This window comes from Ornithorhynchus anatinus, chromosome X1 (genome assembly GCF_004115215.2).
Source record: "Ornithorhynchus anatinus isolate Pmale09 chromosome X1, mOrnAna1.pri.v4, whole genome shotgun sequence".
Classification (NCBI taxonomy): Eukaryota; Metazoa; Chordata; class Mammalia; order Monotremata; family Ornithorhynchidae; genus Ornithorhynchus; species Ornithorhynchus anatinus.
The window spans coordinates 74,431,305-74,503,393 of record NC_041749.1 but is presented as its reverse complement, the minus strand read 5'-3'; the positions used below and the strand labels follow the sequence as shown (position 1 = coordinate 74,503,393).

The 72,089-nt window shown below is 43.8% G+C and overlaps 1 non-coding gene across 1 annotated transcript; it reads right to left on the bottom strand.

Moving 5' to 3' along the window:
• Positions 1-47,809: 47,809 nt before the first annotated feature.
• Positions 47,810-47,947, bottom strand: LOC114806845. The gene has a single exon (XR_003754902.1). It is a non-coding gene; the product is annotated as a small nucleolar RNA SNORA7 (small nucleolar RNA).
• Positions 47,948-72,089: the final 24,142 nt, after the last annotated feature.

Sequence of the window (72,089 nt, the reverse complement as noted above, 5' to 3'; positions counted from 1 at the left end):
TGGACCGCCTGGACCCGTGCCCGCCTCATCCTTTCCCAACCTGGACCTCCGCACCCCCACTCGGGAACTCCGACACTAAGGTTCTTCGCCCCCACAGACCCCCAGCCACCAGTTCCCATTCTACCTCCCTGCTCGGGCCCGGGGACATTGCGCTCCCCTTCTCGTCCCTGGGGACATTGTGCCCCCCTGCTCGGGCCTGGGGACATTGTGTCCCCCCGCTCGGGTCCGGGGACATTGTGCTCCCCAACCGCCCCCCCACTCTGCCTGAAGCGGCCATTTTGGGAAGCCCTCACTCCCTCTTCCCCCTTGAGGTGATTCATCTCCCCAGCCCCGGGAGACAATGTCCTTGTTCTGCCACTCTGCCACTCTTCCCAGCTCTGCCACTTGTCAGCTGTGTGACTGTGGGCGAGTCACTTAACTTCTCTGTGCCTCAGTTCCCTCATCTGTAAAATGGGGATTAAGACTGTGAGCCCCACGTGGGACAACCTGATTCCCCTGTGTCTACCCCAGCGCTTAGAACAGTGCTCGGCACATAGTAAGCGCTTAACAAATACCAACATTATTATTATTATTGTTCTCACCGTGTTACCTTACCTTAACCGTCGCCTACACCCGCAACCGCCCCGCCCCCGGACAACCTCAGGGCCCCCGCCGCCGCCTCTGAGACATTTGGTCATGAGCTCCCGGACTCTCTCGGCCGCTAGCCGCTTGACTTTGAGTTTGATCGGGTCGGGTCGGGTCAACTCCCGACCCTGGTTATCGCCTGCTTATTAACACTATTGTATTGTATCATACTGTACCATGTTGCTATATTACCGATTTCGCTTGTTACTGTTTATCGTTGTCAGTGCTGCCACCCACCTCTCTGGCCTCACCATGTCCCTCCTCCCCCCACCTCCCGCCCCTTAATAATAATAATAATAATAATGATGGTATTTGTTAAGCACTTACTATGTGCCAAGCACTGTTCTAAGCGCTGGGGTAGACATAGGGGAATCAGGTTGTCCCACGTGGGGCTCACAGTCTTAATCCCCATTTTACAGATGAGGGAACTGAGGCACAGAGAAGTTGTGACTTGCCCACAGTCACACAGCCGACAAGTGGCAGAGCTGGGATTCGAACTCATGAGCCCTGACTCCAAAGCCCATGCTCTTTCCACTGAGCCACGCTGCTGCCCCTTCCTATCCTCCCCTTCCCCTTCCCCGCTCACTCAGCTCTTTCCCAATCTCTCCTCTGTCTCCTCCCCACTCCCCCACCCTAGAACCCCACTTTACCAGCGCTAACCCTCTTCCCCCTCCCCCTACTCTCCCCCCCACCAAACCCCCTCCTCTCCCCCTCCCCACTTCTCTCTTCCCCACCCACGCCCCATCCCAGTCCTCCTGTCCCACTGCTACCCCTCCTCCCCCTCTCCCCGTCCAGGGCCCCGCCACCTCCTTCCCATCCAAACCCTCCCCTCCCCCCGCTCTCCCCTCCTTCCCCCCCTTGCACCCACAGCTACTTTTAAGTGTGGCCTCTGGAACCCCCGCTCCATTACAGGTAAACTACCTTTCGTCCATGACCTTTTCCTTTCCCGCTCTCTCCTTCTCCTCGCCCTTTCAGAAACGTGGCTCACTCCCGAAGACACGGTCTCCGCCGCTGCTCTTTCCAGCGGAGGCCTCTCCTTCTCCCACTCCCCCAGACTCACCGGTAAGGGAGGAGGCGTCGGCTTCCTCCTCTCATCCCGTTGCCGCTTCCGCACTATCCCTCCTCCCCCCTCCCTCTCCTTCCCCTCCTTCGAAGCCCATATCATTCGCCTCTACCACCCCCTCCAGATACTTGTCGCTGTTATCTACCGCCCTCCTGGTCCCACCTCCGACTTCTTCAACAACCTGGACCCCTTTCTCACCTTCCTTCTCACCTTCTCTCTGCCCACTCTGATCCTCGGAGACTTCAACATCCATATGGATGTACCCGATGACTCCTCTGCCGCCCGCCCGCTATCCCTCCTCGACTCTGCGGACCTCCTGCTCCACCATACCACGCCCACTCACCGACTCGGTCACACCCTCGATCTCGTCATCTCCTACTGCTGCACTATCTCCTCCCTCACCAACTCTGAAATCCCTCTCTCTGACCATAACCTTCTCACCTGCCTCATCTCTCACACTCCCTCCCCTTGCAAATCTTTGCTACTGCCCCACAGAGACCTCCGCTCTCTTGATCCCATCCGTCTTTCCAAAAGCATCTCTCCTCACCTTGCCGCCCTGTCCTCACTTCCCACTCTCGATGATCAGGTCTCCGCTCTCAACTCCACCCTCTCTACTCATCTCAACTCTCTCGCCCCCCTTTCCCTCCGCTACTCTCGCTCCACTAACCCACAGCCCTGGATCACCTCCTCTGTCCGCCTCCTACGCTCCTATGCTCGAGCTGCTGAGCGCTGCTGGCGAAAGTCCAAGCACCAAGCCGACCTCACACTCTTCAAATTTATCCTTTCCTGCCTTAACTCTGTCCCCTCCTCCGCCAGGCAAAACCTCTCCTCCCTCATCAACACCCATGCCCGTCACCCCCGCCCACTGTTCTGGACCTTTAACTCTCTCCTTAGGCCCCCTGTTCCTCCCCCTCCCCCTCCCCCATCTCTCACCCCCAATGATCTGGCCACCTACTTCATCACAAAAATCAACACAATCAGGTCTGAGCTCCCCAAAGTCACCCCTCCGCCTCTCCCCTCCCCCCCACCAACCCTCTCCCCTACTTTTCCATCCTTCCCTGCAGTATCCTCAGAGGAGATCTCCTCGCAAGTGCCACCCCCTCCACCTGCGCCTCGGACCCCATTCCCGCTCACCTTATTAAAACCATCGCCCCTGCCCCCTCCCTTCCTTAACTTCTATTTTTTAACCACTCAATCTCTAATGGCTCCTTCCCCTCTGCCTTCAAACATGCCCACGTCTCCTCCATCCTAAAAAAACCCGCTCTTGACCCCACTTCCCCCTCCAGTTATTGCCCTATCTCCCTACTACCCTTCCTTTCCAAAATCCTAGAACGAGTCATCTACAATCGATGCTTAGAATTCCTTAACTCCCATTCTCTCCTGGACCCCCTCCAATCTGGCTTCCGTCCCCTCCACTCTACCGAGACTGCTCTCTCTAAGGTCACCCATGACCTCCTTCTTGCCAAATCCAATGGCTCCTACTCCATTCTAATCCTCCTTGACCTCTCTGCTGCCTTTGACACTGTCGACCATCCCCTCCTCCTCCACACCTTATCTCACCTTGGCTTCACGGACTCCGTCCTCTCCTGGTCCTCCTCTTATCTCTCTGGCCGGTCATTTTCTGTCTCTTTCGCAGGCGCCTCCTCCCCCTCCCATCCTTTAGCTGTTGGAGTTCCTCAAGGGTCAGTTCTTGGCCATCTTCTGTTCTCCATTTACACTCACTCCCTCGGTGAACTCATTCGCTCTCACAGCTTTGACTACCATCTCTACGCAGATGACACACAAATCTACATCTCTGCCCCTGTCCTCTCCCCCTCCCTTCAGGCTCGCATCTCCTCCTGCCTCCAGGATGTCTCCACCTGGATGTTGGCCCGCCACCTAAAACTCAACATGAGCAAGACTGAGCTCCTCATCTTCCCTCCCAAGCCCGGTCCTCTCCCAGACTTCCCTATTACCGTGGATGGCACAAACATCCTTCCTGTCTCTCAGGCCCGCAATCTCGGTGTCTTCCTTGACTCGTCTCTCTCGTTCACCCCACACATCCTATCCATTACCAAGACCTGCCGGTTTCACCTTTACAATATCGCCAAGATCCGCCCTTTCCTCTCCACCCAAACAGCTACCTTACTGCTACAGGCTCTTGTTATATCCTGGCTAGACTACTGTGTCAGCCTTCTCTCTGATCTCCCTTCTTCCTCTCTCGCCCCCCTCCAGTCTCTTCTTCACTCTGCTGCCCAGCTCATCATCCTGCAGAAACGATCTGGGCATGTCACTCCCCTTCTTAAACACCTGCAGTGGTTGCCTATCAACCTCCGCTCCAAACAAAAACTCCTCACTCTAGGCTTTGAGGCTCTCCATCACCTTGCCCCTTCCTACCTCTCCTCCCTTCTCTCTTTCTACTGTCCACCCCACACACTCCGCTCCTCTGCCGCCCACCTTCTCACCGTCCCTTGGTCTCGCCTATCCCGCCGTCGACCCCTGGGCCACTTCCTCCCGCGGTCGTGGAATGCCCTCCCTCCTCACCTCCGCCAAACTAATTCTCTTCCCCTCTTCAAAACCCTACTTAAAACTCACCTCCTCCAAGAGTCCTTCCCAGACTGAGCTCCCCTTCTCCCTCTACTCCCTCTACCGCCTCCCCCTTCACCTCTCCGCAGCTTAACCCTCTTTTCCCCCCATTTCCCTCTGCTCCTCCCCCTCTCCCTTCCCATCCCCTCAGCACTGTACTCGTCTGCTCAACTGTATATATTTTCATTACTCTATTTATTTTGTTAATGAAATGTACGTCGCCTTGATTCTATTTAGTTGCCATTGTTTTTACGAGATATTCTTCCCCTTGACTCTATTTATTGCCATTGTTCTTGTCTGCCTGTCTCCCCCGATTAGACTGTAAGCCCGTCAGACGGCAGGGACTGTCTATCTGTTGCCGACTTGTTCATTCCAAGCGCTTAGTACAGTGCTCTGCACATAGTAAGCGCTCAATAAATACTATTGAATAAGTTCAGCATCTGTGAGCACTTAGGAAAACACAACCTGCTGGGGAAATTATGCTTCACTAGCCTGCTCTAGTTCTTTGAAGGGATCAGTAGGCATTGGATGGAGGGAAAACAATGGATACAATATATTCAGATTTCCAAAAGACCCTTGACAAGATTCTACATGAAAGGCTTTAAAGAAATACCATCATTCGTGATTGGAGGAAGTGTTCTGTCATGGAGAGGCAACTGGCTAAAAGAAACAAAACAAAGGCGAGAGAGATACAGCCACTTTTCAGAAGGGTGGTGGGTTCCAAGCAAATAAAAGGAAACCCTTCTTTATACAGTGGATGGTAAGCACATGAAATTTATTACTACAGGAACTGGGGCAGGCCGAAAATATCGACAGGTTCAAGAGGAGTTTGGGTCTATGCATGTGCCTTAGAGGGAAAAGCTACCCCTAACAATAGAATGGATGTCAAGGAGGGCACCATCACATTTATTCCTTCACATTCATTTTTTGTACATATAGTTTTCCTTCCACACCAACTATATAGTATGGCTGCCTGCTTCCCTCATTAGACTGCAAGTCCTCTCCCTAACACATACTCCAGTGTTCTCTGCACAGTAGATGCTTAACAAATATCTTTGAATGAATTAATGAATCTTGTAGTTCCTTGAAATATCCTGTTCCCACTCAGACAAATAACTGAGCTGGATGGATTACCAGTGTGATACAAAAATGACATTTTTTAAGTTCTTATGTACATATTTATGGTGCCTATTCATTTGTATTGCTTCTGCAATTATATGTGAGTACTTTGAGGGCTTGGATCATTTCTATTCCCAATCATATCCATAGCACCAAGAGCAGTGCTATTTACCCTTTTAGGATCTGACTACATATTTTATGATGATGAACTTGAATTTATCTGTGTCTTGAAAGTCTCCCGCAGGTTTTCCATAGCTAGGTGTGCCAATTTGTCTTGAGTTCCCACACTTTCCTTTTCCGTGGGGATATTATTATCATAGTATTAATCATCTTTTACCCTTTCACTTTTAGGAAGCCAGTTTTCTATTTGTGCAATCGGTTGAGAGGGTGTGAGCTTTATGACTTGTAAAGAGGCCACCCTAAACATTTTGTTTTTAATTTTAACTCTTGCACAGAAAACTAAGGAAGTGAGTCAAATACTTTATATTCTGGAAAAGACAAGCTTGTTAGAAGTAAATGCAAGGAAATGGGCCATTCACTTTATATATGTGTGTGTGTGTATATATCTATATATCTTTACTGTTTGGCCTGAAGTGACGAGATGACTGAGAATAGCTCTCTCCAAGTAGAGTTAAATTGACATGTTGATACTTAAGATTGTCATTTTTTAAAATTTAGCCTGTTTTTCTTATTGATTGGATTTTTTTAAGTTCTGTGTGTCATGTAATCACTCCAATGCTTAGTAGAGTGTAAGCACATGGTAAATATCTATATCTTTGTCCTTCATTTTAAAGAAAATCTCTCATAAGTCCTTGAAGCGGCAGACCCTACAGGGGTCCTTTTACACCATTGTTGAATATGGCACTCTTGTCAACAAAATGGGGGGTGGGGGAGTCTTAAAATTAGTTTTTAATCATTATTTTCATATAGTATATAATATACAGACAGTCCTTGATTTAAGACATTTCAAGACAAATCCTATTTACAACATTTCTATAGTTACCCCTTGTTTCAGCTTTATCATCAAGCAGAGTGATGCTTATGAGAGTTTTGGGTTCATTCATTCTCTATTTGGAATATTACTTGGATAATTTACATTTTTATTATAGGAGGACTGATACACATTTGAGCTAAGTGATCTTTTAATTTTCACAGCTGTGGTTGCTAAATAATTAAATGCTCACTGCTCACCAAATGTATTACATTAATTAGCCTTTGGTTACCAATGCCTGGTTTGCTTAGAACATTAGTATTCCACACTGAAGGCCAGATCCTGCAATATCTACCCAGACAAGACTCCTGTGGATTTCAACAGAAGTTGGTTTGCAAATGGACTACAGAGTTTCACCCAGTGAAAATATTGAGAGAGATGTTTTCAGTACTCTCTGCTGTGAAATGAATGCCTGGCTGTATTGGTAATTTTGAAAATATTACTACAGGTTTGAGCTCAAGGTCAGAGTCACATTTCTTTGGGTATCTCACCAGTTGCTTTTACCAAGTATTCACAGACTCACTCTGTATCAAATGTCATTAAGCCAGGCAATGTTCTATATTCAGGCTTTCAGGCTGGTTCAGCAAGAGGGGCTGAAAGAAGGTAAAGATTTAGCCTAGAATGAGCGGCTGATTTTAAGTTTCCAAATACAGGCCACTTTCCATAATTTACTCCTCATTATTATGTTTAATATTTACCTATGATCAATATTTTCTGGTTGAATAATTTTAAAAGGCTGTGATATCTTTTGTTGTTTCAAGGGTATTTTAAATAGGAGCATATATTTTTGTATGTAAACTAATGATTTGACTTCATTTTATCAGAATTCGAAGAAAAAAAAATCTCTCCCTGCTCCATGACCCTACTTATTCTAGATGATTTTTCATAAGGCTTTAAACTTTATAAACAACATCAAAGACCACAAATGATTATTGAGAAGCCAAGGATTGCATAGCACCATATGGAAGAATTTGCAGTCGATGAGGAGAGAAAGTAAGAACAGACAGCCTGGAAAGTTTGCTCTATGATATTTTTCAGGTTGTGTGTTAGTCTAGTAAAATGCTTACAGTACCAATTAGCTAAACAGTATTTTTCTTAACTTGTTGGAGGAAGTCAATATGGTCTAATGTGACACTAGACCGGCAGTAAGGCAACCTGGAATCTTTTCTTTTTTCTGTCACTGACTCACTGTTGTATAGAGAAATACAGCTGTACCCCCATACCTGAGTTTCTGATGATATAATGCAGTGATGAAGATCTAAACAAAATATAAAAGGGAAGATACGATGGACATACAAAGCTTTAGTCTTATAATTGGAATGTTAATGGAAGTTACATATTTTGGGAAAGACAGAAAATAAGATTGTGCCAGGCTCTAGTAGAAGTAATGGTATTTAAGTGCTTACTCTGTGCAGACTGCATTAAGCATTGGGAGAGAATGCATTGGTGGGAATTAGACATGGTCCCTGACCGCCCGGGGGGCTAAGAGATGATGATGAGGTTGTAGATGATAATGATGATGAGTACTGGCATCTACGTGTTCTTTAAAAATTTGTGTGGGGAGTAGGGCGATGTAAGAACTAAGAAGCCAACAGCATTCATCACTCCTTATTTATCTGTCATCAGTCACCTCTTTTCCCTCATAGTTTTAGATGGTGAGCCCAATGAGGCACAGGGACCGTATCTAATTCCCATCTGTGTATTCTTTCCCAGTGCTTAGTACAGTTCTCCGCACACAGTAAGCACTTAATACATTCTATTACTACTACTACTATTGGCTTATCAACCTGTTGAGATAGTTATGCAGCAAGTTAGAGGAGAGGCAAACCGAACAACAACAGTACATCAAAATTTTAGGCAGCATCAAAATATTTTGGGTTATATTGTCCAAACTTTACAGAACTTGCAGAAGATCACATTCCCAGAAAAAAAAGAACAGATTTACAAGGTGTGTCAGAAAGGACTGTTCACTTATTTCTCCAATTGGATCGAAATGATAGCAATCATGGGCTGGCAACTGTGTAGAATTAGGGATATAATTCTTGACCTTTTTTTTTTGGTTTATATCAGGCCTGTGAGAACACTTCTGAGTCAGAAGTGAGTATGCTAACTAGAGTTAGTTAGCAGGGTGAAAAGGTAGGATAGCCCTATCCAGTCCTTAGTGAAGGATGTATGTTTTCCGGGGAATCTGGCAAAACACACACACATACAAATGTGCGCACATACTCTGCATGACTTTACCTACATTTGCAGTTATGTTTTGAAAGTCACAATTCCAAGTATGTGAAGTAAAATTACATTTTTCCATCATTCAGCCTATAGTAAGTGTATTCAAACCCGATAATCAGGATTCAGGAACACTGGAAGATTTGGGGGTCAATAGTGGACTTCAGTCCTCTACACTATAAGCTTGTTGTTGGCAGGGAATGTGTTAGTTATACTGCCTATTAATCGTTGTACATTCCCAAGAGCTTAGTCTAGTGCTCTGCACACAGTAGGCACTCAGTAAATATGATTGAATGAATGAATTGTTATAGTGTACTCTTCCAAGCACTTAGTACAGTGCTAGATATGCAGAAAGCGCTTAATAAATATGATTGATCATGGCAGAAGACTGGCCTCTCCCAGGCTATTCCTTGAAATCAGGGACAGCTCTGGAGACTGATTTAGTCAGGAGAAAGATATCAAAATGGGCACTCATCCTAGAGAGCAGGGATGCAGGATGGCCTACTGGATAGAGCATGGGCCTGGGAATCAGAAGAACTTGGGTTCTAAACCCAGCTCCACCATATATCTGCTTTGTAATCTTGGGCAAGTCACAACTTCTCTGTACCTCAGTTCCCTCATCTGTAAAATGGGGATTGACTGTGAGCCCCATGTGAAACAATGGACTGTGTACAACCTGATTATTTTGTATTTACCCTAGTGCTTAGAACAGTGCCTGGCACATAGTAAGCACTTAACAAATACCATTAAAAAAAACTTATTATCCTATGCTAGAGAGATGGTCACAACCACACCACAGTTTAGTCCCATCAGCATAATAGCAGAGGGAGTTGGATTTTAAGGGACCACACAGATAAATTCCTTTTTCTGCAGCCTTGGAGAAGTGAGGCAGGATCACATATGTGGAGAAAGAAGAGCTGTGTGTTCTCACCTCCCACGCTTATGAGAAAGCTTCACTTGCCGGTGTCGTCAATCAAGTGCTTTTGCAAAGCACTAATTCATTTTGCAGAAAGGAGTGTTCATTGTGAAAAGAGATGTTCCATAATCATAGGTGCCATGAAAACATTTTCCTCTTGTTGTTTGAAAGTTCCTTCTGACTGAAGACTTGTTATTGGGGCAGGGAGATTCACATTCACTGTTATTAATGGTATTACTGTACATCTCCCAGGCCCATCTGACACCATACTTCATAAATCATGTGCATCTTTAAAACGTTTCTTTAAAAGTCAGTTTTGTATTTTTGCACTCTGTGTGCATTTAATAGCTAGCAATTCATGTAAAGGGAGTCTGGGTGAAGAAAATAACTTCATTTTCTAAACCCAGGGCTGGCCAAATAACTATGCAGCCAATTCATAAAAGTAGGGAAAAATAATTAACCCCTCTGAATAATACAGTCTTATTCTCTCAGACTACAGTACTCAAATCCTCACATTGGATTGCAATTTCCCACAATACACAATTGAGACCATTGGTTTGAATGCTCAAAGTTGTGGTTACCTGAGAAACCTCCTCTGTTAAATTCCCCTGAACTAGGCAGGGACCTTACATGCACACCCCCCAATTACAGGTCTTGGAGACAGACCTAGGCACAGCTGAACACAGACTGAATTACGTCACTGATTTGTGCTACCTCCGAATTACCGTGTGCAAAAATGTGAAGATAGACAAAGAAATAGGAAACTGAATCAAGGAAGGCTAGTATGTTCTTCGGGAGAAATGACTGATAACATCTGATAGCCTCCTGCCATCAAGCTTCATACACAACTGAAAATAGTAGAAACTGAAAATAATAAGTTGTTTTTATGGGTACATGCAGTTTTCCTACCATGCAAGGTTTGCACAACCTCCCATTAAGGAAAAGTTGCACACTTTGAGACTGCATGAGGGCACACAAGCCACTTCTGAAATGTATCTTCTAACATGCTCATCTGACAAGAGCCTTTCATAATTCCCTAGCAACACACTAGCCCAAATGCATAGTGAAAAAAGCATATAGCAAAATTTAGTGTAGTTATTAAAGCACTTTCTGGGAATCCAAGAACTGTGTTAAGCTCTGGAGTAAGTACAAAATAATTAGATTGGTCCCAGTCCAATGTAGTGTGCCTAACTACTATGATTAGGGGATCTGGACCTACTGGAGAATGTACATCTGGCTTTATGAGCAATTTTATCAGTGTCACCTATGAGCAATACTTAACATCAGCAGGAATACCATCAAGAAATTCCTGGAATACAGCCAGCCCATTAAGTATCAAAACAGTTTTCCTGATAGGACATATGAAGAGAATGGAACATAGCAGGATACCTAGGCAGTTCCTGTGTGATGAGCTGAAATGGGGCACAGGCAAACAGGGAGGATAGAACAAACCACAGTTTCAAGCAGTGCAGCCCAGCAATAGGCTGGTGGTAGACAATAGTAGCATGTAGCTGGCAGGAGGGGGGTTGCTTTCCTCAAGGAGAGGTTTAGAGAAGCAGATGAGGAAATGTCTACTCCCTTTGTTCCTCCATATCACCACCTTGACAGAAGCTGAATCCCTGCCTCAGCAGCTGTGGGTAATGGGGAGAGAAGCCCAGAACACATGGATTCTACCAACTCTGTTATATTGTCACATTGTCCTTTCCTAAGCACTTAGTACAGTGCTCTGCACATGCTCTGCACACAGTATGCACTCAATAAATACTATTGATTGAACACATAGTCCAATGAGCTCTAGCCTCACCTCAATTCCTGGGGTGTGATGACCAAAGCTTCCCTTTTCTTTGCCCTCTTTTCTCCTCCCAACAGGCCTTCTACCAGGGGCCACATGAAGGCAGCTGTGGAGAAGCAGCATGACTTAATGAAACCAGCCTAGGCCTGGAAGCCAGGAGACTTGGGTTCTAATCCCAGCTTTGTTACTTTCCTGCTATGTGACCTTGGGAGAGTCACTTCTCTGCCCATCAGTTAACTCATCTGTAAAGTGTGGGTAAGACACCTGTTCTCTGTCCCCTTCGGGCTGTGTCCAATCTGCTTTTACTGAATCGATCCCAGTAATTGGGCAATAGTAAAAACTTAACAAATGCCACCATTAGTATTATTAGCTGTGGACCATGGGTAGTGAAGTACCTTTATTATCTTTACTCAGAAAATTAGGATGCATTTGATTATGCTAGATTGAAAGCTTCTTGAGGGCAGGGTTCATGTCTACCTACTCTATTTTACTTTCCCAAGTGCTTAGTATTCATTCAATAGTATTTATTGAACGCTTACTATGTGCAGAGCACTGTACTAAGCACTTGGAGTGAACAAGTCGGCAACAGATACAGTCCCTGCCGTTTGACGGGCTTACAGTCTAATCGGGGGAGACAGGCAGACAAGAACAATGGCAATAAATAGAGTCAAGGGGAAGAACATCTCATAAAAACAGTGGCAACTAAATAGAATTAGGGTGATGTACATCTCATTAAACAAAATAAACAAAATAAATAGGGTGATAAAGATATATACAGTTGAGCGGACGAGTACAGTGCTGAGGGGGTGGGATGGGAGGAGGGAGGAGGAGAGGGAAAGGGGGGAAAAGAGGGTTTAGCTGCGGAGAGGTGAAGGAGGGGTAGAGGGAGCAGAGGGAAAAAGGGGGGAGCTCAGTCTGGGAAGGCCTCTTGGAGGAGGTGAGTTTTAAGTAGGAATTTGAAGAGGGGAAGAGAATTAGATTGTCTGAGGTGAGGAGGGAGGGCATTCCAGGACCGCAGGAGGACATGGCCCAGGGGACGAGGGCGGGATAGGCGAGACCGAGGGACAGTGAGGAGGTGGGCGGCAGAGGAACGGAGCATGTGGGATGGGCAGTAGAAAGAGAGAAGGGAGGAGAGGTAGGAAGGGGCAAGGTGATGGAGAGCTTTGAAGCCTAGAGTGAGGAGTTTTTGTTTGGAGCGGAGGTTGATAGGCAACCACTGGAGGTGTTTAAGAAGGAGAGTGACATGCCCAGATCGTTTCTGCAGGAAGATGAGCCGGGCAGCGGAGTGAAGAATAGACTGGAGCGGGGCAAGAGAGGAGGAAGGGAGATCAGAGAGAAGGCTGACACAGTAGTCTAGCCAGGATATAACAAGAGCCTGTAGCAGTAAGGTAGCCGTTTGGGTGGAGAGGAAAGGGCGGATCTTGGCGATATTGTAAAGGTGAAACCGGCAGGTCTTGGTAACGGATAAGATGTGTGGGGTGAACGAGAGAGACGAGTCAAAGATGACACCGAGATTGCGGGCCTAAGAGACAGGAAGGATGGTCGTGCCATCCACGGTGATGGGGAAGTCTGGGAGAGGACCGGGCTTGGGAGGGAAGATGAGGAGCTCAGTCTTGCTCATGTTGAGTTTTAGGTGGCGGGCCGACATCCAGGTGGAGACATCCTGGAGGCAGGAGGAGATGCGAGCCTGACGGGAGGGGGAGAGGACAGGGGCAGAGATGTAGATCTGCGTGTCATCTGCGCAGAGATGGTAGTCAAAGCCGTGACAGCGAATGAGTTCACCAAGGGAGTGAGTGTAAATGGAGAACAGAAGAGGGCCAAGAACTGACCCTTGAGGAACTCCAACAGTTAAAGGATGGGAGGGGGAGGAGACCTGCGAAGGAGACCGAGAATGACCGGCCAGAGAGATAGTACTTGCTCTGCAGACGTTAAGTGCTCAATAAATACCATTGGTTGGTTGAGTGATTGACTGATTCAATCCTGGGCTGGGAGGGGATTTTTTCTGGCCCTAAGAGCCTGCTCCTTTGATCAGTGAGGGAAGTTTGGTTTTGATGTTTATTATTATTGTTGCTTTCTCATTATTTGATCTTTTAAATTTGGATTTTTCTGTATTCTCTCCCTTTCCTTGTTAGCATTACAATATATAACTTCACTGTAATCTCCTCAGGACTTAGAACATGGAGAGCCAAGTAGTGTAATTGATAACTAATTGATGATGATGCTATTCCATGCATTTATATTGCAGAATGTTTCAATAGACTAGTGTGGAATTATCAAAGGTTAGTTGAAGGAAGACAAGAAAGTGAGCGACAGATACAGGCCAACACACCTTTCACGCACCTTTCAAATGCACATTTACTATTCCTCACACATGTACACACACACAGTTTATTGCTCCCTCCCCCTTCATATCTGATGAACCACCACTCTCTCCACATTCAAATCCATACTAAAATCACATCTCCTCCTCCTTCCCCGACTAAGCTCTCATTTCACCTAGTCCCTCTCCCTTTTGCATTACCCTTGCTCTTGTATCCTTTATTCATTCAGTATCATGGCCTAGTGGAAACAGCACAGGCCTGTGATACTGTAGAAATGGGCACTGCCACTTACCTGCTGTGTGACCTTGGGCAAGTCACTTAACTTTACTGTGCCTCAGTTTCCTCATCTGTAAAATGGCCATTAAATATCTATTCTCCCTCTTACTTAGAATGGTGAGCCCTATTCATTCATTCATTCAATAGTATTTATTGAGCGCTTACTATGTGCAGAGCACTGTACTAAGCGCTTGGAATGAACAAGTCGGCAACAGATAGAGACAGTCCCTGCCGTTTGACGGGCTTACAGTCTAATCGGGGGAGACGGACAGACAAGAACAATGGGAATAAATAGAGTCAAGGGGAAGAACATCTCGTAAAAACAATGGCAACTAAATAGAATCAAGGCGATGTACATTTCATTAACAAAATAAATAGGGTAATAAATATATACAGTTGAGCAGACGAGTACAGTGCTGTGGGGATGGGAAGGGAGAGGAGGAGGAGCAGAGAGAAATGGGGGGAAAAGAGGGTTAAGCTGAGGAGAGGTGAAGGGGGGGTGGTAGAGGGAGTAGAGGGAGAAGAGGAGCTCAGAGCTCAGTCTGGGAAGGCCTCTTGGAGGAGGTGAGTTTTAAGTAGGGTTTTGAAGAGGGGAAGAGAATCAGTTTGGCGGAGGTGAGGAGGGAGGGTGTTCCGGGACCGCGGGAGGACGTGGCCCAGGGGTTGACGGCGGGATAGGCGAGACCGAGGGACGGTGAGGAGGTGGGTGGCGGAGGAGCGGAGCGTGCAGGGTGGGCGGTAGAAAGAGAGAAGGGAGGAGAGGTAGGAAGGGGCAAGGTGATGGAGAGCCTTGAAGCCTAGAGTGAGGAGTTTTTGTTTGGAGCGGAGGTTGATAGGCAACCACTGGAGTTGTTTAAGAAGGGGAGTGACATGCCCAGATCATTTCTGCAGGAAGATGAGCCGGGCAGCGGAGTGCAGATTAGACTGGAGCGGGACGAGAAAGGAGGAAGGGAGATCAGAGAGAAGGCTGACACAGTAGTCTAGCCGGGATATAATGAGAGCCCGTAGCAGTAAGGTAGCCGTTTGGGTGGAGAGGAAAGGGCGGATCTTGGCGATATTGTAAAGGTGAAACCGGCAGGTCTTGGTAACGGATAGGATGTATAGGGTGAACGAGAGAGACGAGTCAAGGATGACACCGAGATTGCGGGCTATGTGGGACAGGGACAGTGTCCGATCTACATTTCTTGTATTTTCCACAGCTATTAGTACAGTGCTCTTAGCACACAGTAAGCACTTAACAAATACTACCATTATTAGTTTTGCTCCTTAACTTGCTCCCTCTTTGGAGAGGGGTAGTTTATGGAGTTTATTTGAGTAGTAAGTTGATCCCTTCTTCCCTCTTCCTAACCAGTTTGCCAGTTTACTTGGGTGTCACCAAAATGTCCAGCTCCAGCCCTGAATGAAGGGCCGGACCAAATGCCACCTTGTTCCCTAGGTAAAAGTTCATATTTGTTGTGGTGGTTGTTTCACTGCAACATTTTCCCAGAGGAAATTATAACAATCTTTTCATTGTACTGAGCCATATCAGAAACCTATTGAGAAGCTCTCTGCCACATTTCATAGATTAATCAATGGCCAACCAGTGGTATTTATTAACTGCTCCTCCTTCCCACCCACTAACTGTGGGAGCCCCTCAAGGTTCAGTCTGAGTCCCCTTCTTTTCTTCATCTACACCCACTCCCTTGGAGAACTGTAAACTCCCTCTAGACTATAAGCTCATTGTAGCAGGGAATATGACTGTTTATTGTTGTAATGTACTCTCCCAACCGCTTAGTAGAGTGCTCTACACACAGTAAGTGCTCAATAAATACGATTGAATGAATTAATTAGTTCCCATGGCTTTCACTACCATCTCTATGTGGATGATTTCCAAATCAACATCTCTAGTCCTTATCTCTCTCCTTCTCTGCAGTCTCAGATTTCCTCCTGTTTTCAGGACATCTTTACTTGAATGTCCCACCAACACCTCAAACCTAACATGTCCCCATCCAAACTCCTTATTTTCCCACCCAAACCCTGTTCTCCTTCTGATTTTCCCATCACTGTGGACAGTACCACCATCCTACCTGTCTCACAAGTCTGTAACCTTGGCATTATTCTCAGCTCATCTCTCTCATTCAACCCTTATTCAATCTGTCACTAAATCTTGTTGGTTCAACCTTCACAACATTGCTAAAATCCACTATTACCTCTCCCCTCAAACTGCTACCATGTTAATCCAAACACCTATCCTATCCTGCTTTGATTACTGTACCAGCCTCCTTGCTGACCTCCCTGCCTCATGTCTCTTCCCACTCCAGTCCATACTTCATTCTGCTGCCTGGAGCATTTTTCTACAAAAACACATTCAGTCCATGTTTCCCTACTCCTCGAGAACCTTCAGTGATTGCCCATCCACCTCTACTCAATTTCATCTATTTTACCGTCAACCTCTGTCCCATATCGTGCTTCTGGCCTGGAACATACTTCCTCTTCATATCTGACAATGACTCTCCCCACCATCAAAGCCTTATTGAAGGCACATCTCCTCTAAGAGGCCTTCCCCGATTGAGTCCTCATGTCCTCTTTTCCCATTCCCTTCTGCATCACCCTAACGTGCTCCTTTTACTCATCACCCTCTGCCCCCAGCATATATATACACGTAATTTATTTATTTATATTTATGTCTGCCTCCACCTCTCTACTGTTAGCTTGTTGTGGGCAGGGAACATGTCTACCAACTCTATTATAGCATACTCTCCCAAGTGCTTAGTACAGTGCTTGGCACCCCGTAAGCACTCAATATGATTGAATATGAAATACTGCATTCCAGTTAAGGAGATGAGAAGGCTCTCATGAAAATTTGATCTCAAGAAGTCAGTTGTATTATATTCCCAAATTCATGGTGGGTGCACCTGTTTTCAATGGAAAAATTGTGCTATTAATGGTCTTCACCTATTTATGGCCAAATCTAAGAACTTCTCATCATAGTGTGAATTTAACATCTGTAAATTTATTGTCATTTGAATTGATGGTTTAAAAACAATCCGTGATTAATTTCCACAGACCATGTTATTTCTAGTGGCTACAGCTACAGCTTCTCTCTTGTTGAATAATGGCACAGAATGACTGCCTTGCACGTATATCATTGATCATTTCCTGTGCTCTTCCTATCTGTCCTATAAGTTTGGCTAGTTTAATTAGTAACTAATGGGCACATTAAGAAGAGGCCTGTTGCAGAGAAGCCCACGTAAACTATTCAGCATGCTTAAATTATTCCAAAGAAGCAGGCCAAACTTAGTTCTACCATCCCTGTTTACTAATTTATTTGGTCCAATGACCTTGATTCTCTGTTAAGATGGTACTCTCTAATGGGAAGAATTTAGTTTTTCTCTGTTGCATTCTTAAATACAAACTATTTTGGCACACATTAACACATACTTGTTTTGTTTTGTTGTCTGTCTACCCCTTCTAGATTTTGAGCCCGTTTGGTAGGGATTGTCTCTATCTGTGGCCAAATTGTACTTTCCAAGCACTTAGTACAGTGCTCTGCACACAGTAAGCGCTCAATAGATATGATTGAATGAATGAATAAATCCAATTATAAACTCTGTTAACCCCAGGAAAGGTTTCCAAGATTTCCTTGACAGAGAATAGGTGTATAGCCACTAGGGATTTAGGTAGCTTTAAACTCTCCCTACAGAAACTACAGAAGCCCTTTGATAAATAGTAGTAGCAGCAGTAATAGTTGTATTGTCCTCTCCCAAGTACTTACTACAGTGATCTGCACACAGTAAACACTTAATAAATCTGACTGACCGACTGGCTGGCCCCTTCTCCCCCACCTCTCTTGAGGAGCAAGTGCTTGGTCATCTCAGCCCAGCCACTACAGGGCCTTGAGAAGCAGGATAGCCTTGTGGATACAGCACCGGCCTGGATGTCAGAAGGACCTAGATTCTAATCCTGGCTCTGCCACATGTCTGCTGTGTGAACTTGGGCAAGTCACTTCCTTTCTCAGGGCCTCAGTTGCCTCATCTGTAAAATGGGAGTTTAGACTGTGAGCCCCATGTGGGACAGGGATTAATCTGATTAACCTGTATCTACCCCAGCACTTAGAACAGAGCTTGGCACATAGTAAGTGCTTAACAAGTACCATTATTATTACTTACTTTGTGCAGAGCACTGTACTAAGTGTTGGGAAAGAATAAACAGGTGGGATTTAGACACAGTACCTGGTCCTCAGGGGATTCACAATGGGGAGAGGAGACTGGTGACAAATGAAACACAACACTAAGACAGCATAAAGACATGGACAGCATGGCTCAGTGGAAAGAGCACGGGCTTTGGAGTCAGAGGTTATGGGTTCAAATCCCAGCTTGGCCACTTGTCAGCTGTGTGACTTTGTGCAAGTCACTTAACTTCTCGGTGCCTCAGTTACCTCATCTGTAAAATGGGGATTAAGACTGTGAGCCCCACGTGGGACAACCTGATTCCCCTGTGGCTACCCCAGCGCTTAGAACAGTGCTCGGCACATAGTAAGCGCTTAACAAATACCAACATTATTATTATTATTACATGGACAGGCAGACAAAATCAAAAAGAAAAATCAGTAGGGTACTATGGCTAGACCCCTCTCAGGATCACACCTGGCGAGTTTCTGTTACTCTACCAGTCTCAGTTACAGGAGGGAGAGTCAAGCAGAGGCCTGTACATTCCATTCCTACCTTGGGCAGTAGCTAGTGAGTGGAAGGCAATCTCCTACAAGTTAGTACTCCCTGGGCTGGGCAGCAGTGGCATGGAAGAGAGTCGAAGGCAGAGACTCAAGTTTACTGTTTAGAAGAAGGCAATGGTAAACCATTTTTATATTTTTACCAAGAAAACTCAATGGATACACTACGAGAACTATTGCAGACGGAGGTGGGGCATTCTGGGAGAGAGATATCCATGGAGTCGCTATGGGTGGGAGACCACTCCACAGCATGAGACAAGACTATGGCTAGAAGAGCAGAATTTCATGATCCCCAGGGTTCGGAGTCCACAGTCAGGATCATGGCCACAAGTAGTGCTCCAGTAACAGCTGCCACAGCCTTCCCAAGGTTTATGTGGAGATGATGCCAGGTGGCGGTTGCTTTTCTGGGTTCCGCCGGGGTGATGTGTAGCAGGTTGGTACTGTGTTTCCTCAGTGATATGTGGAAGAGAGCCAGTGCGGTATCCTGGGGAGGCAGTGTGGCAGTCCCGTAGGTAGAGGGGGAAGCATAAGGCCCTGGATGTTACCATGACAAGGCATCAGTGTTCCTTGTGGTTTTGCTCAGCTGTGGTGGAAGGGGAGGCTAACCAATCAGAGAGCTGCTGCAGTGTAAATTCCTTGCATCCTGGTATGCATGGGGTATGTTGGGAGTAGGATCCTGCGAGTTATGGTGGGAAGGTGGCTGCGTTCCCAAGGGGGCTCGCTCAGCTGTCTGGTGGAGAGCTAGCGTTGATAACAAATGCAGCACTAGAATTCTGAAAAACCAATGAAGAAGGCCTGCTCTCTTCCCCAGAATTCCACATTCAGTTTCAGAAAAAAGAGCTGAGAATTTTACTGGTGAAACTGGATTGGAACTCCTTGTTTTTGGTGGGGCAGGAGTCAGGACAAGAGATTACACCATTGGACTTTGGTGAGGGTGTGGCATGGCAAACGTTTCTAGGTACTGTTTTGGGATAGAAGCTGAAAGAATGAATTGTCAATGCATCACATTTTTCAGTTAATTAATAAAGAGAAATGTAAACCACTTTGAAAATCTCAAGTGCATTAACATACTAAATGATATTCACAATTACCAAACTCATAGGAGCATAACTGCCTTTACCAAACTCGTGGAAGGTTAACTATATATTAACTAGATTTCTTAATCGAGTGCATATGTAGAGATAATAATTATTATTCCACTGCTGTTATTTGTGATCCAAACAGCACATAAAAGAGAGAAAGAAAAAGACTGTGATGCGATGTGATTTCTAGGATAGGCATGATCAGCTTTATAACTTTATTTAACCATCTGAACAATATTTCAGTCACATTCCCTGATGCTATTTTTTCCCCCATAAGTATAAACTTTCTGTTTGTCATTCCAACCCAGCCAAATTATACCAGGGCAAGCTTTACATGTCTAATGAAGAAAAAGCTCAAAAGATTAGGAACAAAGCATTTTTGTAGCACTAACATGCACTTCAGCTATGTGAGGGCAGAGACTGCTGTTCAGTCACAAATAGGTTCTGTCAGTTTCGGCTTTTTATCTTGGATGCTCCTGAAGGATTCTGTATTAACATAATGAAAATGCTCGTGAGCCTTCTCATTATAATTTTAGAAATTTGCAAGGCTGAACAAAATTCAAGGCTTTATGTTCAAGCTGTACTACCTACAGATTTTGATTTTAATGAAATATTTTCTGTTACATATGGAAGTTGGGGATGTATTCATATGTGTAAATGTCAGTTTATATCTTTAGAATTTTTGAAAAAAGGAGAAAGGCAAAGCATGAAAAACGAACCGGTCATCATTATGATTCCCTTAACTACTGAATCGAGCTACAGCAGTGTTCATTCATTACTAGGTCTTCTTTGAATGGGAAATATCTGAGACAGCATTTTAAACCAGGGTTGAATTCCAGGTTCCTGCGAGTAATTCCTGGCGAGCTCTAGGCTTTCAAATATAAACAAAACCTTCTTTAGGTCTCCTGTTTGATCTCTTTAGATTTTAAGTAAGCTCACTGTGGGCAGGGAATGTGTCTGGATATTGTTACATTGTACTCTCCCAAGCCCTTAGTACAGTGCTCTGCACTCGATAAATACGAATGACTGACTTAAAGACACCTGTAAAGAGGTGGCAAAATTCTGAGAAGTTGACTCATAAAGGCATAATCTTACTTTCAAAATATATTTCTCAACTCTTAAATTGCTCATTAATTTTTGACTAAAAGAAAGGTGGGTGAAATCTTATTCAAACCAGCTTTTTGAAGTGTTGGAGAAGTGAAATTGATCAGGCACTAGTAATGTTCCATAAATAACACCAAGGAAAAAGCAAGCTGCCTCATCCTTATCACATCAAGCAGCAGACCATCATGTGGATGTGATCCAAACTCAGAAGTGATTGAGGCGATTAATCATCCTCATCAACTCATACTTAGGGTATGGATTTTGGAGGTTTTCTCCAATTTAACCCAATTGCTACCACCTGGTTCATTACTTTAAATTAGGATTTAATCCCCCTACCCAAAGGTCAGAAATTTAATTTAAAAACAGTGTTGTCAAGTTTTTCATTGCCAAAATGAATTTAAGTTGATTTATGAATCCATCCTAATTCAGCTGTGGTTGGCAAGTTGCATTTTGATTTTTTAAACTGTCAGTATCTCTTCTTTCATCAATGGAATTGACAGGAATTTTAAAATGTGATCTCTGAAAGGTTTGGGCATTTTGTAATTTGTCATAAGTCCTTCCTGGGGTCATGGGCACCCATAGTTAGTTTTGCTCATATCCTGCATGTGTCATCATTTCCTTTCTCTCTCCTATTTAGACACATCTTGAATTTTGGATAGTGGCTGGAGTCTGATACCCTAAATGAGTTAAGATTGCTATAATATTACTATGACTGCCAACAGGTAGTGGTCCTTTTTAGCATTCACTTAGCCAGTTATATCATTTGCAAATGCTATAAAGGAGTAATATTACTGAAGAAATACTTGCTGTGTAAATGTTATATGGGAATCATAAAAATGAAGTATAAATAAATCTTAAATGTAGAACCAGCTTTTGCCTAAATTAAATTAATAATAAAACCTCATATTACCCCTCAATGATACTTTTTAACCTCCCTCCTTCCCTCCCTCCAATCCACACTCTGCTTCTACATTTTGAGCCCCAGTGGAGCAAGACATTACAAATGAGGCTACTCATTGATCCTTTCACAGTGGCAATTGATTCTGAGTCCAGAGTTCTTCCTGTAGCTGTGGAGGCTGGAGTGGGTAATTGGAATAGCCGCTGGGGAGACCCATAATCACATGAGTGAGATTTGCATCGTTGAAACCAATAGCTTATTTCTAAAATTGTGAGCATCTGATTTCAACTCATTTAGAACCTTGATATATTAGTGCATCATCTCTTTATTTAAAACACATTTCCCCCCCAGGAACTGCCCAAGGAAATGTAGCTTTTCTGTGTATTTCACATTAAATGTGGTTGTTTAGAGCTTTGGGCCACCTACAGTCAGAGAACTTTATTAAATAAAGCGGTTGATTGATTGATGTTCCCTAGGTTATAGGGGAGATGGGAGGAAAAATGCAGTCACAAGCAACATGTGTCCATCCATACAGCCTCAGTAATCAGCAACTCATTGATTCTAGTTACAGATCTGCCAGTGGTATGCTAAACATTCCCTCAACCTTTCCAGGCCTCAGTTTCCTAATCCATAGAATGGGAATGAATAGTGTTTAATTGCTTAAAAAAGAGACCACACTGAAGAGCTTATGAGATCCTATTATATTAAGGTGTTGAAATGGAGTGGAGTTTCCTCACCGAATACCTCATGCTCACAGATAATCAAAGGATTGAGTTATCCATGTGAAATTTGATTCTTGTTTTGAAATAACTTTTTTGACAGAATGCCAACAAAGGACCAGGTGTTTGAAAAATGTGGAGATGTTAAGTTAAATGAGCCCTTTTTTTCCCTCCAGATGGGAGCACAAAGCTGCCTGAAACCCCAGTGGTCTTTTACTCATTTGTTTGTATGTGGATGAAAAATTATTTGACCATGGTTTAGATGATATACAGAAATGTTCACTCTGCCAAACTGGTAGCCACTAGGTAGGGAATAGAGAAATGGTAGTGCAGAGTGTCATAAATCTTGAAATAGGGGGTTTGCTTGGGGAAAAACTGATAAGACCTTTAATTACTGGGTTGCTGGGGGGACATTTTAATTACAGTGCTCTGGGAGAACTACCTCAGCTGAGCAAGACCATCCCTTAACATTATTAGTGAATCATATTTTCTGAGAAGTCACTTGAGACAAAATGTCTACAGAGAAATCTAAATCTGAATTTTAAAAGCATATGTTTAGAAGCAGATTTACTTCTTATGCTCCTTTAAAATAGAATGGCCAGTGATCTCTTTCTTCTTGTGCATTTGTCCAGAATAAGGGATGATTTATGTCAGGTGAATAGTCAAGCATCTGGATTTACCTTTGTTTTATTCTCAAGGGGGAAAGTCCATATCCAAATGTCAAATTGAGGGCTAGAAAATGCTGATTTGCGGGACTTGGTTAGAAGGTGGCAATTAACAGGGTATTAACTGGAACAATGAAACTGAATCCAATGAAACTGAATCTTAACCCCAAATCTTTGAGGGGAGCAAAAAGTTTGACTGAATGAGTTCTTGCTCCAGTTCTTGGAGAAGAGCAGAGGCATGAGGTAAGCAACTGAATTTGGGTATTAGCTGGGACAAGCCTAGATTTTTGTAGGTGATCCAAGGACAGTTTGATGGAATATGCAAATGTTTCCTAATTGGGATACTCCTGACTAAATTGGTTAGCCTACATAGTCACATTGTGCCCACCTCCCCCCCAGCTGCTCTTGCTCACTTTTACTCATTCATTCAATCATATTTATTGAGCTCTTACTGTGTGAAGAGCACTGTACTAAGTGCTTGGAAGAGTGCAATATAACAATAAACAGACACATTCCCTGGGCTTCCATGTTCAGGTTGGTGTATGCTTAGTAGCTGCTCTAGTTCCCACAGCATCCTGGAACTTGTTTTACAGACATCGTGGGTTGCTAAAGTTCTTTAACTTCACACTTGCCTCCCAGTTGTCAAGAAAGAAGGGGAAAGGCACACAATCTTGACATGATGTTCTGGTTCAGCAAGAATGATGTGGTTGGCCCAGATACTATTATAGAACTCTCATCCATTCATTCATTCAGTTGCATTTATTGAACACTTACTGTGTGCAGAGCACTGTATTAAGTGCAGGGGAAAGTACAGTACAGCGATAAAGAGTGACAATCCCTGCCCACAACGAGCTTACAGTCTAGAGCGGGGAGGGAGGGAATAGACATCAATACAAATAAACAGACATCAAAATAAATAAGATTACAGATATATGCATAGGTGCATTGGGGTGGGAAGAGGAGGGAAGAGTAAAGGGAGCAAGTCAGGATGATGCAGAAAAGAGTGGGAGATGAGGAAAAGTGGCTCTTAGTTTGGGAAGGCCTCTTGGAGGAGATGTACTTTCAGTAAGGCTTTAAAGGGGCAGGGGGAGAGTAATTGTCTGGCAGATTTGAGGAGGGAGGATGTTCAAGGTCAGAGGTAGGACTTGAGTCAGGGGTCGGTGGCGAGGCAGGCGAGATGGAGGCACAGTGAGAAGCTAGCACCAGAGGAGCGAAGTGTGCAGTCTGGGTTGTAGAAGGAGAGAAGTGAGGTGAAGTAGGAGGGGTTGAGGTGATGGAGGGCTTTAAAGCCAATGGTGAGTTTTTGTTTGACACGGAGGTGGATAGGCAACCACTTGAGAAGCAGCGTGGCTCAGTGGAAAGAGCACGGGCTTTGGGGTCAGAGATCATGAGTTCAAATCCCGGCTCTGCCACTTGTCCGCTGTGTGACTGTGGGCAAGTCACTTAACTTCTCTATGCCTCAGTTACCTCATCTGTAAAATGGGGATGAAGACTGTGAACCCCATGTGGGACAACCTGATTCCCCTATGTCTACCCCAGCGCTTAGAACAGTGCTCTGCACATAGTAAGCGCTTAACAAATACCAACATTATTATTACTTGAGATTTTTGAGGAGGGGGGTGACATGTCCTGAACGTTTCTGTAGAATGATGACCCAGGCAGCAGAATGAAGTATGGACTGGAGTGGGGAGAGGCAGGAGGTTGGGAGGTCAGAAAGGAGGCTGATGCAGTAATCTAGGCCGGGTGGGATAAGTGATTTTATTAACGTGGTAACAGCTTGGATGGAGAGGAAAGGGTGGAATTTAACAATGTTGTGAGACGGGAAGGGTGATAGTGCCATCTACAGTGACAGGAAAGTCCAGGAGAGGACAGGGTTTGGATGGGAAGATAAGGAGCTCTGTTTTGGACATGTTATGTTGGACGTGATGGGAGGATGTCCAAGTAGAAATGTTTTGAAGGCAGGAGGAGGTAGGAGCTTGGAGAGAGGGAGAGAGATCAGGGGAGGAGATATAGATTTGGCTATCATCTGCACAGATATGGTAGTTGAAACTGTGGGAGTGAATGAGTTCTCCAAGGGAATGAGTGTAGATGGAGACTAGACGGGGACCGAGACCTGAACTGTGAGGAACCCCCACAGTTAGGCTGTGGGAGGCGGAGGAGGAGCCCGTGAAGGAGACTGAAAATGAACCGCCAGAGAGATGAGGAGAACCAGTAGAGGACAGTATCAGTGAAGCCAAGGTTGGATAACGTATCCAGGAGAAGGGGGTAGTCCACAGTGTCAGAGGCAGCTGAGAGGTCAAGGAGGATAAGGATGGAGTAGGAGCCGTTGGATGTGGCTAGAAAGAGATCGTTGGTGACCTTTGAAAGGGTGGTTTCAGTGGAGTGAAGGTAATGGAAGCCAGATTGGAGGGGGTCCAGGAGAGAATTGGAGGGAAGGAATATGAGACAGCTGGTGTAGACGACTCACTCAAGGAGTTTGGAGAGGAATGGTAGGAGAGACATGGGGCAACAACTGGAGGGAGCTGTGTGGTCAAGGGAGGGTTTTTTTAGGATGGGGGAGACATGGGCATGTTTGAAGGCAGTGGTGAAGAAGCCATTGGAGAGTGAACAGTTGAAGATGGCTTTTAGGGAGGGAAGGGGCGAGAGTTTTTATAAAGTGTGAAGGAATGGGGTCCAATGCTCATGTGAAGGGGTGGCATTTAAGAGAGGCAGGAGATCTCATCTGGAGATACTGCTGGGAAGGATGGGAAAGTTGAAGAGGGGGCTGGGAAGAGGAGGGGTGGGGGGCGATTTTGGTGAGCTCACACCTGATGGTGTTAATTTTCTTAATAAAGTAGATGGCCAGGTCACTGGGAGTAAGGGATGGGGGAGGCGGGGGACAGGGGGCCTGAGGAGGAAGTTAAATGTCTGGAACAACTGGCGAGGGCGATGGGTATGGGTGTCAATAGGGAAGAGAAATTGTGATGAGTGGCTTAGTGTTCAATTCAGGGTGATTTCAGTTGTGCCCACAAACAGAGGGGGGTCATCCAATTCCCTATTTTTGTTTCACCCTCTTCCTCCGTGAGATGTTAGGGATGGCAGAGGGCTATTTGGGAAATGGCTCCAGGACCTATGTAGTTTGGACCCATTTTGGGGGGAATGAGAGTGGTAGGGGCAACCCTTCCTGCAGATTGCTCACTCCCCCTCCCCCACTCCTACCTGCAGTGGGAAAGAGCTTCCCAGCCATGTTCCCAGGTAATTTTTTTTGTGGTATTTAAGTGTTTGCTTTGTGTCAGGCACTGTATTAAGTGCTGAGGGGAATGCACCCAATCGGGTTGGACACAGTCCCTGTCTCACATCAGATTCATGGTCTTAATCCCCATTTTACAGATGAGGTAACTGAGGCCCAGAGAAGTGAAGTGAGTTCCCTAAGGTCACACAGCAGATAAGTGGCAGACCCAGGATTAGAACCCATGACCTTCTGACTCCCATGCCTGATGCATCTCCCAACTCACAGCAGTCCCAGGTGACTATTTCTGCAGCTCATCTGGTTTTGAGGTTGTTTCTCCTGCCCTGCTTGATGTAGAATAGTAAATTTCAAGGGGCAGATGTGGGAGGAGAAATGATTCTGAACTTAGCTGGACTGTAGCAGTAGCCACCTATGGCTCCAGAGGCCTTGAGCGAATGGGTAATTGTAAAGCTTCTAGAGATTCATGAGTGACAGAAACAGTGGAGGAGAGATCGGTTACCTAAGAGTTTTACTGTGAGAACAGTTGAACTCAGGTTTAAAAACAAAATTTACCAAAGCCACTCAATAAAGGGAAGCAGCGAGCACAAGTGGAAATAGCACAGGCCTGGGAGTCCTCTGACCTGGATTCTAATCCCAGTTCTGACACTTTACCTGCTCTGTGATTTTAGGCAAGTCACTTAACTTGTCTGTACCTCAGCTTCCTCCATCTGCAAAATGGGGATTCAATACCTGTGTTCCCTCCAACTTAGAATGGGAGCCCCATGTGGAACCAGATTTTATTGTACCTACCCCAGTACAGTGCTTGGCACATAGTAAGCGCTTAACAAATACCATAATTATCTCATTGATTAATACAGGTCTGAAGCACTGTGTAAAGAGTTTCCTTCTGGTTCATGAAACTGTGGATCATCTACTTCCCTGTTCTTCATGCAGGGACATAGTGAACCCTTTTGGAAGTGCATAACCAACTGTAGTTCAAAGTGGTTCCCCCAGCTGGGTAAAATATTGTTTCAAAATATCAGTTACCAAGGGTCCATCTGGGCTTGGCAGGTTCTCTGAGTGTACAACCAGAATAGCTGTAATAATTTCATCTTTGGAAATTACTGGTCTAGAGCTTTTGTTTGCTCTCCAGGAAGTTCATGCCATGCAAATTGGTTGGGTGAATGGATGGGTTGTGATGCATGGTAGGAGACTATTATTTTACACAAAATTTCATTAGTAGCTTTAGAATTAAAAATGACTCCTGAATTGGTAGGAATTGCTCTGGCTCCCTCATAGGTTTGAAGTGCCCAAGTAGCTTAGTGTTTTGATTAACTCATTCCATCCTTTCTCCAGCAATCTCTCTCTCATTCTAAGAGCCATTCTCCATCAGTACTACTCCAGGCCTGGGACTCAGGAGCATCAAGGTGGCCCAATTGCAGTCATGTCATGATTCAGCCCCACGGTGGCCCAGACCAGGGAAAGGAGCCTCCAGAAACTCTTCTCTCATTACCTCCTGCCCCCCGCACCCCAAAAGACCTTCCACATCTCTCTGTGCCCTGTTATATGTGTCAAACTGGTGAATGTGGAATTGCTAAGCTAAGTGAATGGAATTGGATCTAACAACCTGGGTGTACTGCCACTGGGTTTTCTCCAATATACTGGCTTCCTATAGATACATGTTGCCAGAACTGGACCGACTCAGAAAATCTTACCAGGAAATCTCCAATTTGAAAGCTTCTCTAACTTCTGGCTGCCACTCTCAAGCTCCAAGCAGCCCACAGAGCCACCAGATCATTGCCATTTTCCACATAGCCCAGTGGATCAGTCTGGCCCTGTATATTTTTCCCAGAATTTCTTCCTCCTTCCAAGTGCGGAGGTGCCAATACAGTAAGCGCTAGGTAGGTAAAAAGAGTTGAGATTCACTAAACTTAATTTCCTCTTTACCAAGACTGATTTTATTCTATTCCATTGAATGACTATTTCATAACTGCTTTTCATTTTAATTGCTCTTTACATTTTAAATTTCCTTTTCATTCAAAAGCTGGAATGCTACAGCACCAGCCAATACATCCTTTCAGAATTACCTGGAAGCCTTCCTGTGTGATCTATCTAGAAGCAACATCTGTTTAATTTTTTTTTTAAAGAAATCAATGAATTCCATTTGTAAGAAGAGGTAAAATTTACTTTGAGACCATATTCTGAAATTAACTTTGCTACAGTTTGGGAGGGGGAAACAAGGCAGAAAAATGAAAAACAAGATAATTGGGGTGGATGATAGGCGATGGTGGCTGGGTAATATAGAACATTTCTGATTAGTGACACACAATTAAATCAAATGAATATAGTATTTTTTTTGTGTAAGAATCATGTGCAGTGAGATATAAAGTATCTTTGATCATCATGGTCCACATTTCCATTATTCAAGGTATTTTGGAGCATACTTTAATTGTATTTCTTTTGACTAAAAATACATGTGCAAGAGGCCTCAGGTTTTTTAAGAGAAACAGCATGGCTCAGTGGAACGAGCACAGGCTTGGGAATCAGAGGTCATGGATTCTAATCCCAGCTCTGCCACTTGTCAGCTGTGTGACTTTGGGCAAGTCACTTAACTTCTCTGTGCCTCCGATACCTCATCTGGAAAATGGGCATTAAGACTGTGAGCCCCATGTGGGACAACCTGATTACCTTGTATCCCCCCCAGTGCTTAGAACAGTGCCTGGCACATAGTAAGTGCTTAAATGCCATTATTGTTATTATCCTAAAGTAATCTTTGGGGAGTTTGAGCATCAGTGGTGGTTGCATCAGCTGCTATTTTTTTCCTTTCTCTTGTCACTGTTACTCCAGTCCAAAAAGAGCTCCTGGTTACTGCCATGTTGGCCACCACCACCACAGATGAAAGCAGAAATATTGCAAGACTGCAGAGAGAGAGAGGTCAGGACTGGAGGTGTGGATTTGGGAATCATCCACATAGAGCAGGTAGTTGAACTAATGAGTTCTTTAAGGGAGTGGATGTTGACCGAGAATAGAAGGGGACCCAGAACTGAACCTTGAGGGACTCCCACAGTTAGTGGGTGGGAGGCAGAGGAGGAACACTTAATAAATACCATTGATTGGCCATTGATTAATCTATGAAATGTGGCCGAGAGCTCCTGAAGAGGTTTCTGATACGGCTTAGTAAAATTAAAAGATTGTTGCAATTTCCTCTGGGAGAATGTCATTCACGTGGTGGGTCCAGGGAGGAAAAAATTTGTGAAGTGCCACCTACTTAGAGATACCAAGTTATTAATTACTCTCACCTCCCTAAGTGATGAAGTTATTACTCAGTAACAAGAAAGGCTATAGTCATGAGCAGTAGGAGGAGTAGACGTAATAGCATTTCTTGAGCACTCACTAGTTACATTGGTCTGTACTAAGTGTTTGGGAAGTACAACACAAATAAGTGATGTGTTCCCTGCCCCAAAGGAGCTAGTTGTAAGTACTTTTACATTTGACTCCCTTATTAAAGTGTTACCTCCTGGTGGGGAGGCAATGGGTCCCTTCTTCATTCTGCATTTCTAAGCCCCTAGTACAGTATACCGCATCAAGTGGAAATTCAAATATTACTAGTAATACTACTGTTATGTTCTTACAGGGGATTCATGCATAAAAATAGTAATAATTGGAGCAATCAAAATAATCAAATGTACAGTTGAATAAACATATGAACATGGAATTAAATATATAAGTGCCAGAAATGAGTGGTGGCTCTGTATAGCTTGGGCTGTTGAGGATTAAACAGACAAGGAGGGATTTTAGGGGGGTCTTGGAATATGGGGGACAACTGTAGTCTGTTGAATTTATAAGGGGGGTGGGGAGGAGATGGAGTTCCAGGCTGGGGGAATGGAGTGATCCAGGGGATGGAGGGAGGAGAGTCGTGAGCCTTTATGTCCATATCCATAATTCATTTTCATGTCTGTCTCCCCCTGTGGACTATAAACTCCTTGTGGTCAAGGAGCATGTGTACCAACTCTGGGATGTATTGAACTCTCTTAAATTCTTAGTACAGTTCTCTGCATGCAGTAAATGCTCAATAAATACCATTGATTGATTAAGTTTAGCTTAGGATAAGTGAAGGGAGCGAGTTTATGAATTGCAGGTGAAGAGAGCAGGTTGAAAGCATTTACATAGAGATTAAGACATTTAGATATGTGAACTAATATATCAATTCTTCTGCATTACTATAAAACTGATTAAAAATCCTAACACTACAGTTCAATTGAAAGAGGCATAGTTTGACATTTTTTTACCACCCAAATTCCATCTCCTAAAATCCTAATTAATAAGCACTATTACTAACCATTTACTTTCCTTGAGACTACTAATTTTTCAGTATAGATTGGTAATGTTTAATATTTATGGCCCTATTGTGTAGCTGTCATACTGAGTGTACACATGAAATTGACCTTACCTTCTATAAACCTCATTGTAAGATGGAACAACATATACAGCATCTAGGGTGGTATACAAAGAGCACAAATGTATAGTGATTGGGTCTTTTTAAAAATCATTTTAGTGCTCTATTTTTTTCAAATTTGCTATCCTTAGTATGTATACCAAAGGGAAGGGCCATTGCTAAACTGGTTTGAGTTCTCATCTGACTTGCAGGGTAAATAGGAAGTTGCTTACATCAACACAGAGGTCTTGAAACTTGGGAGAGAACCTAGAGGCAGCATCCTGAACTATTTCAGGCAGTTGGGTGGATGGGGAAGGGGGGAGGATGGTTAACTTTCTCTTTCCCTTGGAGAATTCAGACCTTTTCTGGTCGGCCTTTTCTTTGGGCAAACCACTATTTCAGAGACTGCGTTACACAGTCAGCTTTCCAAAATAAAATCTTCAGAGGCTGAAAACTGCAGGCGATGAGAGACAGAACAAAATATTCTGAGGACCATAGGCTGGCTTCCAGCTTGAACCTCTGAATCCAAGCATCTGCTGTAAAATTATTCATAGTCTTACATAGCGATTCTTGGGTATTCTATAGCAGAAGCCTAGTGCACTGGCTCTCATCCAGATTTTAGGAAGCTGAAATGTTTTTGTTTTATTTTAGGACTGAGCAACAATGATGGAGTACAATGGAAGGACCAATGTGAGATCAATCCTTTTTTTCTGACCACCAAACATTATAATGAATATTTATCCTGCCGTTGGGCCAGTGGAAAGGAGAAGTGTCTAAAGGATGCAGGAGACCTGGGTTCTAGGCCTGGTCCTGCTGATAGTGGCTGATGTGGGTGAAGATTGCACATGAACTTGGCAGTGTGTTGGCAATGTGCCTGTCTACTTGTTTGTTGCAACAGGAACATGAGTGCTAGGGATTTGAGAGTGAGGTGTCAGCCACTAGTGTTATAATCAATTCCTCTGCACAGGTCTTCAGGACTGAGGCTCATCCATCATTCCTGCCAGGAGATGCCAACATCCTAATGAGTATTCAAAAGGACTTAATCAGGTTCACTGCTATTTACTGTGCACTTACTGTATTTAGAACACTGTACTAAGTGCTTGGAAGAGTACAAGAGAGTTGGTAGATACAATCCCTGCCCTCAAGGAGTTTACAATCTAGTGGAGGAGGCAGACAATAAAATAAATTACAGCCACAAAATATAAGAAGAATAATTGATAATAACTGTGGCATTTGAGCATTTATTATGTTCCAGCATTGTTCAAAGCACTGGGATAGATTCAAGATAATCAGGTCAGACCCAATCCCTGTCCCTCATGGGCCATATGTATATAAGTGCAGTGAGGGTGGGGTGAGGTGAATAGCAAAAAGTGCTTAGGGGTATGAATGCCAGGGTCTAGGTAAAGCAGAAGGGAGGGAGAATAAAATGGGGAGAGGAAAGGTTAGTCAGGGAAGGCTTCTTGGAAGAGAGATGATTTTAGAAAAGGGGGAAGAGCAGTGGCCTGTCAGATATCAAATGACAGGGAGGTCCAGACAGGAGGGAGGGCATGAGCAAAGGGAGATGAGATCGAGAACAGAAATAGGTTGATGTTAGAGTAGTGAAGTGTGTGAGCTGGGTTATGGTGGGAGAGGAGCAAGAATAGGTAGGAAGGGGAGAGCTGATTGAGTGCTTTAAAGCCAATGGTGAGGAGATTTTGCTTTATTAGGACATGAATGGGCAACCATTGGAGGTCCTTGAGGAATGGGGTGACCTGCGCAAAACTAATTTTTTTAATAGAAAAATTATCTGGGCAGTAGAGTAAAGCAAGGCCTGCAGAGGGGAGAAGCTGGAGACAGGGAGGTCAGGTAGGAGGTGGATAGAGTACTTGATGAAGGATATGACAAGTGTTTGGAACAGTGTGGTAGCAGGTTGGATGGAGATGAAGAGGTAGATTCTAGAGATGCTGTGAAGGTAGAACCGATAGGATTTGATAATAATAATAATAATTCTGGTACTTGTTGAATGCTTACTGTGTGCTAGGTACTTTACTAAGCATTGGGGTGGATACAAACAAATCGGGTTGGGCACAGTCCTTGTCCCATATGGGACTCATAGTCTTAATCCCCATTTTACAAATGAGGATTTGATGAGAGGATGAACATGCAAAGTTGGAGAGAGTTGAGTTGAGGATAATGCCAAGGTTTATGGGCTTGTGAGAAAGGGAGGATGGTGGTGTTTATGTTGTTGGGAAAGCCAGGGAAAGAGAGGGTTTGGATGGAAAGATGAGTAGTTCTGTTTTGCACATGTAAAGTTTGAGATGTCGGCAGGATATTCAGTTAGAGAGAAGAAGCATGGTCCAGTGGAAAGAACATGGGCCTGGAAGTCAGAGTACCTGGGTTCTAGCAGCATGGCTTGGTGGATAGAGCACGAGCCTGGGAGCCAGGAGGTTTTGGGTTTTAACCCCGGCTCTGCCATTTGCTGTGTGACCTTGGGCAAGTCACTTCGCTTTTCAGTGCCTCTGTTCCCTTCTCTCATCTGCAAAATGAGGATTAAGTACCTGTTCACCCTTCTACTTAGACTGTGAGACCCACATGAGACCTGATTGTCTTTTATCTCCCCTAGCACTTATTATAGTGCTTAGCACTTAGTAAGCACTTAAATACCATTCTTCTTATTATTATTATCATCATATGTCCTGAGGCAGGAGGAAATGTGAGACTGCTGAGAAGAGACACAGGGGCTGGAGAGATAGATTTGGGAGTCATCTGGTAGAGACAGTAGCTTGAAGATGTGGGACTGAATGAGTTCTCCATGGGAGATGGAAAATAGAAAGGGACCTAGAATTGAACTCTGACAAGCCTCCCTCTGACTCTCCTCCTACCCCTCTGCCCCCAGCTAGGGGGTGGGAGTCAGATAAAGAGCTTTCGAAAGAGATTGAAAAGGAGCAGCCAAAGAGGAAGGAAGAAAATCAGGAGAGGACAGTAGGACTGTGTCAGTGAAATCAAGGTGAGAGTGGTCCACAGTGTTGAAGGTAGCTGAGAAGTTTAAGAGGATTATGATAGAGTTCATTGGATTTGGCAAGAAGGAGGTCATTGGTAACCTTGGAGGTAGCAGTTTCAATGGAGTGGAGGGGGTGGAAAACATTGGATGGAGTTGAGGTGAGAGTTGGAAGAGAAATGTAGGTAGCCGATGTAAACAGCCTGTTTAAGGAGTTTGGAAAGGAATAGTAGGATGGGGTGATAACTGGAGGGTGCAGTGGGGTTATTTTCAGGGATATGTGGGCATGTTTGCAGAGCACTATACTAAGGGCTTTGTTGTATTGTACTCTACCAAGCACTTAGTACAGTGCTCTGCAAATACTAAGCTCTCAATAAACACCACTGATTGATTGAGGATACAATAGACTTAGCAGATATTATTCCTACCTTCAAAGGAGTCAGACACTAAAATGAAACTGAAGGTAGAGGTAATGATAGAGTTCAAAGATCTGCGCATAAGTGCATTCGAGGTGGAAGGGCAGAGAAGAATGAGGAATGATACCCAAGTGCTTAGGTGAAGCAGAAAGGTTAAAGTGGCAATAGGTGGGGAGATGAGACAATCATCTGGTAAGGCCTCTTAGAGGACATGTGATTTCAGAAGGGCTTTGAAATTGGGGAGTCCTGTGGTCTGCCAGTTAATAATTGATTATTGTGGTATTTATTAAGTGCTTACTATATGCCACACACTGTGCTAAGCACTGGGTTAGATACAGGGTAATCAGGTCCCTCATGGGCTCACAGAGTAAGTAGGCAGATGTGAAGTGTGAGGGTGTTCCAGGCTTAAGGGAGGATGTGAGCAAGAGAGAGTCAGTAAAAGGGATGAAAATGTGGCACAGTGAGGTGGTTTTCTTGAGAAGTGTTCTAGAGAAAGATCTGAAAGCTTTTGGAATTTAAGGTTCTGTATTAGATGCTTGACCTCTCTGCTGATGCCACAGCTAGATAGTAGTGCCTCAACATCCATTTTTGTGCTATTGCAGGACTATGCCAGTCCAGTGTAGTTTAACAGAGGCTGTGGAGTTGTAATCATGGAATAGTAACACACAAGTAACACAAAATAACACACAGGACTGGGGAAGTACAGGAGATTAAAAGGTGTGGAAGGTTTATATTATTTATATTTTGGAGGGTGTCCAAAAGCCACCCACAAAACAGATGTTGAATCTTTTACAGGTTTGTAGGGTCGCAATTATGATACTTAGAGAAGCAGCGTCGCCTAGTAGAAGAGCATAGGCTTGGGAGTCAGAATCAATCAATCATCCTACCTCTGGCCTGGAATGCCCTCCCTCCTAAAATATGCCAAACAATCACTCTTCCCCCCCGTTCAAAGCCCTACTGAAGGCATATCTCCTCCAAGAGGCCTTCCCAGACTAAGCCCCCCTTTTCCTCAGCTCCCCCTCCCTTCCGCGTCACCTAGACTCGCTCCCTTGTCTCTCCCCCCGCCCCACAGCACTTATGTATATATGCATATATTTATAATTCTATTTATTTATATGGATGCCTGTTTACTTGTTTTGATGTGTGTATATCTATAATTCTATTTATTTATATTGATGCCTGTTCACTTCTTTTGATGTCCATCACCCCTTTTCTAGACTGTAAGCCCAATGTGGGCAGGGATTGTCTCTCTTTATTGCTGAAGTGTACTTTCCAAGCACTTAGTACAGTGCTCTGCACACAGTAAGTGCTCAATAAAGGCAATTGAATGAATGAATGAATCAAGCGTATTTATTGAGCACTTACTATGTGCACAGCATTGTATTAAGCAGTTGGGAGTACAAATGAATTATCAGACATGTTCCCTGTCCATAATGAGCTTTCAGTTTAGAGGGGGAGACAGATATTAATATGAATAAATAATTTATAATACATAATTTAAAGATATGTTCATAAGTACTGTGGGGTTCGGGGTGGGGAGAATATCAAGTGCCTAAAGGTCACAGATTGAGGTGCATAGATGACACAGAAGGGAGGGTAAACTGGGAAAAGAAGGCTTAATTGGAGAAGGTCTTTGGAGGAGATGTGACCTTAGTAATGCTTTGAAGGTGGAGAGAGTAGAGGTCTGGCATATATGAAGGGGGAGGGAGTTCCAGGCCAGGTAGATGATGTGGGAAAGGGGTCAGTAGAGAGAGAGAGATGAGATTGGGGCACAGTGAGTAAACTGGTACTAGAGGAGAGGAGCGTGCGGGCTGGGCTTTAGTAGTAGATCAGTGAGGTGAGGTAGGATGGGGCGAGCTGATTGAATGCTTTAAAGCCAATGGTAAGGAGTTTCTGTTCCATGTGGAGGTGGATGGGGAGTCACTGGAGGTTCTTGAGGAGTGGGGAGACATGAATTGAACATTTTTGTTGATAAGTGATTTGTGCAGCAGAGCGAAGTATGGATTGGAGTGGGGAGAGACAGGAGGCCAGGAGATCAGTGAAGAGGCAGATGCAGTAGTCAAGGCGGGATAGTTTAAGTGCTTGGATCAGCATGGTAGCAGTTTACATGGAGAGAAAAGGGTGGATATCAGCAATGTTGTAAAGGACCTGGGTTCTAATTTCAGCTCTGCCACATCTGCTGTGTGACCTGGAGCAAATCACTTCAAGTCTCTGTGCCTCAATTACCTCATCTGTAAAATGGGGATTAAGACTGTGAGCCCCATGTGGGACAGGGACTGTGTCCAACCCGATTTGCTTGTATCCACCCCAACACTTAGAACAATGCCAAGCATATAGTAAGTGCTTAATAAATATTATAATTATTATGATTATTATTGTTATGTCTCTTTGATTTTACCACAAATCACCCAGTTAATTGTATACTCCTAGACAGTGGAAACGACATGTGCATGACTAGTCTTGATTTATAGGCCTTTAGTAAGTAATGATGATGGTGCTGTTTTAGTCACATTTTACTATTTGTGTAATTAGGAGAGGAAGCCCAGCAGACCGTTTTAGGGTTAATGTTTCAAGCCAGAAAACATTTCCCCTTTATATATAGAATTTGTTCAGCGCAACTCTGTTTCTACTGTTAGTTTTATTCATAGATTTTATATTCAAGATGGGTAGATTTTATGTATTCTCATGTCTCAAATTCAAAAGGAAATTAAGGAGTCCAGGAGTTCTCATTTAAGCTAATGAATTTTTTCACTCTCCTATATTTTGGTAAACATTTGATTTCTGTTTCTTTCTTTCTCTTAGGATGCACATTGGCTTGCTTGCTCCGACAGTCATCTTTGTAAAAGACTGACAAGAGGGTAGAATCTGCCTCAGGGTGAAGTTTCTGGAAGAGCCTATTTACTGATTATTTAAAATCCACTGATGAGTTAAACAAAACCAAATGAAGCCCGTGTCCACCCTGAGAACACCTACCACATTATAAACTATTTTGTGTCTGCATCACGATAACTCAGGGTCACATCCATCTGTGATGTCTGTTCAGTTTTGCTCATTTTGTACATTATTTATGTATCATGCGGATTGTGAGGGAGTGTAGAAGGAGATGAATCATGGACAAAAACAGACGGAAACAGATTGCACAAGCTGAACTTCTCTCATTTGTGTCCGTTTCTCCCCCCTCCCCGCCCCCAACACACACACAACATTGAGCCTCTTAATATACTGCTCCCTGCATGCCCTTCAAGTGCTTACTATATCTGAACACAGTACACAGCTTGGTGACTTGATTGTTCTTGGTAGAACTGTCCATAAGCAGGTATACAGCAGGCTTAATTACACAAAGACTTGAGAGAAAACAAATGGAAAACTTTTTATACATGGCCCTAGTAACTGCTAATGAGGTATACTGAATGGTCAGAGCAGCCTGTAAACAGCACTGCTAAGAGACTGGTGATTCACAAGAGATCGAGTAACCTAAGCCCAGCAAGTTAAGCTCCTGCTTTAGGACATCTTCACTAGCCGATTGGTTACTGCAGGCTTAAGTGGGCCAGCAGTAACCCAGCAATTACCCTCTAACTTTTCTTCTGAGAACATGTGAAGGAAGGGCAAGGAATGGAAGGTTTTAAAGCAAAATAGCTCCTTGGACTAGCAGGAAAGAACTCTTGTAAAGGACCCTCATTCTTCCCAACCAAGTTGTTTTGCTTTACTTCTGGACCATGTGGACATGGGTAAGAGGCTAGGGCATCAGATGGCCTGGATTCTAATCCCACCTTTGCAAATTGCCTGCTGTGTGACCTTAGACAAGTCACTTTGCTTCTCTGTGCCTCAGTTTCCTCATCTGGAAAACAGGGATTCGATGCCTGTTTTCCCTCCTATTTACTGTAAGTCCCAGCTGGGACAGGGACTGTGGCCCACCTATTTTCTTATATCTACCCCAGTGCTTAGTACAGTGTGTGACACATAGTAAGTGCTTAACTATTATTATTATTATTGTTATTCTGTGTATGGTGCAATGCAAATCAGCACTACTATAAGCAATACAAATGTAAGCCTTGCTATTTGATTCACCATAGCAAACAATATCGATGGAAGCATTCTCTTCAAATGAAAAGGGCTAAAATATTCAGTTTCTCTGTGTCCTGTCCTGCTAATGCCACAACATTGTATGCCAGTGTATATGTATATATGTATATACTTATATATGTATAGCTACAGTATAAACAGATATGATAAGCTATGTATGTGTGATTATGCATATATATATATACGCTTATTTCAAAACTGCTCTGAACTGCTATGCAGATGGAGATATATGCTAATGAATGCAGTGAAAGCATGCAGAGCACATAAGGATTCCTCCTATATATGGTTAAAATAGCATTTTTGCCAAGGTAGTTCTCAAAACTATATTTATGAACATTTTGCTTATTTGCAGGCCATTTAGAGATGTTTATGATTGCACGATGACTTGGTGGCCTGGTGAATGTGGGCTAGTAGCAATTCTGGCAAGAACGACTGGAAAACCTGTGTGGGAAAACAAGGGATCCTTTTGAAGTAGCATTAAGACATATGGAAGGTTTGTTTTAGTTGTAGAGGAGTCAGTCCTTAGAAGGATTGGCCACTTGTGCTGATGAAATTTCTTTACTTTTTTCCCGTTAGCCTTTGTACTCCCATAATAATCACTCAACTTCATATGCAGCTTTTATCTCGGTGTATTATCTCTATCTGTTCACCCAGAGATCTACTGCTCTACAGCAGTCACGTGATTCAAGGCAATTCTGTTATTCTGATGCCATCTGAAGTGTCTTAACAGAAAGCAAACAAAGCCACAGTTTTTCCAGAATAGGAGATGGATCAACCAATGCCATGTAGAATGGGGAAGATAGGGTTTTCTGGTTCATAAAGCAAACAGCTGGCTTGATAGAGCCTATTTACCCCAGTGCAAAATTAGGATGACCCCCATCACTGCCATAAAGAATTATTAGTCACTGACCATGCACTAGGTGCTGTAATCTCACACAGGTCCCAAACTTTGTCCTCTAGGAGGTGTTATAAAAGGAAACAAGGGAGAGAAAAAGGATTTGGGACTTTGAGGCTTTGCAGAGCTGAGGCTGGTTTACAATCAAGAAGCATAGGAAGAGTTTGATGCTGGAAAGCAACTTTAGTCAAGTGCACCTCATGGGGGCATGGAAAAAGGTATGATTTTTTCTCTTGGGTAATCTAGGGAGCTAATGTGATCCTATTTTGAGCCTATCAAAGAAAAGGCCAGTTTGGACCATCTGGATCCTTTTCATCTGTAATCTAGGTTAATGACTTGCCCTGCCTGTTTACTATCAGTAAGTGATTAAAACCTGACTCTTTTCAGGAGAAAACAGCTAAATCGGACTAGGTTCAAATGGGATTAATTTTTCCCGACAAGACAAAATGGTGATGATGATGATGATGTTGGTATTTGTTAAGCACTTACTCTGTGCAGAGCACTGTTCTAAGCGCTGGGGTAGACACAGGGTCATCAGGTTGTCCCACGTAGGGCTCACAGTCTTAATCCTCATTTTACAGATGAGGGAACTGAGGCCCAGAGAAGTGAAGTGACTCACCCACAGTCACACAGCTGACAAGCGGCAGAGCTGGGATTTGAACTCATGACTTCTGACTCCAAAGCCCGGGCTCTTTCCACTGAAGCCATGCTGCTTCTCCGATGTGGCTTCAATGTCCGATGTGGCTTCAATGTGGCTGAAACCTTCCAACAAGTTAATTATTTTCTGAGTACAACAAAGTGTACATCATGAAAATAATTCTTTGGAAAACCTACATGGAGATATAAATCAGGGACCATAGACCAAATTAAGTAAAACAATCCCTTAACCATAAATAAATAGTAAACAACACAGCATTCTAACCAGATTCTCTAAGAGCAAAAAACTACCACCAAGGACTTGGTTAGGCATTTTCAGAAATATATACAACAGTAGTAAATAATACCTACCCTTTCCCACTTCCCAAGTTCCTTGTGGTTCCTCACTAAATATTTGACTGATCTCCAGGGTTGCTGAACATGAGTGAAAAAAATATAAGCATTATAAATGAGTAATGCATTGAGTCATTCTCTGTATAAGATGGGGAGCTTCTGGCTTAAAACTTTAGGTAGAATTTAAATCAGAAATGATAAAATACAGGAACTATTTGGGATTTTACTAGGTGAATCAATCAAAAAGTACTAAGTATCAACTGTGTGCAGAGCACTATACTAAGTGCTTGGGATAGTACAGTAGGATAAGCAGACATGAGTCATGCCATCAAGGAATTTATAGCTAGGGAGATAGACACTAAATTATAGATAGAAGGAAGTAAGAGAGTATAAAGATTTGTACCCAAGTGCTATGGAGGTGTGTGCCTACCCAAGTACAGAAGTGGTACAGAAATGCTGAAGAAGCATTGTGGAGTGATACATGGTGGGGAGATGAGAAATTTATCTGGGATGGCCTCCTACAGGAGATGAGATTTCAGAAGAGTTTTGAAGATGGGGCAAGTGGTGGTCTGTGGAATATGAAAGGAGCTGGAATTCCAGGCAGGAGGGAGGGCATGAGCAAGGGTTCAATGGCGAGAGTGACAAGATTGCAACAAAGTAAGCATTGGGGAAGGAGGAAAAGGGTTAAGAGGAATGAAAGGGTTCAAAATGAGGATGAGAAAAGGATTGTGGAGAAGAGGGAGTGGCACTTTTGATGACAAAACAAGATAAGGGAACTAGGCTAGGTAGGAGGCTGTACAAGTATGTATGGAGGGGTAAAGAGAGAATAAAGCAGATATTTAGATAAAGAGAGAATAAAGCAGTAAACGTGTTTACTATTAAGATGTGGCTATGAGAAGTAGCCCAAAAGCAGTAGTGAAAATAGGACAATTGCCTTCTACATTTGTGACCCACAAATTGTGACCTCGACTAGACACAGAAGATGTCCCCAGATATAATAATAATAATAATAATAATAGTATTTGTTAAGCGCTTACTATGTGCCAAGCACTGTTCTAAGTACTGGGGAGGATACAAGGTAATCAGGTTGTCCCACGTGGGGCTCACAGTCTTAATCCCCATTTTACAGATGAAGTAGCTGAGGCCCAGAGAAGTTAAGTGACTTGCCCAAAGTCACACAGCCAACAAGTGGCAGAGATGGGATTATAACCCATGACCTCTGGCTTCCAAGCCCAGGCTCTCCAGAGAGGGTTGGGAGAGGAGGAGCTGGGCTGAGATTAAAGGGGTTGAGGGGGACAGGTGGGGCCAAGAAGGACTGAAAGGATACAAGAGCAGAGCGAACTAAGGAATTGGGGCCGGGTAATTTGGCTCACTGTGGTGACCATCTCTTGGGAGAAGTCCCAGTGTAGAGCCAGGATGGGGCGATATCCCCATGTGGAGCAAGGACTGGTGGGATTCAATAAATAACTATTGCTGGCTGGAATCTGGGGGTGCCTGGGGTTGGTTGTCTCCAATGATGGTGAGGGAGACAACATTAAGTAGGTTGGGTTGAGAGGAATGAAGTGTGTGGACTGGGTTGTAATGAGAGAGCAGAGAGAATAGGCTGATTGAGTGGCTTAAAAACCGAGGCTGAGGAGTTTCTGCTTGATATGGAAGTGTTTCCTACTGATCGTCCTATCCTGTCCCAGAAGTCTGTCATTTTGATTTCAAAGGCTATCAGAGGGACAGAACTGTGGAAAAACTGGGGGAAAATGCTACTGCCCCAGAGGCTACCATTTTAAATTTCCTTCTTTGATAGTGACAGACCTTATAGACAAGAAAGAAGCAGTAGTTATGATCATCTGAGTTTCAATAAGGCCATGTGATAAATCAATATTGTCTTTTTCACACCACTGTTTGTATGACTTGTTCCCTTTATTCATCCCCCCCCTCCCAGCTACACAGCACCTATGTACGTATCTGTAATTCATTTATTTATAATAATGTCTGTCTCCCCCTCTAGACTGTACGCTCACTGTGGGCAGGGACTGTGTCTATTGTTATATTGTACTCTCCCAGGTGATTAGTACAGTGCTCTGCACACAGTAAGTACTCAATAAATATGATTAAATGAATGAATGAATGTGTGTCCAGCTGGCTCAAGGATTGCATTCAAAGATAGTTCTCAATGGTTGGTGCAAGCTGCGTAGGGATAAGGGAGTGAAGTCTTAGAAGGTTCAGTGCATCTAATAGCTCTATCTTTTTTCTCTACAGCCCCAACACTAGAATGAATGTCAAAGAGGGTAACTATCAGATTGTCAGTCCCAGCTTCCTGTTATCATCAGAGCCAGAATATTAGGTTGAATGGAGCGACCGCACTATTCCATCAGGCCGTACGCAGCACCGAATGGCAAGGCAGGGTGGCGTGGAATCCATTCTCTACGAGTGTAAATCGAGGCAGGAAAGGATCCCTAGTCAAAAATGCCCTACCCCTCATCCTGATCATAAGCCTTAGCCTTTGATTTGGTGTCTCACCTGCAGATGACATTGTGAGACCCTGGAAGACCAGGGACCACACACCTCATTTCCACTCATGTATTGTTCCTCACCATTTAGCTCAGTGCTATGCTCTCTCATTCACCTCACACATCCAATCTGTCACCAAGACCTGCCGGTCTCACCTTTATAATATTGCCAAGATCCACCCTTTCCTCTCCACCCAAATAGCTGTCTTAGTGGTACAGGCTCTCATAATATCCCGGCTGGATTATTGTGTCAGCCTTCTCTCTGATCTCCCTTTCTCCTGTCTCTCCCCGCTCCAGTCTATTCTTCATTCTGCTGCCCAGCTCATCTTCCTGCAGAAACACTCTGGGCATGTCGCTCCCCTTCTTAAAAACCTCCAGTGGTTGCCTATCAACTTCAGCACGAAACAAAAACTTCTCACTCTAGGCTTCAAGGCTCTCCATCACCTTGCCCCCTCCTACATCTCCCTTCTCTCTTTCTACTGCCCACACCGCCTGCTCTGCTCCTCTGCTGCCCACCTCTTCACCGTTCCCCGTTCTCGCCTATCCCGCCTTCGACTCCTGGGCCACGTCCTCCCGCTGTCCTGGAATGCCCTCCCTCCTCACCTCCGCCAAACTAATTCTCTTCCCCTCTTCAAAGCCCTACTGAGAGCTCACCTCCTCCAAGAGGCCTTCCCAGACTGAGCTTCCCCTTTTCCCTCTGCTCCCTCTGCTGCCTCTCTGCCCCACCCTTCACCTCCCCTCAGCTAAGCCCCCTTTTCCCCCCCATTTCCCTCTGCTTCTCCCCCTTTCCCTTCCCCTCCCCTCAGCACTGTGCTCGTCCGCTCATTTGCATATATTTTTATTACCCTATTTATTTTGTTAATGAGATGTACATCCCCTTGATTCTATTTATTGCTATTGTTTTTGTCTGTCTCCCCCGATTAGACTGTAAGCCCGTCAATGGGCAGGGATTGTCTCTATCTGTTGCCGAATTGTACATTCCAAGCGCTTAGTACAGTGCTCTGCACATAGTAAGTGCTCAATAAATACTATTGAATGAATGAATTAATGTGACCAATACTAAAATTTCTTATGTCCCTGTGTTGATCACAAGCTGAATAAAAGTTCGGAATGAAGCAGTGTCATTTCAAGCATTCTATATCAATCACTGGTATTTATTGAGCACTTTAGTGTGTACAGAGCACTGTACTAAGTGCTTGGGAGAGTACAGTACTGGCCTTTGGATGATTGAACAGGTTGAGATATAATTCTTACACTACATTGTAAATTGGTCAAATGCCAATAAGAGTGTGTTAAAAGCTCCTTATGTGGGTTTTTGGGATCAGGGGAGAGAACTGTGTTAGAACACCTGCATGAAGTAACACAGCTGCAAGGGTGAAATAGGTTGACCTTTCACAAACCTTTGGTAGTTTTTCAGAAGCTCAGAATTTTAACCTAACCTTCCCTGCAGACATTTTTTTCTGGATGGGAAATAGGTTAAAATTACTACTTGAAGATTATTTTTACCTTGCCTTGAAGGACCTACATACAAAAAAAAATTAAGGGATAGAAAATTGGTCACATGAGAAAAGGTTAACTGAATTGGCATTCTTTAGCCTGGAGAAGAAACGGCCAAGGATTAACTTTAAAACTCTTTATATGTCTTGTATGATTTAATCATTAACTTCCTTGGAGGCAGTGGTCTGGGCCATATGATCACTCATGTTTTCTTTCAGGACTGTGATTCTGTGATTATGGAATGACTTTTTGAGGGCAACCATTAGATCTAGGCTGCTCTGAGGTCAGCAGATGTCTGCAATATTACTTTCTGAGTGTTTTTACCGGTCTTGCATTTTACTAGCAAGCCTAAAATGTGCCCAAGTAACTCCACCTGACTTGGCTAAACCAATTTCAATCTTCGGATACTGGGGGCACTTCAAGTCACATTCAAATCAAATGACTTGAATAGTGTGCAAACATCTATTTGATATTTACAAATGAAAATAAAAGTAAAAGTGTTTTTGGCAGAAGTTTAGAAAAATTGTGCAGGTATGGGTTGGATGCAGTTAGGATATTTCAAAAATGCCAATATAAAAACAAGAGTCTTGCTGGGTTATTACCCAGATTGGGCTGTGTCCAATCAGATTGCCTTATATCTAGCCCAGTGCTTAGAACAGTGCTTGGCACATAGTAAGTACTTAAGTACCATTATTATTTATTATTTATTGCCCCAATCTATCCTGAAACTACCTAACTATAGTTATTCCTTATTTTTAAAGATAATATCCCTGTTGGTGAAATCCCATCCCTTCCTGCCCTTTCAGTTCATCCATTCTTCTCCCATGTCCCACCCAGCAGAGCTGTGGTGCTGTGAACATTGCTTCAGTGCCGAATAACTGACTACCAAGATCTCCCTGCTGGTAACTCTATCTTGCCATTTGATGGTGTGTCTTTTGTAAGAAATGCTGGATGTACCTTTGGTGTAGATCCAAACCTCAGCCATGCACAAGGTTGGACACCACAATAGCCTTGTAGACTTTTATCTTGGTATGAAGTTGGATGTCCTGTTGTAGCCAAACCCTATCCATCTGTCTTGTCTTTTTTGATTGTCCTCTACTTCTTTGGCTGTCCAAAGAAGTAGATAGTATATGTTGGATAGCATACAACATAGGTATTAGAATTCAGTGATATTCAGTGCTGTGATGCCCATTAACGTATTTGGTTGTCTGTGTCACTTTTCAAGCATTGACTTGTACATAAGGTTCAGATTGTTGTCAAGTTTATTACCAGTCCATATTATTGTACCAAATTCAGGCAGAGATTTATGAACATTTGAATGACTTTTTGTATATGTGCCTCAAAAACAGAGTTGTCAGTATATAAACAGTCCTTGGATGACTGTCTCAAATATTTTTGATGGTACTTGTAACCTGTTGAATTGGTAGGGTTTCCTGGTGGATTGAAATGTATTTTGGATCTAGCTTTCAGATCCCTTGATGCATCTTTAGGCATGGTGGTAGAGAATAAATTGAACCAGACTAGATCTATCACACGTCTGTTTTACTCCATCACTGATGGAAAAGGGGTCAGACAGGGTACCTCCAACTCTGAATCGACTGAGCATACTGCCATCAACTAGCCCTAAGGATTTTGGTGAACTCAGGGCAACTGAATTTGCTTAATAGTTATCAGAGCCCAGGTCTGTTCCTGGTGTCAAATAATTTTGTAAGATCTACAAAACATACAGAAGTCTTTGTGGTGTTTGTTTTCTGAACTCTTACTGTATGTATAGTGATGCAAATCATATCTGCTGTGTTGTGATTTGGTCTGAAGCCACAAAGATATTCATGTAGTGCACAGTTCACTGTATTTTTCAATAGCTTATGCAGGAGAATTCTGGCTAGAATCTTCATAGCCATGGAAAGCAGTGAGATGCCCTGGTAGTTTCCATAATCAGCTGTCTTCCCCTTTTTTCTTGAAGATGATAATTATGGTGACATCTTTGATGTCCTGTGATATTTTCTCCATATTACATACGTTGAGGAAAAGGTCATGCAGACTTACAAGCATTATATCCTCCCTCTCTTATTATGGTATTTTGGTATTTGATAAGCGCTTATTTTGTGTCAAACACTGTTCTAAGCACTGAAGATGTAGAGGGTAGATTTCTGTGGAAATGCTATCGAAACTGGGTGCTTTACCATTTTTCATGGCTTTGACTCTGGTTGTAATGTCTTCTAAGACTGTGCCTTCACATTTTGTCTGGTTTTCTGTGCTTCAAAGAGACTCCTCCTCAGTGGTGGAGGGCTTGTTTAGAAGATAATTGTAGTGCTCTTACCATCTGTGCAAGATTCCCTTTGTCTGTGCTGAGGGTGGCTCCATCTGTACTCTTCAGTGGTGTCATGGTAGAGGGTATGAGATTATATAGCTACTTGGGTGATGAGTAAAAATCCATATATAGACTATCTTAGCCCTTGGGTTTAACATTCTAAACCAATGTTTCTCTAAGAACTTTTTGCTGAGACCATTATGGCAACAACTGCAACATTTTTGTAGTGGAAGCTTTTCAAAATTTATGGTCGTAATGATGTGTTTTTGGTTGTGTATCTAGACAAATAAGAACTTAGTGAGATACGTGAAAAAGAACATTTATTATTTTTGTTATTTTGTTGGCACCTGGTCCAAAATGAGCAGGTGGGAGTGGTCACTGAGGCAGCACTTGAGAGCATATTCCAAAGTGTAAGCAAACCAAAATCCCTGTAACCTTTAAAGCTTGAAAAAGGTTAATGCCTTTTACCCACAACTCTCTCTAGTTTACAGATTGCCCTTCTATGCCTTTTTACTTGCATTTTATCACAGTGCTAGCAGAAAAATCTATGCATTGTATGGGTGTGAGAGAAGTAAAGAGGTGTGCTTGAGTGGAACACAACAGAGGTACAGAGGAAGTCAGAAGCAGAGGTAGACAAAAACACTTATTCATACCTATGTGCTCCCTCAGAAAACCACACCCATACCCCCAAAACTTCTTATCTAGATGATTATTTGGCTTTCAGTTATCTCCTAGCATAGTGATTGATCCACATTGCTAAGCCTCTCTTGAATGGCATTTTGTGTCCCAGACATAGAATAACTGGAAGAATTGTAGGTTTAAACCCTACTGTGTTGGTTTAACTGCCCACACTATGCCTAACCCTTTGCTATACATTTCCTATTTAGCAGGTGATAGAAACCCACCAGACTACTTGCAGTGATTCTACAAGGAGAAGTTTTTTCCCAGTTAATCACTTTTTGAATGAGAAATCTTAGGATCATTTCATTATCATGGAACTCTACACCTTCCCCACCCCCCTCCCCAAGTTTGCAAATAAGAAGTGTTCAGGGAAATAAGCTTTCAGGGAAAAAAAATTCAGGATAGTTTCATTTGGTTGTATCTGTCCAGTATTTTCACATTTTAGCAAAAACTTTAAAAATTTTTCTTTCTGCATACCATTCTCATTTTTGACTACAACTGCATCTTGTCTTGTCTTATGCTGTCAAGTCATCTCCGACCCATAGCGACTCCATGGACACATCTCTCCCAGAATGCCCCACCTCCATCTGCAATTGTTGTGGTAGAGTATTCATAGATTTGCCCTACTATTTACCATTGTAAACAGTACAATGGTTTACCATTGCCTTCTTCCACACAGTAAACTTGAATCTCCATCCTCAACTGTCTCCTATGCCGCTGCTGCCCAGCACGGGTGAGTTTTGACTTGTAGCAGATTGCCTTCCACTTGCTAGCCACTGCCCAAGCTAGGAATGGAATGGGTATGCCTCTGCTTGACTCTCCCTCCTGTAACCGAGACTGGTAGAGTTCAGGAAATTCTCCAGATGCCATCCTGAGAAGGGCAACAACATCTTACAGTGAATATATCACTATAGAGGAATCTCATGACCTTTGGGGAAATAGCTTAAAGCCATGGTAGTGAGGTATGCATATTCATCCATCTGGGGATCATCAAAGTCCATGTGATCAAATAGTATCCATGAAAGTGAAGCTCTAGAATGAGGGAGAGTCCCCATCTTCTTCTATTTAGGCTGGTCGAAGTAGAACAGAATCCTTAGGGAAGCTTCCTTTTGCAATACGGCAGCCATAAAAACCAACATTCACTCAGGATCCTTTAAGTGGTAGGCCTAATAAAAACCGGACAACAGGCCTATATACAACGCAATATACTATTTACTGTCTATTTCCCCTTTTATTTTGTTTTCATGGGAATCTATCAGAAAGATATGGGGAAACTGGGAGTATTTGTTCCAGGCAGATACTGTACTTGTGTTCCCTTGGCCTAGTGATATGGGAAGCGGGAGAAGGAGGTAGCAACAGAAAGAGAGTGAGAGACCTTAGTAAATGATGGATGGGATCAATGTATAGGTGGTGGCCAAATAGAACTTCCGGAGCCAAAATAACTTTGAAAAGAACAATTGTCAGGCTGCATTAAAAAGTTTGTTATCACACTCCTGCCTGCCTGGGGATTCAGAAATGAGCATGTGCTGGTAAGGGAATGGTTTGAGGCATTTTTCTTGTGGGTTAGATATGCAGCACCCAGGTTTCCAGAGGACATGTTCAAGGTAGGCAGTGATAAAGTCTGGAACAAGTAAAAGTTGCCATGACTTTAGAAACTGCCCCAAATCAGGAGGCTTCATGAAACTCTTCATATGTTTGGGAAATAGTGGCTCTTACTGCTTTTTCTTTTTTTTCCCTCTTTGCAAAGCATGTATACAGAACAAAATGGCTATCAGAAGACAGTGAACAAAAATAATTGAACCTAACATTCTGGATATTACTCTGAAGAAAGGTGTCTATTGTGGAAAAAAAAATAATTGGCCATGGAGAGAGGCAAATAAATGTAGGTTTAAGCCTGCAAGGCACCAGTGTGATTTATGTATAAAACAACTGGAAGACCACAGGGGGAAAATCAGACTGACTTTATTTTTTTATGACAGAATCGATAGAATCTAATCAAGTTTTGAATGTGATCAGAGTGGTGAAGAGATATACCACATAAGTCAGTGTAAGCAGTGACTAGAACATAATAGTGTCTGGAAGGGATTATCAAAATGATGTTCCACATCTCGCTCTGAGATCTGTGGTGAAAACAGAATCTGAAATTAAGACATGTTGACTTCTTTCTACTACTTAAAAATTTAGTTCACAACTCTAGAGCTTAATGCTGTCTTTTTATTTTTCTGTAAAAGTCTATCTTGGGTTGCAACTAACAAAGAAACTTAAACAATAGTGCATACATAGTGGAACACGGGTAGAGAGATCACTGTGGGCAGGGAATGTGTCTGTTTCTTCTTATACTGTACTCTCCCAAGTGCTTAGTACAGTGCTCCTCATGCAGTAAGCGCTCAATAAATATGATTGACTGACTGACCGTCCACATGTAAATAAATGTGATGTAATGATGTGCTCAAGGAAACTTTCTCTTAGGTGTTCTTCTGTTTAGATGATGGAAAATGGAAGCTCCTTTCCTTTTTCTGGATTGGAGTAGGATTACAATTTTTGAATGGATGTGACTATTAGGGGAAAACCAAAATAATGCATTTAGACCTTTATGTTGAAAGGTGAGCAATTCTACTAATTGAGTATAAACCTGGGTCAGAAACATTATTGCAGGCAGGAAACGTGTCTAAAAACTCTGTTTTATCATATGCTCCCAAGTGCTTATTATAGTGCTCTGCACACAGTATGCACTCACTAAATATGATTGCTTGACTGATTGATTGATTATACCCTGACACTGCCGAAAATGCTCTTGGGGCCAAACCAAGGCCTACCTTTTTGAAGGGATTTAAAGAGGAACCAATAGGACAGTTGGACAAACAACACTTGCTAATGTATTTGTGTTTCTATTGGCTTCATCAAAGAACTGCATGGCTGATACCTATAAAATTAGTTATTTACCGGCCCCACATTCCTAAGTCTTAATTACTGAATGGTTGGAGGGCAGCTCTAAACTGAATCCCAAATCTAGGATCTAAATTTGTCTGAAGTAGGAGGGAGTTGGACCTTTAAAAAAATCATCTCTCTTCAGCCTACCTTGTTTGGATAGTTGATTTAGAACTAACTAATGAAGTTCATTTGCCATATGGGTAAGTGAACTTTTTTTAAGTAGGTGTTTTATATCGCTGCAACTCTCTTATCTGTTGTCATAGTAACATTTTCCCCCCTTGAATTACAGAATGAACAAATCCATGGAGCCAATGGAAATTTAGGTCACAAGTGGAAATGTGTTTAGTCCCCAGTTTGACACAATCTGTAATCATTAGTATTTCTTGCTCCAGAGAAACCTCTGACTGATGGTTAGAATTCTCCAGGCCAGACCTGAGGAGTAGCATATTGGAACAGGAACCCAGATAAGGACCAGCAAAGAGATGCAAGAGCATTCCTTGGTTGTTCTGTCCAGATTGTTGAGAAATGTGAGCTGAGAAGAGCAAGGCTGTTACCAGGTCACAGCCAAAGTGAACTTGGAAAGTTGGAAGAGGTAACATACTCTGCTCCCTGAGATTTTTTGACAGGACTGAGTGTATGTTATTTCCTCCATTTCGGAAGTACTCCATTCACATAGGTTTTTTTTTTAACAATATAAATGCTCACTGTAAAAGTTATGGCTGTTTTCAGTTTCAATAATTGATGACTCCTTTGCCCTTTCGTTTTTTTACTAGTGTGAATTACTCACAAACACCCTGTCCTTTTCCCAGTCTCACTGCATTTGTTCAACAAGTCAATATGTTCACCAGGGTATATCCCCTGAAAGTTTCCTCTTTCTGTATTTATTGGCCTGTGACTAGAATTAGTAGGACAGACTTGAAGGGTTATAACAGTGCCTTCATTTGGGAATGAAACCAGCAAAATTCACATAATGTTATTTAGCTGTGCCTAACATATGAAGAACAAGAAGCAGCAAATGAAAAGTGAGGTCACAGTGGCACTGCTCAATCAATACTAGTGGTTCCTTTGGGAGAAACAAAAGTTTAATGTTTAGAGGCAGGTATAATTTTTCCCTTGTATTGAAGATGCCACTGATGGTGAAATCACCTATAAGCACGTGTGATACTTTGATTCTCACCCCAGCCCCACAATACTTATGTAAATATTCTATACTCTATAATTTCCCCAATCCCTAATCTATTGTAATGTCTGTTACTCCCCCTTCAGACTGTGAGCTCCTTGTGGGCAGAGATCATGTCTACCAACTCAGTTGTACTGTACCCTCCGAAGCACCTAGTACAGTGCTCTGCACACAGTAAGCACTCAAATATCATTGACTGATTGATGTGAAAGTAAAAAGGGGAATAAGGGAACCACAGTCCCAGCCACACTGAATGAACAAAAAGGCTGGTTCTTGTATTGTCACATTTGTTGTTTGCAGCACCTGATAGTTTTGGTTTTTGCCTGTCTCTCCTCTAATGAAGCTTTTACTCAGAGAGTTACTCTTTTCTTGATAGCAATATGCTATGCAATTGACTCCCAGTTTTCAGCTTGGGATGTAGCAGAGCACTGTACTAAGCACTTGGAAAGTACAATTCAGCAATAGAGACAATCCCTGCCCACAACGGGCTTACATTCTAGAAGTATCCTGCTGTTCATTCTCTTTGTGTGTCCTACGACTCCCTCCGGTGGTTTTGGCCCCTTTTCCCTCCAGCCATTCCACTCCAAACTCCTTGAGAGAGTTTTCTACACCTGTTGCTTCCACTTCCTCTCCTCCTATTTTATCCTTGACCCCTTCCAATCTGTCTTCCACCCCTTCCACTCCACAGAAACAGCCCTCTCTAAGGTCACCATTGACACCCTTCTTTTCACTCAAACAGCCTCCCTGCCTCCTGTCTCTCCCCTCTGTAAACTACACTTCACTCTGCTTCCTGGATTGTTTTTCTAAAAAAATGTTCAGCCCACAGCCCACATCTCCCGATTCCTCAAGAATCTCCAGTGGTTGCCCATCTACCTCCATATCAAACAGAAAGTCCTTTCCATAAGCTTTAAAACACTCAATCCTCTCACCACCTCCTATCGTACCTCACTGATTTCCTCCTACAACCCAGCCTGCACACTTCACTCCTCTAACTCCAACCTACTCACTGTGCCTCAATCTTGTCTATCTTACCACTGACCTCTTGCCCATGTCCTCCCTCTGATCTGGAACTCACTCCCCCTTCATAGCTGACACACCACCAAGTTCCCCACCTTCAAAGTCTTGTCAAAGTCACATCTCCTCCAAGAGGGCTCCCCCATTTAAGCTTTCATTTCTCCTACTCCTTCTCCCTTCTGTGTCACCCTGGCACTTTGGATATTCACCCCACCCTCAGCCCCACAACACAATGTACATATCCATAATTTCTGATATTGTCTCTCTTCCCCTCTAGACTGTGAGCTCCTTATGGGCAGGGAACATGTCTACCAACTCTGTCACATTGTACTCTCCCAAGTGCTTTGCACACAGTTAATACCATTGATTAATTGCTTGATCCCACATATAGCTATGTTGAGGTGAGAGTAGCTTCAATGTTAGAAGACTGACTTCACTTCTGAATTTTGTTGTCTCGCATTTGATTTTAAATATGGCTTATAAGTGATGCTGCTGGAACTACTCAAGTAGCCAGATCTGGTGCCTGTATGTGCTTCAGGTATAACAGCTGAAGAAAAGTTTGGACAACACTATAACTCTGTACTGATCCTCGGAGACTTCAACATCCACATGGATGTACCCGGTGACTCCTCTGCCGCCCACCTGCTATCCCTCCTCGACTCTGTCAACCTCATGCTCCACCATACCTCGCCCACTCACCAACTCGGTCACACCCTCGATCTCGTCATTTCCTACCGCTGCACTACCTCCTCCCTCACCAACTCTGAAATCCCTCTCTCTGACCATAACCTTCTCACCTGCCTCATCTCTCACACTCCCTCCCCCTGCAAATCTTTGCTACTCCCCCACAGAGACCTCCTCTCTCTTGATCCCATCCATCTCTCCAAAAGCATCTCTTCCCACCTTACCCCCCTGTCCTCTCTTCCCACTCTCGATGATCAGGTCACTGCTCTCAACTCCACCCTCTCTACTCTCAACTCTCTTGCCCCCCTTTCCCTCCGCCGCTCTAGCTCCACTAACCCACAGTCCTGGGTCACTGCCTCTGTCTGCCTCCTACGCTCCTATGCTCGAGCTGCCGAGCGCTGCTGGCGAAAGTCCAAGCACCAAGCCAACCTCACACTCTTCAAATTAACCTTTCCTGCCTTAACTCTGCCCTCTCCTCCGCCAGGCAAAACTTCTTCTCCTCCCTCATCGACACCCATGCCCATCACCCCCACCAGTTGCTCCGGACCTTTAACTCTCCCCTTAGGCCCCCTGTTCCTCCCCCCCGCCCATCCCTCACCCCCAGTGATCTGGCCACCTACTTCATCACAGAAATTAACACAATCAGGTCTGAGCTCCCCAAAGTCACCCCTCCCCCTCTTGCCTCTCCCCACCCAACCCTTTCCCCTACTTTCCCAACCTTCCCTGCAGTATCCTCAGAGGAGATCTCCTCCCTCCTCGCAAGTGCCACCCCCTCCACCTGTGCCTCGGACCCCATTCCTGCTCACCTTATAAAAACCTCCACCTGTGCCTCGGACCCCATTCCTGCTCACCTTATAAAAACCATCACCCCTGCCCTCCTCCCCTCCTTAACTTCTATCTTTAACCACTCACTCTCCAATGGCTTCTTCCCCTCTACCTTCAAACATGCCCATGTCTCCCCCTCTTAAAAAAACCCTCTCTTGACCCCACTTCCCCTTCCATTTATCGCCCTATCTCCCTACTACCCTTTCTTTCCAAGATTCTAGAACGAGTCGTCTACACTTGCTGCTTAGAATTCCTTAACTCCCATTCTCTCCCGGAATCTGGCTTCCGTCCCCTCCACTCTACCAAGACTGCTCTCTCTAAGGTCACCCATGACCTCCTTCTTGCCAAATCCAATGACCCCTACTCTATTCTAATCCTCCTCGACCTCTCAGCTGCCTTTGACACTGTCGACCATCCCCTTCTCCTCCACACCTTATCTCACCTTGGCTTCACAGACTCCGTCCTCTCCTGGTTCTCCTCTTATCTCTCTGGCCGGTCATTCTCGGTCTCCTTCGCAGGCGCCTCCTCCCACTCCCATCCTTTAACTGTTGGAGTTCCTCAAGGGTCAGTTCTTGGCCCTCTTCTGTTCTCCATTTACACTCACCCCCTTGGTGAACTCATTCACTCTCACGGCTTTGACTACCATCTCTACGCAGATGACACACAGATCTACATCTCTGCCCCTGTCCTCTCCCCCTCCCTTCAGGCTCGCATCTCCATCTGCCTCCAGGACGTCTCTACCTGGATGTCTGCCCACCACCTAAAACTCAACATGAGCCAGACTGAGCTCCTCATTTTCCCTCCCAAGCCCGGTCCTCTCCCTGACTTCCCTATCACCGTGGATGGTACGACCATCCTTCCTGTCTCTCAGGCCCGCAACCTCGGTGTCATCTTTGACTCGGCTCTCTCATTCACCCCTCACATCCAACCCGTTACCAAAACCTGCTGGTCTCACCTTTATAATATCGCCAAGATCTGCCCTTTCCTCTCCACCCAAATGTCTACCTTACTCCTACAGGCTCTCGTAATATCCCGGCTAGACTACTGTGTCAGCCTTCTCTCTGATCCCTTCCTCCTCTCTCTCCCCGCTTCAGTCTATTCTTCACTCCGCTGCCCAGCTCATCTTCCTACAGAAACGCTCTAGGCATGTCACTCCCTTTCTTAAAAACCTGCAGTGGTTGCCTATCAACCTCCACTCCAAACAAAAACTCCTCACTCTAGGCTTCAAGGCTCTCCATCACCTTGCCCCTTCCTATCTCTCCTCCCTTCTCTCTTTCTACTGCCCACCCTGCACGCTCCGCTCCTCTGCCGCCCACCTCCTCACCGTCCCCCTTTTTTGCCTTCCTGCCGACGACCCCTGGGCCACGTCCTCCCACGGTCGTGGAATGCCCTCCCTCCTCACCTCCGCCAAACTAATTCTCTTCCCCTCTTCAAAACCCTACTTAAAGCTCACCTCCTCCAAGAGGCCTTCCCAGACTGAGGTCTCCTTTTCCCTCTGCTCCCTCTACCCCTCCTTCACCTCTCCGCAGCTAAACCTTCTTCTCCCCCCCTTTCCCTCTGCTCCTCCCCCTCTCCCATCCCATCCCCTCAGCACTGTACTCGTCTGCTCAACTGTATATATCTTCATTACCCTATTTATTTTGTTAATGAGATGTACATCACCCTGATTCTATTTATTTGCTATTGTTTTAATGAGATGTTCTTCCCCTTGATTCTATTTATTGCCATGGTTCTTGTCTGTCTGTCTCCCCTGATTAGACTGTAAGCCTGTCAAAGGGCAGAGACCATCTCTATCTGTTACCGATTTGTACATTCTGAGCACTTAGTACAGTGCTCTGCACATAGTAAGTGCTCAATAAATACTATTGAATGAATGAATGAATAAACTCTGTAGACCTGCACTGGTTGGGAGCCTGTTATCATGATACTGCCACGTTCTGTCTGACAGTTTTGCAGAGGATGTTCTGGCCTTCTTGATTCAGTGTTCTACTTCCTTTGTCCATCACTGCATCATTGATTGATTGGCCGCATTTATCTCTGCTTTACCAACATAAACCTTGGTGGTGTGTATGGCTTCCCTGGTTCAGGCCAATAGATCACCTAGGGTTTCTTTAGACTTATCAATAGGCCATAAGTCCTGGCTGATTAAGTGAAGTGGTTTACAATCCTTTGTTTGTCTTCTTGGGTGTAGACCTCTAGGACACAGTCATCTACTTTCAGCAAGTCTTCAGTGTTTTGTCTCTGGGACTTTGGAAGGTGCTTGAAGTCTGAGTTGGAAGAGTTTTCCAGAAGGGCCAAGAATATTCCTTGCACTGTGATAAAATCTTTCCACAGGAAGAATCCATTTTTTTTTTACCTTTACCTACAAGGACTATATTATATTGGAAGGGATGATCAATGTTTCATTCTACTTATGCTCAGAATTACAAAGGTTTCAAGGAAGGCTTGGATATTAGAGAAGAAAGGTACTATACTACTCTTTCATCCAAAAACTTACTGAAGTTAAAGCACACTACCTTTCCTCACTTTCTTCAGGCCACCAAAGACGATCCCAGATGTGAGATCCTGTGAGATTCTGTCTGCTTTTTTGGAACTCAGAGGGAAATAAGAAGCCTGCAATTGAGTGACAAAGTCCAGAATCTGTTATATTTCAAACATCTTCATTCATTTCCTTTTTGCCCCTTCAATTCTAGAAGTTCAACTAAAAGCAGTACTCACATATCATGTTTTAGAGTGTGGTTTCCTTGGGACTCTTTTATTTAGGAGGTAAATTTTATGTTCCATCTGGTTTCCTGTCAACACTGAACAACCATCAAAAACTCAGTTAAATGCAGGGATGTGAGAAAGGTCAGTTTTAACCAGAATCACCAACCCTGCCTGTCTTCCCTCCTACAAAGTAAAACAAACTGGCCTCTTCACATTGAAAAGGTTTGGGGAGAAAGAACAGGAGAGGAGCTGTGGGGATTGGCAGAACTTCAGATCTTTTTTTTCCCCCTCCACCAGAGGTTCAATAATTCTATAAGTCCAAATTTAGAAGCACAAATGGAGTGACCTGAGAAATTTGTACTGCGACAACTAGGCTTCTTAGCATTTTTTCCAAGGGATCTAATGAAACTACTGAACAGTCATTTTCCAAGGTCAATATTCTTTTAATAGTTTTAATGAGCTACCTGAAATGTTCCTGAACTCTTGTCCATTGAGGCTGTGTGGTATGGGGGATGGCGGAGGTTAGGGGGAGGTGGAGAAGGGAGAAGGGGGAGGATAAGGCATAAAAGAGGCATATGCAAAGTTGAATTAAATCCTGCAGAGAAAATCTTAAAGAGAAACAACGATGGATCAATCAATGGATTACAATGTCACAAAGACTCTCCAGAGTGACTAATCATGGCTCACAATAAACAGAGAGGCCAGATATTAGAAGAGGACTCTACTGCTTATTAACACTATAATTCTTGTCTGGCCTAAACTATGAACTCCTTGGGAGTGGAAACTACAGTGAATCTTGCTCTATATTTCCACCCTTAATCACCCAGTAGAGTTATTGACAGTAATTTAGAAGCAAGATGGGATGTGTGCTTGCCGCCTAGTGGTGGTTGACCCTATATGCTTAAAGAACTCCCATCACTAGTAGTCTAAGTAGGCTCAGGGTGAGGAAGGCAGCATGGCCTAGTGGAAAGAGCACAGGCCTGGGTGTGAGAGGACAGGGGTTCTAATCCCGACTCTGCCACATGTCTCCTGTGGGACCTTGGGCAAGTAACTTAATAATAATGTTGGTATTTGTTAAGCGCTTACTATGTGCCGAGCACTGTTCTAAGCGCTGGGGTAGACACAGGGGAATCAGGTTGTCCCACGTGGGGCTCACAGTCTTAATCCCCATTTTACAGATGAGGTAACTGAGGCACGGAGAAGTAAAGTGACTTGCCCAAAGTCACACAGCTGACAAGTGGCCGAGTCGGGATTCGAACCCATGACCTCTGATTCCAAAGCCCGTGCTCTTTCCACTGAGCCATGCTGCTTCTCTAACTTCTCTGTCCTCAGGTACCTCATCTGTAAAATGGGGATCTAGACTGTGAGTCCCATGTGGGACAGGGACTGTGTCCCACCTGATTACCTTGTATTTACCCCATTGCCTAGAACAATGCTTGGGACATAGTAAGGGCTTAACAAATATCACAAATTATTATGATTATTAAAGTTGAGGGCAGCAGGGAATTTAGAGAGAGCAGAGGGAGCTGTGGAATGGTGGAAGTAGTTGAGTGGTGGCTAGGAGCAGCTGCTTCGCCCTGGCAGGCATGATGGGGACTGCCATACCCTCCTTAAATGAATACAATGCCATGAATTTATGACTGTTCAATTACTATTAATTGATAATCATTATGGTGAATAGTGATAGTGAGAAGCAGAATGGCCTAGTGGAAAGAGCATGGGCCTGGGAGTCAAGAGAACATATGGTTTACTTCTGCCCCCACCACTTGTCTGCTGTGTGACCTTGAGCAAGTCGATTCACTTCTCTGTGCCTCAGTTACCTCATCTGTAAAATGGACATTAAGACTGTGAGCCCTATGTGGTCTGGGACTGTGTCCGACTCATTTATCTTATGATCTGCTCCCGTGCTTAGTACAGTGTCTGGCACATAGTAAGCGCTTAACAAATACCACAATTATTATCATTATTATTAGTAGTACAATCAACTCATTAAGTGCCTCTTCATTGGAAAAGCCACTCTCCCTTTGCATAACCTGAACTGAATCTGATGCCCTTGCCTCATGTCAAATTTGGTTAATACTCTTCTGGTAAACCCGACTTCAGACCAATACTACAGCTTTCCCCTGTCTGATCTAGTCAAAGCAATGGAGAAATATTTTTCTAATGCTTTTTCTCAAATAGGCAGCTTGCCCCACAGGGCTCCAAGGAAATGATAAAAATGGTATATGATCAAGACCCCACACAGGCATTATTAGAGCTGTGTCATAAGTCCTGAAATATCTAGGCATTGTCTCGGCTTTCCCAGTGCTACTTTCTCCGTTGCCAAAATGGTGGTCGCATTACCAAATGACAACTGCCATTTTGCGATCAGTTACCTTATTGACACAGAGTAAGTGCTTAGTATATACTGTTGATTGCTTAATGATTCCTCTTTTCCCTAAACTGCCTTCTTTGTCTGCTTGTCTCTGCTCCTTACCTGGATACAGCTCATTGTTCAGCAGTTTTGTGCCACCTATGCTGGTCCTTAAGCTCAGGATGCTTAATCAGAACTCTGAGATGGAATTTCCAGGTAGCTGGCTTGCTCGTGTAGACTTTTCAGTTAAGGAAGGGAAAAGTGGAGGGCGGGATAATTGATATCCCTTTACCTTAGCTAGGGTATATATATTTAATATCACTTTTAATTAAGATTTACTATTTTTGATTCCCTTTAAAACTCATTTAGTTTGCATAAATTATTTTAGATTTTTGCCCTGTACTTCTATTGTTATAGTGCTGCAAATTTTGAGTATTATCTCTAGGTGGCTACTACTATTTCTAAAATTAATCTTAAAGGCTGTTCAAGTGAAAACCATTATTACTATAATTTAAATTAACCATAATGAGAGTCAGCAAAATGCATCTTTCATTTGGGGTCAATCTATACTTAAAAAAAAACAAACTCTACTAGATGAATGAACGAGTTTGCAAAGTATCATGTTTTCTTTCAGGATGCATCAGTATTTTAGGTGTTACAGAAGGCATGATTGCTGCAGGGCTTCATCTCTTCAAACTGGAAAAAAAGGAAAGTCAGTGATTCTGTTGTAGTAAAAATAACATTTCCTGGTACAGTATACAAATCCATTATAATATGGTTATAAGCACACACACACACACACACACACACACAAATATATATGTAATATATCCTATCTCACATATAACTTCCTTTAGATTGGATGATGATGTTGCTGACAGTGTGCCCGTTATTGGGCAGGGATTGTCTCTGTTACCGAATTGTACATTCTGAGCACTTAGTACAGTGCTCTGCACATAGTAAGTGCTCAGTAAATACTATTGAATGAATGAATGATTTCTATCAGGGTGTGCAAGTGTGGCTGATAAAACTGATGATTGTGTCTGCATCGGGTATGTGGACAGATTACCCCTTGCTGCCCTGTTACATTTGCTTTCCATGGTATCAGACACTGATTTAGTTCCTCCCTTTTGGTGTTCTGATCGTCTCTAAACCTCTTCTTCAAGGCGCTAGCTACCATGTGCCAAGCACTTTACTAGGTACTTAGAAACATACATCTGAAGCAAATTACATGGGTGTCCTTAAGGTTACCATTTAACGGGAAAGACAAGCAGTCAGAAATTCCAAACGTACAACAGGTAAAAGAATAAGAGCAGAGTTGAAAATTGAAACAAACAAAAAACAATCAAACAAATAATAAATCAACAGTTGTGCATGTCTTGGTGCTATGAACATGGATGATAACTTGATTCATGCGAAGGCTGAAGACTTCGAATCACAGTAAGGAGGCTGGTACTGCATTTGATTTGGGAGGTGATGAGTCCTTGGGGCAGGGTGGTGGCCAGAAGTCTGGAAAGGAAGAACCAGTAGTATTTTGATTTGGACTGAATTTGGGAGATGAAAGACACAGAATAGTCAAAGATACTACTGAGGTTATGAGTCCCTGGGAAGAAGTTGTCAGCATTGTTGATGGTGATGGGAAAGTTAGGAGGACAAATAGAAGGATTAGGAAGAATGATGAGTAGTTCCATTTTTGACATATTAAATTGAAGTTGCCAGAGGGTCATCCAGGTGGAGTTATCCTGAAGGCAATTCATTCATTCATTCAATACTATTTATTGAGCGCTTACTATGTGCAGAGCACTGTACTAAGCACTTGGAATGAAAAGTCAGCAACAGATACAGTCCTTGCCGTTTGACGAGCTTACAGTCTAATCGGGGGAGACAGGCAGACAAGAACAATGGCAATAAATAGAGTCAAGGGAAGAACATCTTGTAAAAACAATGGCAACTAAATAGAATCAAGGCGATGTACATTTCATTAACAAAATGAATAGGGTAATGAAAATATATACAGTTGAGCGGATGAGTACAGTGCTGAGGGGATGGGAAGGGAGAGGGGGAGGAGCAGAGGGAAATGGGGGGAAAAGAGAGTTTAGGTGAAGAGGGGGTGGTAGAGGGAGTAGAGGGAGAAGGGGAGCTCAGTCTGGGAAGGCCTCTTGGAGGAGGTGAGTTTTATGTAGGGTTTTGAAGAGGAGAAGAGAATTAGTTTGGCGGAGGTGAGGAGGGAGGGCATTCCACGACCGCGGGAGGACGTGGCCCAGGGGTCGTCGGCGGGATAGGCAAGAAAGGGGGACGGTGAGGAGGTGGGCGGCAGAGGAGCGGAGCGTGAGGGTTGGGCAGTAGAAAGAGAGAAGGGAGGAGAGGTAGGAATGGGCAAGGTGATGGAGAGCCTTGAAGCCTAGAGTGAGGAGTTTTTGTTTGGAGCGGAGGTTGATAGGCAACCACTGCAGGTGTTTAAGAAGGGGAGTGACATGCCCAGATCGTTTCTGCAGGAAGATGAGCCGGACAGCAGAGTGAAGAAGAGACTGGAGCGGGGCGAGAGACGAGGAAGGGAGATCAGAGAGAAGGCTGACACAGTAGTCTAGCCGGGATATAACAAGAGCCTGTAGCAGTAAGGTAGCTGTTTGGGTGGAGAGGAAAGGGCGGATCTTGGCGATATTGTAAAGGTGAAACCGGCAGGTCTTGGTAACGGATAGGATGTGAGGGGTGAATGAGAGAGCCGAGTCAAAGATGACACCGAGATTGCGGGCCTGAGAGACAGGAAGGATGGTCGTGCCATCCACGGTGATAGGGAAGTCTGGGAGAGGACCGGGCTTGGGAGGGAAGATGAGGAGCTCAGTCTTGCTCATGTTGAGTTTTAGGTAGCGGGCAGACATCCAGGTGGAGATATCCTGGAGGTAGGAAGAGATGTGAGCCTGAAGGGAAGGGGAGAGGACAGGGGCAGAGATGTAGATCTGCGTGTCATCTGCGTAGAGATGGTAGTCAAAGCCGTGAGAGCGAATGAGTTCACCAAGGGAGTGAGTGTAAATGGAGAACAGAAGAGGGCCAAGAACTGACCCTTGAGGAACTCCAACAGTTAAAGGATGGGAGTGGGAGGAGGCGCCTGCGAAGGAGACCGAGAATGACCGGCCAGAGAGATAAGAGGAGAACCAGGAGAGGACGGAGTCCGTGAAGCCAAGGTGAGATAAGGTGTGGAGGAGGAGGGGATGGTCGACAGTGTCAAAGGCAGCAGAGAGGTCAAGGAGGATTAGAATGGCGGAGGAGCCATTGGATTTGGCCAGAAGAAGGTCATGGGTGACCTTAGAGAGAGCAGTCTTGGTAGCGTGGAGGGGACGGAAGCCAGATTGGAGGGGGTCTAGGAGAGAATGGGAGTTAAGGAATTCTAAGCAGCGAGTGTAGACGACTCATTCTAGGATCTTGGAAAGGGAGGGTAGTAGGGAGATAAGGTGATAACTGGAAGGGGAAGTGGGGTCGAGAGCGGGTTTTTTTATGATGGGGGAGACGTGGGCATGTTTGAAGGCAGAGGGGAAGGAGCCATTGGAGATTGAATGGTTAAAAATAGAAGTTAAGGAAGGGAGGAGGGCAGGGGCGATGGTTTTTATAAGGTGAGCGGGAATGGGGTCTGAGGTGCAGGTGGAGGGGGTGGCACTTGCGAGGATGGAGGAGATCTTCTCTGAGGATACTGCAGGGAAGGATGGAAAAGTAGGGGAGAGGGTTGGTGGGGGGGAGGGGAGAGGCGGAGAGGTGACTTTGGGGAGCTCAGACCTGATTGTGTTGATTTTTGTGATGAAATAGGTGGCCAGATCATTGGGGGTGAGAGATGGGGGAGGGGGAGGAACAGGGGGCCTAAGGAGAGAGTTAAAGATCCGGAACAATTGGCGGGGGTGATGGGCATGGGTGTCGATGAGGGAGGAGAAGAAGTTTTGCCTGGCGGAGGAGAGGGCAGAGCTAAGGCAGGAAAGGATAAATTTGAAGTGTGTGAGGTCGGCTTGGTGCTTGGACTTTCGCCAGGAGCACTCAGCAGCTCGAGCATAGGAGCGTAGGAGGCGGACAGAGGAGGTGATCCAGGGCTGTGGGTTAGTGGAGCGAGAGCGGCGGAGGGAAAGGGGGGCGAGAGAGTTGAGATGAGTAGAGAGGGTGGAGTTGAGAGCGGAGACCTGATCATCGAGAGTGGGAAGAGAGGACAGGGCGGCAAGGTGAGGAGAGATGCTATTGGAAAGACGGATGAGATCGAGAGAGCGGAGGTCTCTGTGGGGCAGTAGCGAAGATTTGCAGGGGGAGGGAGTGTGAGAGATGAGGCAGGTGAGAAGGTTATGGTCAGAGAGAGGGATTTCAGAGTTGGTGAGGGAGGAGATAGTGCAGTGGTAGGAGATGACGAGATCAAAGGTGTGACCAATTGGAGCTATAAGATTATAAAGTAGCTGAGAGAACAGGGCTGATCAGAGACATTTTTATGGTATTTATTAAGCACTGTACAAAGTGCTGGGGTATATACAAGATAATTGGGTTGGACATGGTCTCTGTCCCTTATGGGGCTCCCAGTCTTAATCCCCATTTTACAGATGAGGTAACTGAGGCACAAGAAGTTAAATGACTTGTCCAAGGTCACACAGCACCTAAGTGCAGAGCTGGGATTAGAACCCAGGTTCTCTAACTCCCAGGTCTGTGTTCTTTCCACTAGGCCATGCTGTTTCTCATGATTTGGGGAATCATGTGCATAGAAGGAGCAGATGAAACCATGTGAGCAGATGAACTCCCCAAGACAACTAGTGTAGAAGATTAGAGAACTCAGGACTGAGCTGTGAAGTACCCACCCACTTAAAGGGTGAAAGAAGGTGAAGGGCCCACAAAGGATCAACCAATAACATTTTTTAGGCACTTACAGGGTGCAGAGCACTCAACTATTCACATGGGGGAGGATAATAGAGGCAGATGATATGATCTCTGCCCACAAGGAGCTTACAATAAAATGAGAAATGCAGACATAAAATAATTTACAAATAGGAGAAAAAAATGGATAAATAGTAGAGTATGTGTAACAATATGAGAGGCAGTGTGCCTAGTGCAAAGAGTACAGGCCTGGGAGTCAGAGGACCTGAGTTCTAATCCCACTCCTCCACTTGTCTGCTTTGTGACCTTGGGCAAATCACTTAACTTCTCTGTGCCTCTACCTATTATCCCTCCTACTTATTATCGTTTATCCATTCATTCATTCATTCAGCAGTATTTATTGAGCGCTTACTATGTGCAGAGCACTGTACTAAGTGCTTGGAATGTACAATTCGGCAACAGATAGAGATAATCCCTGCCCAATGATGGGCTCACAGTCTAAATGGGGGAGACAGCCAGCGAAGCATAACAGAACAAAACAAAAACAAGACAACATCATCAAGATAAATAGAATCAAGGGGATGTACACCTCATTAACAAAATAAATAGGGTAATAAATAATATATACAAATGAGCACAGTGCGGAGGGGAGGGGGGAGGAGCAAAAGGAAAGGGTGAGCTCTCAGTAGGTCTTTGAAGAGGGGAAGAGTGTTAGTTTGGCAAATGTGAGGAGGGAGGGCATTCTAAGACAGCAGTAGGACATGGGCCAAAGGTTGTGGGCCTGTGAGATGGGAAGGATGGTCGTGCCCTCCACAGTGACAGGGAAGTCAGGGAGAGGACAGGGTTTGGGAAGGAATCTTGTATCTACCCCAGTGCTTAGTACCGTGCTTGGGACATAATAAGAACTTAAATACCATTTTCCTTATTATTATTATTATGTAGGACATGGACTATTTCGAACCTGATCATCATTTATCTAACCCAGTGCTTAGTACCATGCCTGGTACATAATAAGCACTTAACAAGTACCATTAAAAAATAAAAAGATACAATGAAGAGATTGTGAATGCCGAACTGCTGAGGTGACATTTGGCAGGATGTACCCTGAGGAGAAATTAACTGGGGGTCTCTTGGAGGAGGTGGGATTTCAGAATGGCTTTGAAGGGGGAGGAAGTTCCAGTAGAAATAAGGGCATGTGGGAGTGTCGATAATGAGGCACAGTGAGAAATGAGAGCCTGGGGGGAAGGAGAGTGTGAACTAGGGTGTAATGTAAATTAAGTAGGCAGGGATCATGCCATTTCTTTATTCTGCACTTCCCAAGAGCCTAGTTCAGTGTGTCCTGCACCAACTGGGTGTTCACTAAATTCTTCTACTATTAAGAGACTGGATAGGTTAGGGGAAAAGAGGTAATGGAATGCCTTAAAGACTGTGTCCAAGAGTTTCTGTTTGATGGGAGCTGAATAGCTATACACAGGGGAGTGGAGAGAGATGTGCAGAATGACATTTTAGAGAAATGAACTGAACAACAGAGTGAAGAATGGACTGGATAGGGAAGAGACTGGAAACAGGGAGACCAGTGAGGAGGCTGATTCACTAGTAAAGCCTGGATATGAACAGACACTGGACCAGGATTTTGGCTGGAGAGGCAGGGGCAGATCCAGGACATATTGTGAAGGAAAGACCAATAGGATTTAATAGAGTGAGAGTGGGAAATCAAGGATAATGTCAATGTTACTGGCTTGAGATAATTACCCCTCTGCCACCTGTGATGGGATAGTACAGTGGCAGAGAAGATTTGGAAGGGAATATGAGAAGTTCAGTTTTCAACTTATTAAGCCAAAGGTGCCAGTGGAACATTCATGTGGAGATCAATCAATGACATTTATTGAGTGCTTTCTGTGTGTAAAGCACTGTTCTAAGCACCTGGGAAAGTAGAAATGTCCTGCAGGCAAGAGGGAATGCGAGATTGCAGATGGGGAGAGAGGCCAGGGCTAGTAAGAGATTCAGGAGTCATCGGCGTGCTGGTGGTAGCTGTAGCCGAAGGAGCAGATGAGAAGGAGCTGTCTGAGAGGTCAGAAGAAGTCCAGGAGAGTACTTTTGGTAAAGCCAAGGCCAGAGAAAGTCTCTAGGAAAAGGGAGTGACTAAGAATATCGATGGCAGTGGAGAAGTCCAGGATGATTTGAACAGAATAGAGCCCGCCAGATTTAGCCAGAAGGAGATTCAGTTTGCTGATTCAGTTTATCACTATCTTCATGTCTTTTCATGGGTCTGCTCCCAGAACACAATCATGACTGTGTAAGAGATCTCATTTGACTGATCCAAGGACTTTTGATGGTGTCCCCAGCCAATTGTTAGAGAGTTTTCCATAGTATCAGAATCATATTATTATAGATTGAATAAGAGCTGACCTAGGACATAATCATGCTTGGTGATGGTGAAAGGTTCTGACAAGGCCCCTGCAAGTTTTATGGGGGCATTTATTGAACACTTGGTGCAGAGTACAATACAACAGACTTGGCAGATATGTTCCCTTCCCACAAGGAGCTTATAGTCTCACTTTGGAGTAATCTTGAGATTTTGATGAACTTCTCAGAACAGCCAAACTTTTTCACTAATTAGTAAAACCTAGGTCTTCTGCTGGTTTCAAATATTTTTGTAAGATCTATGCACACCACATTTTATTATTCCCTATGACTGATATGCAGCAGAGATCATGTTGCACTCACTGTGGTCTGAAGCTGCTTTGCAATTCCGGAGCAGAATTAACACAGTTCTTAATGATCTGAGTATCTCTAGGTATAATTTTGGCACCCGTTAAGCTCTTACTATATAATAATTATGGTATTTGTTAAGTGCTGACTATGTGCCAAGCACTGTTCTAAATGCTGACCATTGTTCTAAGCTCTGAATATGCCACACACTTTACTAGGCACTGGGGTAGATAAAAGATAATAATGTCGTTACCCTATTTATTTTGTTAATGAATTGTACATCGCCTTGATTCTATTTAGTTGCCATTGTTTTTACGAGATGTTCTTCCCCTTGACGCTGTTTATTGCCATTGTTCTTGTCTGTCCGTCTCCCCCGATTAGACTGTAAGCCCGTCAAACGGCAGGGACTGTCTCTATCTGTTGCCGACTTGTTCATCCCAAGCGCTTAGTACAGTGCTCTGCACATAGTAAGCGCTCAATAAATACTATTGAATGAATGAATGAATGAATAATGTCCCATTATTAGGCTTACAGTCTAAGTAGGAAGGAGAACAGGCATTGAATCTTCATTTTGCAAATGAGGGAAGTGAGGCACAGAGAAATTAAGTGACTTGCCCAAGGTCACATAACTGACAAGTGATGGAGCTGGTATTAGAACCCAGGTCCTCTAACTCCCAGGCTCATGCTCTTTCCACTAGTCCATGCTGCATGTCTCACATATTCTATGAAAATCCTGTCAAGGACAATAAAAAATAACAGCTTTTTTCTGTTTGAAAATGGTACACCTTTTTGGAAATCTGTGCTAGAGGATGTTTCTAGACTGACTAATCTAATAAAGATGATGGCAGATAGAGTTCCCACTTGAGGAGAATTTTATTTACAGTATTTAGTGATTTAGTTCCTCTCTAGAAGATTGCATTTTAGAAATGCAGGACAGCTTTCTTCTTTTTTTCCCCCCTTCTATAATGAAAAAAAGTACTGTCAGTAAGGATTTGGTTAATAAAGAAATAAATCAGGATTAATACCTGTTAGCAGAGGTTAGTACTTTAGCATACTACTATTTAAAATCAAAATGAAAATTTCAGCTAGAAAATAGTTCCTTGATAGAATGAAATGGGAATGGGGTCTTTTTTTTTTTTTAAAAAAAAAAAAGGAAACATCTTCCACCCTGCACAGATGTCATTCCTCAAAGAATGGAACCATTTATCATAGACTAAGTCACTCTTCACATTTGGGAAGTTAGTAGAATGATAATAAGCAATGAACCAGGAAGGACATCTGCTTCTGATGATGTTGTAACTTCACCCTTACCAATAGTTTAATCCTCCTTTGGAGTTCAGAGAGCTGGAACGGTTTCTTCTAGTTGACTTCCACTGGACAATTCAGGGTCTTCCATGAAGGTGGGTCTATTAAAATTTGTTTTAATATACAATTAGTACTTTGGACTATTGAGAACTCTACAGTCATAAGTTTCAAAGGTGAGCAATACAAAATGCTCATCAGCCTTGCTTAAGTTAACCATAGTAAGCGTTCAACAAATACTATATGTCTATAACCCCCAGCTTAAGGGAGTTTTCAAAGTCAGTGTTTGAGGCAAGGGCTTGGACTGATTCTTGAAGCTTCCTTTCTAAAATCAGGGATGGACTCCTTGCCCCAAAAGAGTGTTTGGAGAATTGGGGAAGACAAAGGGAACTTCATTTGAAATTAACCTTTTTGCACAGGTGACCAATGCCCTTGAAAGGGCATGAAAATCAACTCAGATGGGCCATCATTGGGATTGTATTGGCCGGCTTCAGTTAAGTGAGGCAACTGCCTTAGTGTGCCAATCAGGGCAACAGTCTGGTGGGGACAGTTTCAGCATGGTATGGCACAGCCGTGGATGAAAATATGAAAGGCCCCAGCCTAATTCAAAGGTGGTATATGTATGAAGAAAACCCAGGAGGGGAATGCAAAGGATCTGGAACAGGCCTAGGTCAAAGGATCCCCCTGGAGAAATGCTCTAGATTTAGGGGTTTGAGCTGATTATTTATTGGTGTTGTGTGGAATGGGGGAGGGGTGGCAATATTTTTTCCCCTGCCTCAGTGTGGCCAAATGTCTGATGCTGATCCTGGGCATAATGATTTAGAATGAACTCCCTTAGACTTCCTATTTGGCAGGAGTTATATGAGGAGTTATATGGTTAGGTGGGAAGGTCATAGCTGAAATAAAGCCAGAGGAAACCTTCCCTGGATGGGTCTATTCTATGACAACAACAAACATCTGACAGTCCCTTCTCTTTATTAAAATTATCCAGTGTATTTATATTCTCTCCTTGGTAAATTAATAAAAGCTCCTTGAGGCCAGGGCATGTGTCTTTTACTTATGGTGTATGTTCCCAAGTTCTGTACAAAATAAGACCTTGATAAAGAGTGATGACACTGCCGATTATGATGATGTGGATAGTATGGACTATACTGGATTTTGAGGATTCTGGAAGAGAAATATTTTGCTAAATATTTTAGGGGTAATCCAATATTGCTATATTTTTGGGTTTGGTTCAAGTGAACCAAATTGCTGTAAATGTTGTGATTTCTTTGAATTTATAATAGCTGATCCTTATTTATCAACTGTTATTCCCATCCCTTTCACCTTATAGGTCTTGTGGAGTCTAACTTTGTTCCCTTGAGAAAAGAGCCTTATTCAGAGCAGATATGTATGTATGGTTCTTAACGGTGTATGAAAGGTTATTATGTTTTTCTAGAATTTGATTCTCCTGATCCTCCTGAAATTATTAAATTTAGTAACTGTTAGGTTTAGGTTCAGGTAAAATATCACCTCTTTTCTGAAAAGGGCTGTTAGTACCTAAGACATGACTCTCTTTGCTGAAGCAACAATTTATAAGTTAGAATAGGCATGTCAATCTTTATTTCATGTAAGACCATTATAAACATTGTCTCCCTTAATTCAGCTCCTCTTCTCCAAGACCCAGTTGATTCTAAATGATCAACTCTATTGGTCTGAATTTTGTCAATTCCCTTTTTGGTTCTTGAATCTTTCTTTTAGATTTGTGTGCCCGTATTTATTTTAAATTGCTCATTTGTATTCTGGGAATGGAAAAGTTTGAAACAAATTCCTACATCTCATTGTGCAGGCTGGTGAGAAGTTAAGTTCTAAAAATTAAAAAAAACCACATACACACACAAAACCTGTCAACATAGTCTGTATATCTGGATTAATATAGCTGTATTTCAAGTTTGAAGACAGCACAATCAGTAGTGAGATATGCTCTCCATATGTGCACCCATAAAATTCATGATTTGCTATGTGGTCACTTTTGTCACCCACAGTGTCTTTCCCTATTTTTGATTTTATCTCTTATTTTCTCTTCCTGAAGCCTCTGTTTGAAAAGATCCACCCTTTTCCTGATTACTGCATATTGAATTGATCCATATGTCACACTTTTTCCTAGCAGTCCAGAGTTATGCTGAATCATTTGAGATTGGGCTTCTCTGACTTCTCTTTTGTTTTTGGCCCATCATACCTCAGTGCCATGTGGTGGTCTTTCACGTAAGGCATGCTGTCAATATCTTTGAGCCACCTACCCATTGTCACAGCCTTCTGTCTGGAATGCCTCAGCCTCCCTTTCTTGTACAGGAGCTTATGGAGCTCCTAAACGCTATCCCTTTCCAGATCATTTCCTCCAAAGTTTCCAGATCCTATACTCTCCCCTCAGCCTCAGGGTTCAGGGTTTACCAAGATTGGGGGTAGGGTACTGGGGTCTGCCTGTCTGTGCCTGCAAACAGGGAAGGGAAACTAGACTCTGTCCCCTGCAAATCCTAGAGACCATCCATCTTGGTTCACTGAGGAATGGAAAAGGTTATGGTTTGGGGTTGCCGCCCCCAATCTCCAGGACAGCCAGACAAATGCCTATTTTTCCCCATTTTCCCATGGGTAAGGGAGGAAAGTTTGGAAGGGACTGACCCCAGTCCCCTCTTGTCTCTGCCACCTTCTCAGTTCCCACTTATGTAAAATGGGGATTAAGAATGTGAGTGCCACGAGGGACAGGGACTATGTCCAACCTGATCGGCTTGTATCTTCCCCAAAAGTTAGAACAGTGCTTGGTACATAGTAAATGCTTGAGGAGTACCATAATTATGATTGTTAGTCACTGGAGTTACCCTTGTTTACATAAACAAGATGGTTAGGAGACCATCAAGCAGGCTTAGAGGCAAAACAGCTCAGAGGGGGTGGTTTGAAGAGAAGGGGTAACTGCAAGCCTCAGACCATGGTCCTTCCACAGAGCCAAGGGTCCGAGGTGGAGAGATGAGGATTAGGGTGGGTTTAAGAGGAACGAATAGCACAAACTGGGAGAAGAGAGTGGACAAAAGGGGAAGAGCTGATGGAGTGCTTTATAGTCATCATTATCATCAGTGGTATTTATTGAGTGCTTACTGTGTGCATACTAAGCACTTGGGAGAGCACAATGCAACAGAGTCAATGGTCACATTCTCTGCCCACAATGAGCTGACCGGAGATAGGCAGTGATAGAAATAAATGACAGGTACATGAGTGCTGTGGGGCTGGGAGGTGGGATGTTTAAAGGGAGCAAGTCAGGGTGAGGCTGAAGGGAGGGGAAAGGGGGGTTTTGTCAGGGAAGGCCTCTTGGAGGAGGTGGGCCTTCAATGAGGCTTTGAAGCTGGGGAAAGTAATCGTCTGTCGGATACGAAGAGGGAGGGCGTTCCAGGCCAGTGGCAGGATGTGGGCTGGGGTCGACGGAGGGATAGACGAGATGGAGGTACAGCGTGAAGGTTAGCATCAGAGGAGCCAAAAGTGCGGGCTGTGTTGTAGTCGGAGAGTAGTGAGGTGAGGGAGGAGGGGGCAAGGTGACTGCTTTAAAGCCGGGCTTCAGAAACTGAGAGGATGATGAGGTTGTCAACTGCAGTGGAAGTGTTAGGTAGAAGAATGGATTTGAAGGATTGATGAAGAGTTTAGTTTTAGACTAAGTTCTCTCTCTCTCTCTCTGCACATATATTATGTATACGCACATATATTAGACTGTAAGCCCATCAATGGGCAGGGACTGTCTCTGTTGCCGATTTGTACATTCCAAGCGCTTAGTACAGTGCTCTGCACATAGTAAGCGCTCAATAAATACTATTAAATAAATGAATGAATGATGTTAGGGAACCCCTCTGGCAGGAAAGGAACAGGAGTGGCTGCAGTGGAATGAGTTTTAACAAAAAGTCACATGGGTTGAGTTCAGTTACAGATCATGAAGCTGCCCTAGTTGTGAGCAGTGAAGAGGGAAGGGAATGGGAGAACCACATGGAAGAACTGAAAGAGGTGAGGTTAAGCATTATGAGTTGGGGCAGGTACAAAAGATCTGTTTGTGTGTGGAGGGTGGGGGGGCAGGTGTGAGTTGAGTATAGAAAAAAAAAGGTTTACCTGGGTGAAAGGAGGGGCTGCAACAATCTACTATGCCCATCATGCATTGAATCTAAGTAAAAGATGCCCATCTGACACACATCTCACTCTGAATGTTTGCCATTACTTTATAACACCTTTTTTGATATCCTGCTGTCATCTCTTCTCCTTAAATGTCCTGTTCTGTAAAACTGTATTAAGGCAAGGCTAGTTTTAATTCTGGTGGACTGAATGAGTTTCAGGATAACATTGTTTTTAAGAGCTATAGGTTGCACAATTATTCATTCTTATCTGCTCAGTAGCTATAGTGAAAATGTAAGAGAAGACAGTTTATAAACCCTCAGAGACATCTTCAATTAATCTTAATCCTCAATATGTGTAT